The sequence below is a fragment of the Mchenga conophoros genome, linkage group LG17 (assembly GCF_057382185.1).
Source record: "Mchenga conophoros isolate Kocher_MC1m ecotype Shallow Benthic linkage group LG17, M_conophoros_male_GT1.1, whole genome shotgun sequence".
In the NCBI taxonomy this organism is placed as follows: Eukaryota; Metazoa; Chordata; class Actinopteri; order Cichliformes; family Cichlidae; genus Mchenga; species Mchenga conophoros.
In genome coordinates, this window is record NC_140542.1 from 3,728,546 (window position 1) to 3,800,030 (window position 71,485).

At 42.3% G+C, this 71,485-nt stretch overlaps 4 protein-coding genes across 4 annotated transcripts; 3 read left to right on the forward strand and 1 right to left on the reverse strand.

Moving 5' to 3' along the window:
* Positions 1-4,688: 4,688 nt before the first annotated feature.
* On the reverse strand, positions 4,689-7,251 carry LOC146554903 (fish-egg lectin-like). Its single transcript, XM_085252667.1, has 5 exons — positions 7,132-7,251; positions 6,761-6,997; positions 6,459-6,676; positions 6,251-6,375; positions 4,689-5,049 (listed from the first exon to the last, which is right to left on the reverse strand). Exons 1-5 carry the CDS (start codon positions 7,184-7,186, stop codon positions 4,908-4,910), a joined length of 777 nt encoding a protein of 258 aa, XP_085108793.1. The 5' UTR covers positions 7,187-7,251; the 3' UTR covers positions 4,689-4,907.
* A 5,802-nt stretch (positions 7,252-13,053) lies between these two features.
* LOC146554904 (fish-egg lectin-like) lies at positions 13,054-15,740 on the forward strand. Its single transcript, XM_085252609.1, has 5 exons — positions 13,054-13,208; positions 13,423-13,659; positions 13,746-13,963; positions 14,047-14,171; positions 15,380-15,740. The coding sequence occupies exons 1-5, from the start codon at positions 13,055-13,057 to the stop codon at positions 15,519-15,521; spliced, it is 876 nt and encodes a 291-aa protein (XP_085108735.1). The 5' UTR covers position 13,054; the 3' UTR covers positions 15,522-15,740.
* Positions 15,741-29,640: 13,900 nt separating this feature from the next.
* LOC146554905 (fish-egg lectin-like) lies at positions 29,641-32,198 on the forward strand. Its single transcript, XM_085251637.1, has 5 exons — positions 29,641-29,743; positions 29,881-30,117; positions 30,204-30,421; positions 30,505-30,629; positions 31,838-32,198. Exons 1-5 carry the CDS (start codon positions 29,647-29,649, stop codon positions 31,977-31,979), a joined length of 819 nt encoding a protein of 272 aa, XP_085107763.1. The 5' UTR covers positions 29,641-29,646; the 3' UTR covers positions 31,980-32,198.
* A 27,876-nt stretch (positions 32,199-60,074) lies between these two features.
* LOC146554906 (serine/threonine-protein kinase pim-2-like) lies at positions 60,075-66,014 on the forward strand. The gene is made up of 11 exons (XM_085252737.1): positions 60,075-60,179; positions 62,017-62,125; positions 62,227-62,406; positions 62,653-62,841; positions 63,107-63,201; positions 63,287-63,334; positions 63,643-63,864; positions 63,946-64,126; positions 64,216-64,392; positions 64,482-64,919; positions 65,429-66,014. Exons 2-10 carry the CDS (start codon positions 62,053-62,055, stop codon positions 64,571-64,573), a joined length of 1,257 nt encoding a protein of 418 aa, XP_085108863.1. The 5' UTR covers positions 60,075-60,179; positions 62,017-62,052; the 3' UTR covers positions 64,574-64,919; positions 65,429-66,014.
* The last annotated feature ends 5,471 nt before the right edge of the window (positions 66,015-71,485 follow it).

Below are 71,485 nucleotides of genomic sequence, written 5' to 3' on the forward strand. Positions count from 1 at the left end.
CGATGAAAGATCCAATAGCACTAGGACAAAGGGGCGTCCATTGTCAGCCATTAGTAAAAGGTCGTTAAAAACTCGAAGCAGTGCTGATTCAGTGCTATGGTGTTGTTTAAAGGCCGATTGATATTTATCATTAATGTTATTCTCATCCAGGTAGGTCTGAAGTTGAAGCAGAACTACCTTCTCAAGAATTTTAGCCACAAAGGGAAGTTTGGAAATCGGCCTATAATTGGCATAATCATTTTGATCGAGATTACTTTTTTTAAGAACAGGTTGGATTATGGCATGTTTAAGAGCTGATGGTACATAGCCGGACAGCAAGGAGGAGTTCAATATGGACAGAAGACAAGGTCCAATTGTACTAAAACAATCCTTGACTATACGGGATGGAAGAACATCATGTACAAGATTAGTATTATTGAGTTTCTCAATTAGATGCTTCAGAGTAGAGAGAGAAACAGGTTCAAATTGACAAAAAGTAGTGGAACAATCGGGGGTGGGCATACGGTCGGTCACCAAAGGAAGGGTAGATTTAAGAGATGCGACTTTATCCAAAAAATAACTTGAAAATTTTTCACAAAGGCCCGGGGAGCATGGCAGAGGCATAAAGGGGCAGGGGTTTACCACAGAGTTGAAAATTTTGAATAAAATTCGAGGCCTGTAAGGCCAAAAATAGAGAAGCTTACACTACAGCCAGAGCAGATCTATCATGGGCCATCAAAGACGCAAAGCGGCAGTATGCACATAAGATCAACACACATTTCACAAGTACAAAGGACACTCGGCGCACGTGGCACGGCATCCAAACAATCACGGGCTACAAGCCAACACCTCCAGCATGCAGCAGTGATCCCTCTCTGCCAGACCAACTAAATGACTTCCTTGCACGTTTTGAGACAGAGAACAAAGAGCCAGAAAGGAAGATGCCCCCCTCACCCAATGACCAAGTACTTTGTCTGTCCACAGCAGATGTCAGGATGACACTTCACAGAGTAAACCTGCGAAGGGCTGCAGGACCTGACAACATACCTGGCCAGGTGCTTCGGGAGTGTGCTGACCAGCTCGCAGGCATCCTCACGAACATCCTAAACACCAGAGGTGTGGACTCGAGTCACATGACTTGGACTCGAGTCAGACTCGAGTCATTAATTTTATGACTTTAGACTTGACTTGAAAAAATGTTCTAAGACTTGTGACTTGACTTGGACTTTTACACCAATGACTTGGGACTTGAATTGGACTTGAACCGGTTTACTTGAAAAGACTTGATATTTCACCCCAAATATAAAATTTAACATGCATATTATATAGAGATTGAAAATGTGACGTCATTCAGGGGTAAAACCGCAACGGATTCTGGGAAGTCATGGCAAGCGGTACCAGCGCACGCAGGCTTTCAATTGAAATCAGTCACACAGCGATAAAAAGAAACACAAAAATGGCAAGAAGCTGTTGTATTATTAACTGCAATAGCCGGTCGCATGACAGCCACGGGAAGCCGACGGGTAAAGAGATCGGTTGTTATCGGATTACGTCGTTGAAGAGAAATTGTTCAGCCATGTTTCCGAAGTAACAAAGACGCGATGGATGGCCTGGATTGCAGCCATTCAAAGATCAAATATAACGTCCCAGAACACTCCAGCTCACAGGTTAGTCTGCTCCAAGCATTTACATGAAGGTCAGTCTGCTGTTGTAGTTAATACGTCATTTTCATAACACAATTGGTGATATAGGTTACAAGCAAGTCTGGCGCTGAACAGAAATTGTCGCGCTATGCTCCTTTGTTTATTGTGCATAAATAGTGAATTGTCCTGACACAATATTGTGTTTCGCTTCTGTTATTATGGTACATTGACAAAAACATATACTTTTATTCACAGGATAAAACAGGTTCTTTGTATCACTAATTGCCCAGGACGATTACAGCATACAGTATTATTGTCACTGCTACATTTCTGTGATGCTACCAGAAATTATTTCCACTGCTAATGAATTACCATTGAGCTCAAAGGTCCTATTAATAAACGGTTAAGGAATGTGTATTTATGACGACAATTTGTGAGACTGGTAAACTTATGATACGTACGATGGTCTTTACTTTCTACACGGTGCATTTCAAGGTCCTGCACCCATCCGTCGGTAAACTGTACCTGGGCTTGTTGCAGTGACCTGAAGTTACTAAACTTCATGAGTGTATGCACTCACTCCAAGAACTGTATGATTATAAATATGCTACGATGAGATAGCTGACTTCATCTAACTAGCAAATGTTGTCCAGGCTACGTTGGTGATGCAGTTTTTTTTAATATGTATGATATTTTTGTCATGTGATTTTAAAGCCGGTCCTACAACCGCATCCAAGAATAACATGCAGCTTATCTCAGAACTGTCGGTGAAAATTATTCTTGGAGCTAGGTTTAATTGAGCTGCATTTTAAAGAGGTGCAATTTCACAATTTGTGTATATTTTCTAAGTTCACTATTTTGTCATGTGTTGAGAAAAACACAGATTTAAAAATTACATGGTCTAATATTTACATTTAGCATAACTGCAACATGCTTTTTTCGTTTTTTGTTTTTTTTTAAAGACTCGAAAGGACTTGAAATTCAAAATTTCAGACTTGTGACTTTACTCGGACTTTTACACCAGTGACTTGAGACTCGACTCTGACTTGCCTGACATTACTTGAGACTTGACTTGAGACTTGAGGATAAAGACTTGAGACTTACTTGAGACTTGCAAAACAATGACTTGGTCCCACCTCTGCTAAACACATCACTGAGCCCAGCTGTGGTACCTGCATGCCTCAAAACGACAAATCATCCCAGTGCCAAAGAAGTCCACTGTGTCCTGCCTCAATGACTACCGGCCGGTGGCACTTACGCCCATCATCATTAAGTGCTTTGAGAGGCTGGTATTGAGGCACATGAAAACTCAGCTTCCACTGAATCTGGACCCGCTACAGTTTGCTCATCACCAAAACCGCTCCACAGATGATGCCATCTCATCTGCTCTTCACCTTTCTCTCTCCCATCTCGACAAAAGGACACTTATGTCAGAATGCTGTTTATTGACTTCAGCTCAGCATTCAACACAGTCATTCCCCAGGAGCTGGTAAAGAAGTTGGACTCACAAGGAATAAACACCTCCCACTGCATTTGGATCTTGGACTTCCTAACTGACAGGCCATAGTCTGTCTTCATAGGAAATAAAACCTCCAAAGTCGTCAGACTGAGCACAGGATCGCCGCAGGGCTGTGTGCTTGGTCCACTGCTGTTCACCCTGCTAACACATGACTGTACTGCACAGTACAGCTCATTTTTACCGAAACATAGCATGTTATTTATTTGTAATTCCTAGTTATACATCTCTTGAAGATATATCCTTTATATATTTATAAATGCACCATGGGGGGCTTAGGGTGAAACAGCATTTCGGTACACTGCATACTGTGTATACTACTGTACTGACAATAAAGCTCTTGAATCTGAAGTAAGCCTGCAGTGTGAGAGCGAAGTCCTCTAATAGGGTGATATGGTACTACAAGGTCATTAAGATAAGATGGGGCCTGATTATTTAAGACCTTGTATGTGAGGAGCAGGATTTTGAATTCTGGATTTAACAGGAAGCCAAAACAGGAGAAATATGCTCTCTCTTTCTAGTCCCTGTCAGGACTCTTGCTGCAGCATTTTGGATTAGCTGAAGGCTTTTCAGTGAGTTTTTAGGACTTCCTGATAATAATGAATTACAGTTGTCCAGCCTGGAAGTAATAAATGCATGAACTAGTGTTTCAGCATCACTCTGAGACAGGATATTTCTAACTTTAGAGATGTTGCACAAATGGAAGAAAGCGGTCTTACATATTTGTTTAATATGTGCTTTGAAGGACATGTCCTGGTCAAAAATGACTCCAAGGTTCCTCACAGCGTTACTGGAGGCCAAGGTAATGCCATCCAGAGTAAGAATCTGCTTAGATACCATATTTCTAAGATTTTCAGGGCCGAGTACAATAACCTCAGTTTGATCTGAATTAAGAAGCAGAAAGTTAGAGGCCATCCAGGTCTTTATGTCTTTAAGACATTCCTGCAGTTTAACTAAATGGTGTGTGTTATCTGGCTTCATGGACAGATAGAGCTGGGTGTCATCAGCATAGCAGTGAAAATGTATGCTATGTCTTCTAATGATGCTGCCTAAGGGAAGCATGTATAATGTAAACAGAATTGGTCCTAGCACTGAACCCTGTGGAACTCCATAATTAACCTCAGTGTTAAGCTTGAACATGAACAAACTGTAAATGACTTGTGGTTCAAACTAGCCTACCATCTATTACCATTAGTTCATCTATAAATTCAGCATCAAAAGTAACAAATTCTTGACTTTGACATAATTATGACATTTACGGGTCAATGTGAAGCACTTCTGTTTGAACTGAGGTGGAAAATGGGTGCAGCTACTCTGCTGTACAGGAGGAGGTGTTGTTGCATTGTGCATCTCCCATAGTGGGATTTATAATAAAAGAACACCAGAGGTCTGGACCCTGTTAAACTGATGAATATATAACAACATCATAATCTCATGTAAGCTTGTCTACTATGTGCAATGATCACAAAGCAAAGAGCCAAAACAGTGACAGGAAAGCCAGTAGCTGTGCTGAATAAAACTTGCAAAAATAAAAAACTGAATCCAAACAGTCTCAGCGAATCAAGAGTTTATGAAAGGATGGCAGGTGAATGATACAGAAGTAAATATCTGACAGCATTCTAGTAGTTATGCATGTTGTTGCTGAATCACTTAAGATGTAATCACAATAAAACAATCAATTATTTTCCCACGTGAATTTTTCATTGTTGACATAATGCTGATCAGTTTTTACATTGTTTTATGCGACAGAAGAGGAAAGACTACAACCACTAGCAAAAACATTTCAGGATGGTCCCATAGTCAGTCACGACCCACAGATTGCCACGATCATAGCTCACATGGTTGATGCGAGAGGGCATTGGTATTTTGGTCCAGCTCGTGCCTTGTGGAGTGCTGCTGTCGATGCCTTGTCTGTAGAGAGAAGACATTGATACTTAAATCATTGGATCTGTTTTATTTGTGCAATTGAGGGTTTGGCCTCAGCTCCTCGCCATATTATCTATCCTGAGTTAAGAGTTGTAAGTCTCATGGTTGCTCGGTCTGGTGACCCAAATATAATGTTTTTGATTACTTCATGTTCTGTGATTTGGGGGTTTCTCGTGGTCTAGTCTGTTGCATTTCTAGCTCCTTTGGTTATTCCTTAGTATTGTTGGTGATTTCCAGTCTTTAGATTTTGTTAATGTTCTGTGTTACATCTAGTTATCTAGGTTTCTATGTTCGTGTATTTCCTGTTTTACTTTGGTAGTCTCATGTCCTGTGTTAGAGTTTTCTTTTTTGCTTCCTTCCTGTCTCGTGTGTCAGATTAGGTTAAGCTGTGTCTCTCTTCTGTATTTATTGTGTGTTTTCCTTTGTTCTTTGTCGGGTCGTCTGCATTTCCTCTGCTCTTCTTCACTCCACATTTTCAGGTTTCATGTTTTCTAGTTCAATGTTTCATGTTCACCTTTTCCCAGTTTAGGTTTTGTTAGTTTCCTTTCTGCCATTTGTTTTGTAATATTTGTTGCAGCCCTAAATAAAGGCTTGCTTTCTGTTAACATCCACCTCATTTGTCCGCATTTGGGTCCGCATTCTCTTCTCTCCACGCCGTCTGCCTTAGCAGGCGTGACAGGAAGAGGTAAATATGTTTAACAGATGTGAAAAATGAGATTTCTATGATTTCTTTTAAGTGAACACCTAAATGTATTATAGAGGAGAGACAGATCATTCAAAGAATCCACAACTGAAATCTGAAAATTCTTAGTTACTGAGTTTCTGAGTTACAGAAACTATGATGATTATAAGTAAACATTACTAGTTTTCTTTTGTAGCATTTGACTGGTGATTCTACACATGAACATTGTATGGCTCAGTGATCATTACAATGAAAGTCGCTTCTAGAAAGATTTAAGCACAAATTGCCTTCGTGAGCAATTTGTTATTCATTTGTGGAGAGGTCATTCTAAGGTTGAAGAGCAAAATAGTGGTTGATCCATTGCATGGATAACAACAGAGGAGTCAAAAACACAATAACCTGATTCAAACAGAGACTGAAAGAGTCAAAGCAAAAAGAAAGAAGAAAGAACAGAAATACTGCCAGGGCTAGTTAAAATGCTTTCAGACTAGATTAAGTGTTTACCTTTGGAAGACTTCTCCTCCTCTATTTACAACAAAGACGCTTCCATCAGTCCCAATTTCAACCATTACTGCAAGACCATCCACTTGTATCCAGCCACTGATGCCACAGGTGCTCGGTGTTACTCTCTGTCATGAAAAGCAAATATGGTGAGATGTCTTGATCATACAAATAACAACACAAATGATCATTAAAATAAAAAATAATTTACTGTGAAGTAGATGTTTTGACCCGAGTTCACTCCCCAGCATCCATATTTTGTGCTGCAACTGAAATACATTAAAAGCCCAGGCAGGGTTGTCCAGCTCAGGGTGCTCTGTTCCCTGTAGGCTGAGGCAATGGTGCTTTTCAGACAGTGGATGGTGGAGGGGTAGGTAACTCCCACCACCTGACCATCACCTCCAGCATCCACCTGCTGTAAACTCTCACCTGAAGACACAGAGGTACAGATCATTCATTCAAACAGCTGCTACCGCGCACACTCTACTGTCTTAAGTCTGTGATAAAGCTCACCATTCTCAAAAACAAAGCTGCCAGCTACGTATTTGTAGACCCTGTTGTTGAGGGCAACACCCCAGATTCCTGCAGGTCCCACTGAGACATGCTTCAGGGTGAGTGAGCCCATTTTGTACCACTGTGATCCAATCAGAAAGTATGCATAATTGTTGCTGTCTGTCATCACAACGTTCCCCTGCCCAGCATCAATCTGTACAGCAGGAAACTGTTGTGGACCCTCCGTGCAAGTGCAGCCTGTGAAGAGAAAACCATCAGTCATATGAATGGAACCTTTATTTATTTTAAGGATAAAAATAATTTGCTTCTTGGTTGGTTTAAACAAATATAGTAAATGATAGTGTAGTTTTATTTTGAAAAACTGGACTTACCATGACTGACTGACAGGTAGTTTAGCATTAGCAGCAAGGCTGCGATAGCTTTCATCTTGTTTCTGAGTCTGTCTGCTGCAGGACTCTTCTGGGTGTGTTACTGGATGTTTGCTGAGCTACAAACCTTCCTGGGACATATTTCTATTAGTTGGGGAAAGTTACTAGTGGCAACTTAACTTTACTTTGAAGTTATTCCATCTTAGTATTAGGTCCAAGCTACTCATGATTCATAATCATCTTTTGGTTGTTTATATATTGAAAACCCTGTTTGTGCAGCTCTCTTGAAATATATACTCTAATCTCTGTTCCTTTCATGGGGTCTTACTTTAGATCCTGAGTTCCACCATACTACTGCAGGTAAAGTTGTTAATAGTACAACAATAGCTGAGGCTGTGATTATGACTCAATTCCAGATTCTGTAAATCCAAACCAAATCATGGCTGATTCTGTAAATGTCTTTGATTCTGTAAGAAGTCTGTGTAATTTGTTTGTCTTCTGTAGAAGATAAAAAGAACAATATCTGTTTTGTCTCCTTTTGCCAAATGAACTGCTGCTCTAAAGAAAATTCAAAGAGGATGGAAACAGTTTCTTTTAAAAAGCTGTACAAATGCATTAGTTTGTCTTTTTAGAGGCTTTGGTATATTATGTATGTTATTAACTTTAGTTTTTATTTGTAAATATAATGATAATCTTCAATACTAGTTTGTGGACGGAGACCTCCTCCCTAAGGCTGAAGTTTGCCCCTGCTCACTGAGGATGAGGGTTATCCAGAATAATGAGTTAAAAATCTAGGTATACCATCAAAGACTGACTGAAAAACACTGGCTACAAAACACTTTTAAAAATAGTTCAAACGTGCTGTCACGAATGAATAGCACATCCCAAAAGAGAAAGCCACAGATGTGGAAAAAATTTGGATTTCTAGAATATCAGTATGAAAGCCATGAATAACTGTTTAGAACAATAGCTCATATCACGATCATTTTGCTTTGTGTTGTAATCAAAAGATGAAACAGAAGTAAAGAATAAAAGGAAATGAATCAAAGACTTTATTGAAGATATAATCAAGGGGAAAAAATGCCCACTCTGGGTCAGGGACGAGTTCCTGCCCCAAGTGGAGGAGTTTAAGTATCTCGGGGTCTTGTTCATGAGTGACCGGAGAACGACAGACAGATTTGTGCTGTGGCTGCAGTCATGTGGACCCTGTACCGATCCATCAGGGTGAAGAGGGAGCTGAGTATAAAAGTGAGACTCTCAATTAGCCGGTTGATCTACATCCCTACCCTCACCTATGGTCACCTAAGCTGTGGGTAGAGACCGAAAGAATGAGATCGCAGATACAAGCACAGGAAATGAGCTTCCTCTGAAGGGTGGCTGGACTCTCACTTAGAGACAGGGTGAGAAGTTCAGCCATCCGGGAGGGGCTCAGAGTAGAGCTGCTGCTCCTCCACATCGAAAGGAGCCAGTTGAGGTGGTTCGGGCATCTGACAAGGATGGGCGCCTCCTGGTGAGGTGTTCCGTGCATGTCCCACCAGGAAGAGGCCCCGGGGCAGACCCAGGACATGTTGGAGAGTCTCTCAGGTGGCCTGGGGGAGGTGGCTGGGGAGAGGGAGGTCAGGCTTCTCTGCTTAGGCTGCTGCCCCGGTGACCCGGCCCTAGATAAGCGGAAAAAGATGGATGAATAATCAATAACAGTTTTCATAATAAGTCTTATTTATATATATATATATGTATATGTGTATATATGTATATGTGTGTGTATATATATATATATATATATATATATATATATATATATATATATATATATATATATATATATATATATATATATATATGTAAAAATTAATGTAAAATTAATCAGCGAGCTGTCGGCTTTCAGCCCCGACCGTGTCCGTGCCGTCGGGTGAGAAAGGCGACATTTCACTGATTCTGATCCGCTGGTCGGCGCTTTGTGTCTACGTCTTTGTGCAGAAACCGTGTTCCTGCTCTCATTTACTGTTTTAGCTGTTTGGTGGTTGTCAAAATTTTGTGACGTTTCACCTGAGATTCTGGAATTTCGGGCAAAATGCATTTATATTAAAAAATCGATTCAGGATTTTAATGAATCGATATCACGTTATCCAAGCCAGAATTGATTTTAATCGATGAATCGATTATTAAAACCCACCCCTAATTTCCACGTTTAGAGTTTTGTTTGTTTTTATGCTTGCCAGGGTTTTTCATAGTTCGTGTTTCCTTTCTAGCTTACCCAGTTTAGGTTATTGCTTAGTTTGCATTGTTTTTGCCCTTTTATTTTGTACAATTCTGTCTGCCTTAATAAATGGCTCATCATCAGTTAAGTTTGAGTTTTAGAATGTCTGCACCTGAGTCCACTCTTCACACTCCACACAGTTTGCCTCGGCAGATTGTGACAGAACGATCCGACCATTACATGGACCCAGCAGACAGTGAGCTGTATGAGCGCCAGGAGGCAGCCATCGCCCAGCTGGAGGAGGAGTTCCGCTGGAAGCCGTGGCGTGCTCCGGATTTGTGGCATATGGCACATACCACTGGGAGTGGCTCCCGCCTTGTGACACAATAGCGGCGTTCAGCTTTGTTGAAGGCCCGATTATGGTATGCCACCACTTTCTCCCCGCCGGGTGTCACCTGGGCTAGCACTGCACCAGATCCGACACTGCTGGCATCTGTGTCAAGGACAAAGGGCAGAGTGGGGTCAGGCGGAGAGAGCACTGGGGCCCCCACTAGGGCTCCCTGCAGTGAGGTGAAAGCTACCTGGCAGCCTGCTGTCCACTGGAAGGTCACTGTCAGGGTCTTGGGAATGGGCGACCCAGGATCCCTGAGCAGTTATTTATTATTATTATTATTATTATTATTATTATTATTATTATTATTATGTGTATTTTGGTGTTGCTGCTGCTCTTCTCCATGCTTGTAGATGGATGTGTGTGTGTGTGTGTGTGTGTGTGTGTGTGTGTGTGTGTGTGTACGTCTGCGGGTATGCTTGGAGGATGGAGCTCAGCCACCTGCAGGCCTGAGGGGTGTGGCCCTGTGGAAGGACTGGCCACACCCGAAGCCACACACCTGCCGCTGATCAGGGCTCGTCGGGGGAGCTACTTAGGAGAGTCTTGGAGCTCCCACCGACGCGGGATCATTGCATGAGACTCCACGTTAGTCGTCCTGTTACCGAGTTAGTGTGTGTATGCCCGCAAGTTGTATGTGTCCTGACGGCTGCGTCTTTTGTTTCCCGCAGGAGGAGCGTGGAAGACACGGGAGCAGCGAGCACCGGGGGGTGCTGACACGGGAGCGGAGAGCACAGAAACACGGAATATTCACGGGGAGACACGACACGGGAGTCTGGGAGAACACGGGGATTTATTGCTACGTTGTTTTTCACTTTGTAAATAAACGCACTGCTTGAACTTTGAGCTCCGCGCCTGGGTCCTCCTTCCCCACTTCCCCACGGTCTGCCAGCCAGACTGTGACAGTCACACCCTTTTGGAGCAGGTGGAACAGTGGCGCGGCTATGCAGGAGAAACCCCTTACAAACCGTCTGTAGTACGACGCCAAGCCCAGGAAGCTCTTTAACTACTGCACAGATTTTGGGGCGGGCCAGTCCTTAAGAGCTTGGATCTTATCATCCATGGTGCCGACCCCCCCGGCCCCCAGTCGGTGGCCCAGGAATGCAACCTCACGTCGCATTAAGCACCATTTCTTTGGGTTGAGTTTTAGCCCTGCTGCCAAAACCCTCTCCAGGACCCGTCTGAGGGCCCCAAGGGCAGCGTGGAAAGAAGCACCATGGACCAAGATGTCGTCCAGGTACACCACACATTCTCCGCGGGAAATTCCAGTGAGCACCTTATCCATGAGTCTCTCAAACGTGGCAGGGGCATTGCAGAGGCCAAAAGGAAGAACTTTAAATTGCCATAAGCCTCCGCTGGTAATAAATGCAATCTTTGGTCTGGCATCTGATGCGAGGGGTACCTGCCAGTACCCGCTGCGTAGGTCTAGGGAGGAGAACCATGAGGATCCCGCCACAGTGTCAAGGGTCTCATCTATACGCGGTAGAGGATATGGGTCCAGCCCCTCAATGTCATTAGCTAGGTCCCTAATGGATTCTCCTGGTCGGCGGCGGCGGCAGCTGCACAGTTCGGAGCGCAGCAGGCTCAGAGCAGAGCAAGAACTGTGCAGCCGCCTCTTCAGAGCCCCGACCAAAGCATCATAATCCCCCCTGCCCTCTGGGTTCAAAAGCAGCAAGCTAGACAGGGCATCGCCAGTAAGGCACATAGCTAGCTGCAGGGATTTCTCTTCAGCAGACCACCCACCAGCCCTGGCCAACAGTTCAAATTGTGCATGAAAAGCTTCCCAGTCAGCCTTGCCATCATACCTGGGGGTCTTCATGGAAGCGTGGACAGTGCCTCTATACGTCAGCATGTCTTTCTCCACATCCCCAGCCGCTGTAGAAGTCCCCAAAGAGCTCTGCCGGCCACCCGAACGGTGAGAGGATGCAAAGCCGGCTTCTCTCACCATATCCGCTGTCGTTTGTCCCCGGTCCCTGGCGGAGTAGTCGTGTCCGTGAGCTTCTGATGTAGGTTCTCGCTTGATCTTGGAGTAATTTATCGGAAGCATTCCGCAAAGTCCCGCAAAAATCTCCAGCGTCCACAGCCAATGCCGTGAGTCGGGGCGACACGAGCGCAGATAACTCAGGAGGCGAAAGCTTCACTTTCACTTCTGACAGCAGTGTAGCGTCCCTCCGACAGAAGACACAGACGATCAGCGTTCCGGTTACCGGTGTTTATTCAGAATAGTAACACGGGCTACTGTGGGCCGTAGCCAACGCCAAAACAACAGGGAAAAAGCGGGCTCTCCAGCAACAACCCCCGACTCTCTCCTCTCTTCCGCCACACACACACCCCCATTCTCTAACCCCGTCCCCCGAACACTCTCAGCCAACCACATACATACTCTTCTCCAGACTCTCTGTGGCCCTTTCTCAATATGCGTACTTGTGCGTACTTGCGTTCTCGTGTACTCGTGATACGTCATCAGTCAGAGACCAAGTACTGTTCCAATTCGAAGTACGCATCAAGCCGAGAATGCGAAAAAGTCTCGATTGTGTTCTCGCTCCGCCCGTTTTATCGAGCATGCATCGGTGGTGACTTGTGTGGACTTGGTATCCGAGAATGCATTTCGTCCAAAACTCAAATGCGGCAATGGCGGACGAGCACGGCTAAAAACTTTTAAATATTACTCTTTCTGGGTCACAAAATAAACTTTTAAGTTATTTTCAAGCGAGAATGTAGCTGTGTAAACTTCAAATATCTGCTCGATTTATCAAGATATCATATATTTCCAAACGCGCTCCGATGTTTTCGGAGACGTCTGTGACCCGCCAGCTCCATAGCAGACAGCGAGGTCGAGGATTATTAGAGCCGGCGAGAACAGCGGACTCCCGGTACTTTGTTTTCAACCCCCCCTGAGAAAGGGCCTGATCGGATTGACAGGCCAACCGGCCTCTAGACTACTGCACATTCAAGGACACTCAGTAAATCACCATGCTGCGGGTGTGGTCCAAATATGCCATAAGTAACTGATAACACAACAGTCAACTAACTTGTAACCCAGTCCGTTACAGTATCATGCTACTGCAGATTAAGCACTGCAGATAGTTAGGATGTACTTAGTAGATTGTTTGGCTGCATCAGATATAAACAACATATGCTGTTGTTTTACTGTTATTAACAAAACAGCAATCTATTAGCCTTAAAGGGTTCGTGGGTATTTAAATCTACTGTAGATTTCAGTAAATTAACTCCAGGAAGTTATCAGTTCTTGTCTTTAGTTTCCAGTAAATGCTAAAACATTTCCTCCTTTATTAGTTATGTGGAACTTTCTGAAAAACCAGTTCAGTCTCATAGTTCGAATGTGTCAGCGTGGTATAAAAGTAACACACGTATCAAAGGGCAGTAGCTCAACAAAGATACAGAGATTCATTCCTTTAGCAAACGGACTCACAGACAATATGAAATCTTTTGCAGTGTTCTTGTTGGTGCTGAGGTACCTGTCTGTCAGTCATGGTAAGTCCTGATTTTAAAATGTGACACTGCACATTTTACCTTCATTGAATTCTATGAAGCGCCTTGAGGCGACTTTTGTTGTGATTTGGCGCTATATAAATAAAATTGAATTGAATTGAATTGAAGCCAATGAAGGTAAAATAAATAGAGCAAAACAAAAAGTTTAAAAGTGATACATCATGCATTGAGTTAACTTGTGCTTTTCTCTTCACAGGCTGCACTTGCATGGAGGGTCCACAACAGTTTCCTGCTGTACAGATTGATGCTGGGCAGGGGAACGTTGTGATGACAGACGGCAATAATTATGCATACTTTCTGCTTGGATCACAGTGGTACAAAATGGGCTCACTCAACCTCAAGCATGTCTCAGTGGGACCTGCAGGAATCTGGGGTGTTGACCTCAACAACAGGGTCTACAAATACGTAGCTGGCAGCTTTGTTTTTGCGAATGGTGAGCTTTATCACAGACTTAACACAACAGAGTGTGCACAGTAGCAGCTGTTTGAATGAATGATCTGTACCTCTGTGTGTCTTCAGGTGAGAGTTTACAGCAGGTGGATGCTGGAGGTGATGGTCAGGTGGTGGGAGTTACCGACACCTCCACCATCCACTGTCTGAAAAGCACCATTGCCTCAGACTACAGGAAACAGAGCACCCTGAGCTGGACAACCATTACAGGGGGTTTAATGTATTTCAGTTGCAGCACAAAATATGGATGCTGGGGAGTGAACTCAGTTCAAGCCATCTACTTCACAGTAAATTATTTTTTATTTTAATGATCATTTGTGTTGTTATTTGTATGATCAAGACATCTCACCATATTTGCTTTTCATGACAGAGAGTAACACCGAGCACCTGTGGCATCAGTGGCTGGATACAAGTGGATGGTCTTGCAGTAAAGGTTGAAATTGGGACTGATGGAAGCGTCTTTGTTGTAACTAGAGGAGGAGAAGTCTTCCAAAGGTAAACACTTAATCTAGTCTGAAAGCATTTTAACTAGCCCTGGCAGTATTTCTGTTCTTTCTTCTTTCTTTTTGCTTTGACTCTTTCAGTCTCTGTTTGAATCAGGTTATTGTGTTTTTGACTCCTCTGTTGTTATCCATGCAATGGATCAACCACTATTTTGCTCTTCAACCTTAGAATGACCTCTCCACAAATGAATAACAAATTGCTCACGAAGGCAATTTGTGCTTAAATCTTTCTAGAAGCGATTTTCATTGTAATGATCACTGAGCCATAAAATGTTCATGTGTAGAATCACCAGTCAAATGCTACAAAAGAAAACTAGTAATGTTTACTTATAATCATCATAGTTTCTGTAACTCAGAAACTCAGTAACTAAGAATTTTCAGATTTCAGTTATGGATTCTTTGAATGATCTGTCTCTCCTCTATAATACATTTAGGTGTTCACTTAAAAGAAATCATAGAAATCTCATTTTTCACATCTGTTAAACATATTTACCTCTTCCTGTCACGCCTGCTAAGGCAGACGGCGTGGAGAGAAGAGAATGCGGACCCAAATGCAGACAAATGAGGTGGATGTTAACAGAAAGCAAGCCTTTATTTAGGGCTGCAACAAATATTACAAAACAAATGGCAGAAAGGAAACTAACAAAACCTAAACTGGGAAAAGGTGAACATGAAACTTGAAACATTGAACTAGAAAACATGAAACCTGGAAATGTGGAGTGAAGAAGAGCAGAGGAAATGCAGACGACCCGACAAAGAACAAAGGAAAACACACAATAAGTACAGAAGAGAGACACAGCTTAACCTAATCTGACACACGAGACAGGAAGGAAGCAAAACAGAAAACTCTAACACAGGACATGAGACTACCAAAGTAAAACAGGAAATACACGAACATAGAAACCTAGATAACTAGATGTAACACAGAACATTAACAAAATCTAAAGTCTAGAAATCACCAACAATACTAAGGAATAACCAAAGGAGCTAGAAATGCAACAGACTAGACCACGAGAAACCCCCAAATCACAGAACATGAAGTAATCAAAAACATTATATTTGGGTCACCAGACCGAGCAACCATGAGACTTACAACTCTTAACTCAGGATAGATAATATGGCGAGGAGCTGAGGCCAAAACCTCAATTGCACAAATAAAACAGATCCAATGATTTAAGTATCAATGTCTTCTCTCTACAGACAAGGCATCGACAGCAGCACTCCACAAGGCACGAGCTGGACCAAAATACCAATGCCCTCTCGCATCAACCATGTGAGCTATGATCGTGGCAATCTGTGGGCCGTGACTGACTATGGGACCATCCTGAAATGTTTTTGCTAGTGGTTGTAGTCTTTCCTCTTCTGTCGCATAAAACAATGTAAAAACTGATCAGCATTATGTCAACAATGAAAAATTCACGTGGGAAAATAATTGATTGTTTTATTGTGATTACATCTTAAGTGATTCAGCAACAACATGCATAACTACTAGAATGCTGTCAGATATTTACTTCTGTATCATTCACCTGCCATCCTTTCATAAACTCTTGATTCGCTGAGACTGTTTGGATTCAGTTTTTTATTTTTGCAAGTTTTATTCAGCACAGCTACTGGCTTTCCTGTCACTGTTTTGGCTCTTTGCTTTGTGATCATTGCACATAGTAGACAAGCTTACATGAGATTATGATGGTGTTATATATTCATCAGTTTAACAGGGTCCAGACCTCTGGTGTTCTTTTATTATAAATCCCACTATGGGAGATGCACAATGCAACAACACCTCCTCCTGTACAGCAGAGTAGCTGCACCCATTTTCCACCTCAGTTCAAACAGAAGTGCTTCACATTGACCCGTAAATGTCATAATTATGTCAAAGTCAAGAATTTGTTACTTTTGATGCTGAATTTATAGATGAACTAATAGCAAAAGATGGCAGGCTAGTTTGAACCATACGTCATTTACAGTTTGCTCATGTACTTATAGCTTACAAGCTGATGTCCTCATGTTTCCTATTCATGTTTTACATCACAATGACATGAGGCTACATCTGTTCTGCAACATGTAAAAAGTTCTGTTATTGTATATCCTCCGTGGTAACGGTATAAACCTGAGATTATGGGACTTGAAGTAAGCACAGTCATGCTCATCCATCATGCTGTCATCTGCACTTTTATCTCCAAGCTATTCCTTATCCTTCCACACTGTTGGGGTTTCCTGAAGCCTCGCATACACATTAGGTTTTTACTTGTGTTTGTGTTCAGATATTTCACCTTGGGTGTGAGAAAACACTGGCCAGGGTCTGCTTTTATAAGACATGAAATCCTGCACCAGAGCTCATCCTAATCTATTCATTGTCACTCTGGGCCTGCTCACATAAATGTCAGAGTAGTTCTCATACACTAAACCTTACAGGGTTAAAGTAACAACTTCTCTCTGGATAAAGTGATTCAGCTGAAAGATCAAAAAGTAACATGCCACTTTGTCTTACTAGACAAACTTTCACCATATACAGTAGCACTTAATATGCGAGAATGGACATCCATAAGTAAATTATACAGGGTGGGCCATTTACATGGATACACCATAATAAAATGGGAATGGTTGGTGATATTAAAGTCCTGTTTGTGGCACATTAGTATATGTGAGGGGGCAAACTCCTCAAGATGGGCGGTGACCATGGTGGCCATTTAGAAGTCGGCCATCTTGGATACAACTTTTGTTTTTTCAATAGGTAGAGGGCCATGTGACACATCAATCTTATTGGTAATGTCACAAGAAAAACAATGGTGTGCTTGGTTTCAACGTAACTTTATTCTTTCATGAGCCTCTGTCAGTGCGCCCCAGGGTGGCTGTGGCTACATGTAGCTTGCCATCACCAGTGTGTGTGTGAATGGGTGGATGACTGGATGTGTAAAGCGCTTTGGGGTCCTTAGGGACTAGTAAGGCGCTATACAAATACAGGCCATTTACCATTTATTTACAAGTTTCTGACCACTTATAAAATGTGTTCAGTGTGCTGCCCATTGTGTTGGATTGTCAATGCAACCCTCTTCTCCCACTCTTCACACACTGATAGCAACACCGCAGGAGAAATGCCAGCACAGGCATCCAGTATCCGTAGTTTCAGGTGCTGCACATCTCGTATCTTCACACCATAGACAATTGCCTTCAGATGACCCCAAAGATAAAAGTCTAAGGGGGTCAGATCGGGAGACCTTGGGGGCCATTCAACTGGCCCACAACGACCAATCCACTTTCCAGGAAACTGTTTATCTAGGAATGCTCGGACCTGGCACCCATAATGTGGTGGTGAACCATCTTGCTGGAAAAACTCAGGGAACGTGCCAGCTTCAGTGCATAAAGAGGGAAACACATCATCATGTAGCAATTTCAAATATCCAGTGGCCTTGAGGTTTCCATTGATGAAGAATGGACCCACTATCGTTGTACCCCATATACCACACCAAACCATCACTTTTGTTGTTCCAACAGTCTTGGAGGGATCCATCCAATGTGGGTTAGTGTCAGACCAATAGCGGTGGTTTTGTTTGTTAACTTCACCATTCACATAAAAGTTTGCCTCATCACTGAACAAAATCTTCTGCGTGAACTGAGGGTCCTGTTCCAATTTTTGTTTTGCCCATTCTGCAAATTCTGTGGCCGATCTGGGTCATCCTCGTTGAGATGCTGCAGTAGCTGGAGTTTGTAAGGGTGCCATTTGTGAGTAGCTAATATCCGCCGAAGGGATGTTCGACTAATGCCACTCTCCAGTGACATGCAGCGAGTGCTACGCTGTGGGCTCTTGCTGAACGAAGCTAGGACAGCCACTGATGTTTCTTCATTGGTGACAGTTTTCTTGCATCCACATTTTGGCAAATCCAACACTGAACCAGTTTCACGAAACTTGTAAATAACTCATGAAAGAATAAAGTTACGTTGAAAGCAAGCACACCATTGTTTTTCTTCTGACATTACCAATAAGTTTGATGTGTCACATGGCCCTCTTCCTATTGAAAAAACAAAAGTTGTATCCAAGATGGCCGACTTCTAAATGGCCACCATGGTCACCACCAGTGTTGGGACTAACGCGTTATTAAGTAACGCGTTACAGTAACTACGTTATTATTGTGGTAACGAGCACGGTAACTAGTTATTATGCCAAAATCAGGAACGCGTTAGTCGTTACTGGGATTTAGATAGGGTCGTTACTCGTTACTTCGTGTGGTGGCATCGCGGAGCTTCCACAGATTCAGTAACATTAGCAAGTGGTGGAGGCCAGCAGGTGGATAAAGGAAAAGGGGACGCAGAAGGAAAAGAGACCCGAGGCGGCCGCCGGTCCAAGTGTGAACTGAACTTCAGGTAAGAAGTTATGACCTGCAGTCTCTCTGGGTCAGATATAAACCAAGTTTAGGTGGAGTTTATTTTCGTTGTGCTGAATTTTTCCGTACTGCGTGCTAGCTAGCATGACGGAGTTTCTATACAGCTGGGTGGTGCTATGAAGTTAATGATGTTGAACTTTATTTTGTTCATAAGTTATTAGAGTTGCCAACCGTCCCGTCTGGTATTCAGAGAAAATATTACGCGTTTCTTATTGAGGTGAAAAGGAACAGTTTGTCCCGTAATTCAGCTACAATGAAAAAGGCACAAAGCTGGAGTTATTCTGTGTCTTTGCTGCACAGCTGCCTCTTCTTCTCTCATCCTCCCCCCTCCCTCTCCCGTTTCTACTTCAATCATGAAAACTGATCAGTGATCGGCTCTCTTGTTTGTTTATCGCTCACTTTGCGCCGAAAGAGGAAACCAGCGGATGTCGCGCTAAACAACAGCAGCACGTTTAAGCTTGATCAGCTGTTGTTAGAATTTATTTAATATTACTTTCTAGTATCAGCTGATGTTTGCTGGAGCCACAGCTGCAAAAAAGCTGCTGGTCATTGTTGTGATATTTTGATACCATGGTAGCATTTACAGGATATTGTTTTATAGTGATATTATACAGGAAAACTGTTACTCAATAAGGCCCATTTACTAGTTGTTTTTCTCTTTCTCTGTGACCCAAGAATTAATGTGTAAGAATCACAGGCTGGTACCTCAAGGTCGAAAATACCACAGAGACCACTTCCTTACTCCCATCCTCCCTTCCTTATCTCTTAGAAAGGAGCTTGTTAAAGGCCAGGTGGTTCGTTTCAGAATTCACTAATGAAAGAACTCTGTATTCTATGTCTAGGAGTGTAGTTTGCTGGGATGATCATAAATTGTAGCTGAACTGATAAACTACACAAAGGATACTTCTTTGCTCACAAGGCAGGAAGACGTTCCCTTATTTGGTCTGTACCGGTTTGAACTGAGAATCTGTTGACACACGAACCTTTTTCCTCTATATATACTGTTGCACAGAGAATAAACCTTTGAGTCAGTTAGGAATGACACCTAGAACAGTCTCCGCGTCTTCTTGTTTTTCCAAACTGCTCCCGGTACTCCAGCTGGTACCGTGATTAACCATTGATCATGCATGAGAATATTTTAATTTTGTTTATGTTAAAGGATGAACTCTGCTTATCGCTGCCCATGTCTCGAAGGAAACCCGATCCACGGACGGAGATTTCTTTCAGTCATGATATCGGTTTGGTTATCTGGTGAGAGGGAAACATGAAGATGAAACCAGGAGATGTCCTTACTGAATCATCAGAGCTGAACAGGTGATGGAGAAACAGGTTTACCTTTTAGGTGACATGAATGAGTTGAAGGGAAGTTATGAACTGTTTCTGAGAGACAAATAACCCCAGGATCCTTTTCTAAGTAGCTGACAGCTTGTTACTGTGCAGGTGCGGATCTAGCAAAGTGTTGCCAGGGGGCCATGTAGGGCATTAACAGGGAGAGGGGGGCACAAAGAAATACTTTTCTTTCTTATTCTCATTTAAAATGTCTAGCTTTTAAAAAATAATTATCTGAATCTTACAACAAATGATTGATAGATTGATGCATATATACCATCAGAACAGTGTACATCACTGTCACAACAGTGTTTATTTTCTTTTTTTTTGTTTATACAATTTTTATTCATTTATCAAGAATAGCATAAAACAACACAACCAAACAGAAGAAAGAAAAAAAAAAACCACCCACAAAAAAACCCCCACATCCACACAGACGCACAAAAAAAAACATATTTTCACTCAATTACCCACAGATATAGAAAGAGAAAAAGATAAACTCCAAGAATGAATTGTCCTTTACACTTGCTTCCTATTTGACTGAGAGCATCTTAATCGCAACCACCCCCCTTCAACAGTTGGGATAAATCATTTGGCAAATAAGAAAGCAAAGGGGACCAAACATTGAGAAAGAGACCCTCATTTCCTCCTAAAATAGCAACAGTTCTTTCATAAGGAATAACTTTAAATAATTCTCTGTACCACAACGTCACAGAGGGAGGTTTATCCTTGACCCAATTAATGAGAATACATTTCCTAGCTACCAGCAATAGTTTGTGACATAATTTGCGCTGCAAGTGATTCAATGTTAATTGTTTTGAGGGCAGGCCAAGAAGAAAGTACCCGGGGTCCCTTTGAATCAGGTTGTTAAAAATATTACTTAGTTCTTGAGATATGAAGCTCCAAAATCTTTTGATTAATTTACATTCCCAAAAGTAATGAAAAAAAGTGCCAGTTTCTTTTTGACATTTACTACAAAGATGGGAAATATGAGGTGCAATCTTGTGCAAGACATTAGGAACTATATAAAGGCGATGTATAATTTTGTATTGGGTTTCTCGCAAGCGGTTACAAGTAAAAGTGGAACTACTCATGTTAATGGCTCCTTTCCACTCCTCTTCGGTATATTGATTATTAAGATCTCTCTCCCATTTATAAATAGCGCTCAGTGTGTTGCTACTAAGACTATATAGGAGAGAGTAAAAAGCTGAGATAAAATGAGTTCTGTCTTTTCGCTTAATGAGAAATGTCTCAATATCATCATATATAACTATTTCTGAAGACTGTGAAATTCTAGAATGAACGAAATTACGAACCTGGAGAAAGCCAAAAAAGTGGTCTCTAGGAATATTAAAATTTGACTGCAATTGCTCAAAGTTCATCAGTGTGTTGTTTTGATACAAATCGCCAATTACCCTTAATCCCTTTTTGTGCCACTTATCGAACATGCTACAAGACATTCCTGGAACAAAATCTTTGTTTCTCAGTAAAGGAGTCAAGAATGAAGTGCAATCTTCTCTACCCAACCTTTTACGCATTTACCCCCAGACCCTTATTGTATTATAAATGATTGGGTTATTCTTAATCCCCATTTTTAATATTGTTTTTTTGTCACAGACAGCTAAGCTCCAAAGGGAATAAGGTAAAGTGGACCAAGAGTCTAGGTGAGAGTGAGAATTTAGATAAGCATGTAGCCCCTCCCATAAGATACGGCTATGACATGCCCAATTATAAAAAATTAAATTTGGTAAGCCTAAGCCTCCCCTATCTATAGGCAATTGTAGAGTTCCAATCCTTAATCTAGGTTTCTTGCCACGCCAGATAAATTTTGAAAAGGCTTTTTCTATATCACAAGAAACTTTCTGAGTGATCAGTAAAGGTAGCATTTGTAGGGGATATAATAAACGCGGGAGAATACTCATTTTGATTAAATTCACATGCCCCATAAGAGAAAGCGGCAGTTTTTGCCATCTATCTAAATCTTTTTTAATTTTTATTATAACGGGTGATAAGTTCAGTTTCCATAAATCTTTAAGAACTGGTGGAATGTTTAGCCCAAGGTATGAAAAGCCGCTGGGGGACCATTGAAATGGATTAGAGATATCTGGCAAAGAGTTAATCTGATCACCCAGCGGCATAACTTCTGATTTCCCAAAATTAATTCTGTAACCAGAGAATGAGCTGAACTCATGTATGGTGGACATAATAGCTGGTATTGATTGTTCTGGTTTTGATAAGAACAGCAAAATATCGTCAGCGTACAATGCTATCTTATGATTTGTTCCACCCACTGTTATACCATGCACATCTTGGTGCTGGCGAATAGCCTCAGCTAGAGGTTCAAGTGCTAATGCAAAGAGGAGAGGGGACAGGGGACAGCCTTGCCTCGTACCTCTTTGCAATGGAAACGCTGAAGATTGTACACCATTAGTTATGACACAAGCTTCTGGAAGTTTGTAGATAGTTTTAATCCATGCAATAAAACCCTCGCCTAAGCCAAATCTCTCTAATACATTAAATAGATATGTCCACTCGATTCTGTCGAATGCCTTTTCGGCATCTAAAGATATAACATAGGCTTTATGATTTGTCTGATTCGAGTATTGTATAATATTTAATAGTCGTCTAATATTTGTAGATGAGAAACGATTTTGGATAAAGCCTGTTTGATCAGGGTTTATGAGCAGTGGGAGAATGCCCTCAAGCCTCCTTACTAATAGCTTGGAGAGTAATTTAGCATCGACATCGATGAGACTGATCGGTCTGTATGATTCACACCTATCTGGAGATTTATTTTTCTTTAGAATTAACAAAATATTAGCCTGTCTGAGTGTTGGGGGCAATTGTTTATTCTTAAAAGAATCTAAAAACATATCAGTCAATGGTCCTACAAGAAGGTGACTTAGTTTTTTATAAAGCTCTGGGCAGAAACCATCAGGCCCTGGTGCTTTTCCTCCTTTAAGGGAGTTAATAGCAAGGCGCACTTCCTCCTCTGTCACAGGGTTATTTAACTCTTTTCTGTGACTTTCTGATAACGATACAACAGGCACCTTCTCTAGAAATTCCCGCATCTTCCCATCTGTATTACTACACTCTGATGAGTATAAGTGTGTATAAAACTGCTTCATAATTCGATTAATATCCGTTGTTTTATAATGCTTAACATGTTTATTATCAAACAGTGATTGTATAACGTTTGTATCTGTCCTGCCTTTTGCTATTTTTGCTAAGAGACGGCCAGGTTTATTCCCAGATTCATATAATTTATGCTTAGCAAAGAAAATTGCTGCCTTTGCTCTTTTAGTCAGTAATTGATTTAAAGCTGAGCGGGCTGCTTCTAACTTCTTAAGTATAGTTTTGGACCTGGAGATTTTAAACTGCACAGTGTTTATTTTCATTCAAAGGCTTTATGATTTTTCCTATAATGGTGGGCTCTAGTCAAAATGCCCGGGCCAATTTTCTGTCCCAGTCCAGCCCTGTATGCAGCTCATCTGCAGTCTGGTGTTGCCTACATCTTCCTATTCAGAAGGCAGAATTTCCGAGTTCTGAGTACAATCAAAGCACCACGACTGCAGTTTTTGTGTTGATGTAAAAGGCGCACATGACGCTGTGACGTAGGCTAGAATCATGGCAGCAGTCAATGACGGTCCAGGCGTGGGATTTCTCTCGTGGAAATGTGCACATTATCTTTTCCTTTCTATTGGTAGGTGGCACAGTGCACTTGTGGCAAGTAATCAAGCTAGAAGACTGGCAAAGTTATGGAAGCAACACGTTAACAAGAGAATTCTGAGTAAAACCAAAGTTACTTTCCCTAGTAACTAGTTACTTTGAAAGTAACGAGTAACTTGAAGTAACTGAGTTACTTTTGAGAGAAGTAACTAGTAATGTAACTAAGTTACTATTTTAAAGTAACTTACCCAACACTGGTCACCACTCATCTTGAGGAGTTTGCCCCCTCACATATTCTAATGTGCCACAAACAGGACTTTAATATCACCAACCATTCCCATGTTATTACAGTGTATCCATATAAATGGCCCACCCTGTACTATAAGGAACTTGACACACAGTCAACATGCTAACATTATTACCACATAGCCATTGGATGCATTTTTGAAATCCATTTTTCTCCTTGAAAATAAAAATATCAGAGTCCAGAGGTAGCTCTCCTGGGAGGTGATATACAGCGGCTTGCAAAAGTATTTGGCCCCCTTGAACTTTTCCACATTTTGTCACATTACAGCCACAAACATGAATCAGTTTTATTGGAATTCCACGTGAAAGACCAACACAAAGTGGTGTACACGTGAGAAGTGGAACGAAAATCATACATGATTCCAAACATTTTTTACAAATAAATAACTGCAAAGTGGGGTGTGCATAATTATTCAGCCCCCTTTGGTCTGAGTGCAGTCAGTTGCCCATAGATGTTGCCTGATGAGTGCTAATGACTAAATAGAGTACACTCGTGTGTAATCTAATGTCAGTACAAATACAGCTGCTCTGTGACGGCCTCAGAGGTTACCCATATGGACATTGAGATATGTTGACGTAGACCGATAATTAATGGACACTAAAAAGCGGAAATTGACCACAGATATTTGTCAAAGATTTTATAACAGATTGGAGAGCAAATACAGTGAATTTTTACAGGTTTATACAGATGGGTCAAAAGATCCTAAGACTGAAGCAACTAGTGTAGCAGTGGTAATTCCGGAGTTAAATTTCAAGATTGCAAAAAGAACATCAACTCGTCTGGGTGTATATGCAGTTGAATTGTATGCCATACTGCTGGCGCTAGAATGGGTGGAAGACAGCAGAGTCTCAAAAGTACTGATATGCAGTGATTCATTGTCGGCGTTATTAAGTATTGAACAAGGATACACAACTACCATCCATCCATCCATCTTCAACCGCTTATCCGAGGCCGGGTCGCGGGGGCAGCAGCCTAAGCAAAGAGGCCCAGACCTCCCTCTCCCCAGCCACCTCCTCCAGCTTATCCGGGGGAATACCAAGGCGTTCCCAGGCCAGCCGAGAGATATAATCTCTCCAGCGTGTCCTGGGTCTTCCCCGGGGCCTCCTCCCGGTGGGACATGCCTGGAACACCTCACCCAGGAGGCGCCCAGGGGGCATCCTTGTCAGATGCCCGAACCACCTCAGCTGGCTCCTTTCGATGTGGAGCAGCAGCGGCTCTACTCTGAGCCCCTCCCGGATGGCCGAACTTCTCACCCTATCTCTAAGGGAGAGGCCAGCCACCCTTCGGAGGAAGCTCATTTCCGCCGCTTGTATCCGCGATCTCGTTCTTTCGGTCACTACCCACAGCTCGTGGCCATAGGTGAGGGTAGGGACGTAGATCGACCGGTAAATTGAGAGCTTCGCTTTTACACTCCCTCTTCACCACGACGGACCGGTGCAGCGTCCGCATTACAGCAGCTGCAGCCCCAATCCGTCTGTCAATCTCCGGCTCCCTTCTCCCATCACTCGCGAACAAGACCCCGAGATACTTGAACTCCTCCACTTGGGGCAGGAACTCATCCCCGACCCGGAGAGGGCACTCCACCCTTTTCCGGCTGAGAACCATGGCCTCAGATTTGGAGGTGCTGATCCTCATTCCCGCTGCTTCACACTCGGCTGCGAACCGTTCCAGTGCGAGCTGGAGGCCCTCACCTGATGAAGCCAACAGAACCACATCATCCGCAAAAATCAGAGATGAGATTCTGAGGCCACCAAAGCGAAAGCCCTCCGCCACTTGGCTGCGCCTAGAAATCCCGTCCATAAAAATTATGAACAGAACCGGAGACAAAGGGCAGCCCTGGCGGAGCCCATCACCCACCGGGAACGAGTCCGACTTATTGTCGGCAATGCGAACCAAGCTTCTGCAACGGTTGTATAGGGATCGAATGGCCCGTAGCAATGGGCCAGACACCCCATACTCCCGCAGCACCTCCCACAGGACACCCCGAGGGACACGGTCGAATGCCTTCTCCAAGTCCACAAAACACATGTAGACTGGTTGGGCAAACTCCCATGCGCCCTCAAGTACCCTCGAGAGGATAAAGAGCTGGTCCAGTGTTCCGCGACCAGGACGAAAACCGCATTGTTCCTCCTGTATCCGATGTTCGACTAGCGGACGAACTCTCCTTTCCAGCACCCTGGCATAGACTTTCCCAGGGAGGCTGAGGAGTGTGATCCCCCTGTAGTTGGAACACACCCTCCGGTCCCCCTTCTTAAAGATGGGGACCACCACCCCGGTCTGCCAGTCCACAGGTACTGCCCCTGATCTCCACGCGACATTGCAAAGGCGTGTCAACCAGGACAGCCCTACAAACGTCCAGAGCCTTCAGGAACTCGGGGCGGACCTCGTCAACACCAGGGGCTCTGCCACCAAGGAGTTGTTTAACTGCCTCAGTGACCTCGCCCCCGGAAATTGGCGGGTCATTCCCCTCATCTCCAGACTCTGCTTCCTCCTCGGAAGACGTGTCAGTGGGATTAAGGAGGTCCTCGAAGTATCCCTTCCACCGCCTGACAATTTTCTCAGTCGACGTCAACAGCGCTCCACCAGCACTATACACAGTGCAGGTAGAGCACCGCTTTCCCCTCCTGAGACGCCTGACGGTTTGACAGAATCTCTTCGAGGCAGTCCGAAAGTCTTTTTCCATGGCCTCTCCGAACTCCTCCCACACCCGAGTTTTTGCTTCAGCCACTGCCCGAGCCGCATTCCGCTTGGCCTGTCGATACCTGTCAGCTGCCTCCGGAGTCCCACAGGCTAACCAAGCCAGATAGGACTCCTTCTTCAGCCTGGTGGCTCCCTTCACCTCTGGTGTCCACCATTTGGTTCGGGGATTACCACCACGGCAGGCACCAACCACCCTGCGGCCGCAGCTCAATGCAGCAGCTTCGGCAATGGAGACGCTGAACATGGTCCATTCGGACTCAATGTCCCCAGTCTCCCTCGGAATGCTGTTGAAGCTCTGCCGGAGGTGTGCGTTGAAGATCTCACGGACTGGGGCCTCTGCTAGACGTTCCCAGCACACCCTCACTACGCGTTTAGGTGTACCAGGTCTGTCCAGTGTCCTCCCCCGCCACCTGATCCAACTCACCACCAGGTGGTGATCAGTTGACAGCTCAGCCCCTCTCTTTACCCGAGTGTCCAGAACATATGGTCGCAGGTCTGGTGATACGATTACAAAATCGATCATCGACCTACGGCCTAGAGCGTCCTGGTGCCACGTGCACTTATGGACACTCTTATGTTCGAACAGGGTGTTCGTTATGGACAAACTGTGATTAGCACAGAAGTCCAATAACAAAGCACCGCTCGGGTTCAGATCAGGAAGGCCGTTCCTCCCAATCACGCCCCTCCAGGTCTCGCTGTCGTTACCCACGTGAGCATTGAAGTCTCCCAGCAGGACAACAGAGTCTCCAGGTGGAGCACCTTCCAGCACCCCTCCCAGGGACTCTAAGAAGGCTGGGTACTCTGAACTGCCACTCGGCGCATAAGCGCAGATGACAGTCAGGACCCGTTCCCCGACCCTAAGGCGCAGGGAACAAACCCTCTCGTCCACCGGGAAAAACCCCAACGTACCGGCAGCACAACTACCCATCAGCAAATTAGGTATGACATTCTTTTTGCTCATCATAGACTGTCTGACCGAAATAAACATGTAGTAATAATGTGGACTCTGGCTCATGTGGGTATTTTGGGTAATGAAAGTGCAGATAGGTTGGCCAAAGCAGCTGTTAAAAGAGTCGATATAGATGCACAGATACCACTGTCAAAATCTGAAGGGAAAAGTGTAGTTTGGACAGAAAGTAGGAACTTCTGGCAAATGGCATGGGATAATGAAACAAAAGGGAGACATTTATATGGGGTGCAAAACACAATAGAAGCTAAGAGGAGTGGCGGATTGCAGAGACAGGAGGAGGTTGTTGTCAGTAGAATACGAACAGGCAACCGCCTTTTAAATGGTACTCTTTTTAGGATAGGAAAACATCCGACTGGGTTGTGTGATGGGTGACGGTTGAGCATGTACTCCTTAGTTGCAGGAAGTATGCAAGTCACAGGAGGGTGATGTGGGGTAAAATGAGTGGTGGAAGGGAACTTACGTTTGAACGAGTGGTTAAAGAGTTGAGTCATGGTGAAGGGAAAGTGGTGGTTTTTCGTTTTTTGAGAAATACTGGTCTCATCAAGAGGATCTGAGGATTCAGGAATGACGGACGATTAACAGCCAGGAGGTGGCAGTAATGCAACAGTTTTGGATGCAAGCTGCTATTAAACTTGACAGAAGAAGAAGAAGAAGAAGGCCTCAGAGGTTGTCTAAGAGAATATTGGGAACAACAACACCATTAAGTCCAAAGAACACAGCAGACAGGTCAGGGATAAAGTTATTGAGAAATTTAAAGCAGGCTTAGGCTACAAAAAGATTTCCCAAGCCTTGAACATCCCACGGAGCACTGTTCAAGCAATCATTCAAACATGGAAGGAGTATGGCACAACTGTAAACCTACCAAGACAAGGCCGTCCACCTAAACTCACAGGCCGAACAAGGAGAGCGCTGATCAGAAATGCAGCCAAGAGGCCCATGGTGACTCTGGACGAGCTGCAGAGATCTACAGCTCAGGTGGGGGAATCTGTCCATAGGACAACTATTAGTCGTGCACTGCACAAAGTTGGCCTTTATGGAAGAGTGGCAAGAAGAACGCCATTGTTAACAGAGAACCATAAGAAGTCCCGTTTGCAGTTTGCCACAAGCCATGTGGGGGACACAGCAAACATGTGGAAGAAGGTGCTCTGGTCAGATGAGACCAAAATGGAACTTTGGCCAAAATGCAAAACGCTATGTGTGGCGGAAAACTAACACTGCACATAACTCTGAACACACCATCCCCACTGTCAAATATGGTGGTGGCAGCATCATGCTCTGGGGGTGCTTCTCTTCAGCAGGGACAGGGAAGCTGGTCAGAGTTGATGGGAAGATGGATGGAGCCAAATACAGGGCAATCTTGGAAGAAAACCTCTTGGAGTCTGCAAAAGACTTGAGACTGGGGCGGAGGTTCACCTTCCGGCAGGACAACGACTCTAAACATAAAGCCAGGGCAACAATAGGATGGTTTAAAACAAAACACATCCATGTGTTGGAATGGCCCAGTCAAAGTCCAGATCTAAATCCAATCCAGAATCTTTGGCAAGATCTGAAAACTGCTGTTCACAAACGCTGTCCATCTAATCTGAAAATCTAAAATTGATTCATGTTTGTGGCTGTAATGTGACAAAATGTGGAAAAGTTCAAGGGGGCCGATACTTTTGCAAGCCACTGTATTTCCCAACATGAATCCTCGTGGTTAGTTTGGCTGAAAAGACAAATGAACGAACAAAAACATTTATATCTCAGAGAAGAGATCTCTATTAGATATTTTTTTACCCACTTGAATGGGAACTGTTGAATGATAACATTTCATACGGTCATTGTCAGCACGACGTGATTATATCGCAACAATAGAAGAAGAAAATAATCTGTTTAGCACAGATCACTACACCATGAGCCGATTTAAATCCATTGTAGATTCTAGTAAATAATCTCCAGGAAGTTATCACTTATAAGTTCTTATTCTTAGTTTCTAGTAAATGCTAAAACATTTCCTCCTTTATTAGCTCTGGAAAACTGCCTGGAAAACCAGGTCAGACTCACAGTTCTAATGTTTCAGCGTGCTATAAAAGTAACACAAACCCACCTATCATAGGGCAGTAGCTCAGCAAAGATGCAGAGATTCATTCCTTTAACACACAGACTCACAGACAATATGAAATCTTTTGCAGCCTTCTTGTTGGTCCTTAGTTACCCGTTTGTCAGTCATGGTAAGTCCTGATTTTAAAATGTGACAATGCAATATTTCTTGAAGCCAATGAAGGTAAAATAAATAGAGCAAAATAAAAAGTTTCCCTTAAAAGTGACAGATCATGCATTGAGTTAACTTGTGCTTTTTTCTTCACAGGCTGCACTTGCACGGAGGGTCCACAACAGTTTCCTGCTGTACAGATTGATGCTGGACAGGGGAACGTTGTGATGACAGACAGCAACAATTATGCATACTTTCTGCTTGGATCACAGTGGTACAAAATGGGCTCACTCACCCTGAAGCATGTCTCAGTGGGACCTGCAGGAATCTGGGGTGTTGACCTCGACGACAGGGTCTACAAATACGTAGCTGGCAGCTTTGTTTTTGCGAATGGTGAGCTTTATCACAGACTTAAGACAGTAGAGTGTGCGCGGTAGCAGCTGTTTGAATGAATGATCTGTACCTCTGTGTGTCTTCAGGTGAGAGTTTACAGCAGGTGGATGCTGGAGGTGATGGTCAGGTGGTGGGAGTTACTGACACCTCCACCATCCACTGTCTGAAAAGCACCATTGCCTCAGCCTACAGGGAACAGAGCACCCTGAGCTGGACAACCCTGCCTGGGCTTTTAATGTATGTCAGTTGCAGCACAAAATATGGATGCTGGGGAGTGAACTCAGGTCAAAACATCTACTTCACAGTAAATTATTTTTTATTTTAATGATCATTTGTGTTGTTATTTGTATGATCAAGACATCTCACCATATTTGCTTTTCATGACAGAGAGTAACACCGAGCACCTGTGGCATCAGTGGCTGGATACAAGTGGATGGTCTTGCAGTAAAGGTTGAAATTGGGACTGATGGAAGCGTCTTTGTTGTAACTAGAGGAGGAGAAGTCTTCCAAAGGTAAACACTTAATCTAGTCTGAAAGCATTTTAACTAGCCCTGGCAGTATTTCTGTTCTTTCTTCTTTCTTTTTGCTTTGACTCTTTCAGTCTCTGTTTGAATCAGGTTATTGTGTTTTTGACTCCTCTGTTGTTATCCATGCAATGGATCAACCACTATTTTGCTCTTCAACCTTAGAATGACCTCTCCACAAATGAATAACAAATTGCTCACGAAGGCAATTTGTGCTTAAATCTTTCTAGAAGCGATTTTCATTGTAATGATCACTGAGCCATACAATGTTCATGTGTAGAATCACCAGTCAAATGCTACAAAAGAAAACTAGTAATGTTTACTTATAATCATCATAGTTTCTGTAACTCAGAAACTCAGTAACTAAGAATTTTCAGATTTCAGTTGTGGATTCTTTGAATGATCTGTCTCTCCTCTATAATACATTTAGGTGTTCACTTAAAAGAAATCATAGAAATCTCATTTTTCACATCTGTTAAACATATTTACCTCTTCCTTTCACGCCTGCTAAGGCAGACGGCGTGGAGAGAAGAGAATGCGGACCCAAATGCAGACAAATGAGGTGGATGTTAACAGAAAGCAAGCCTTTATTTAGGGCTGCAACAAATATTACAAAACAAATGGCAGAAAGGAAACTAACAAAACCTAAACTGGGAAAAGGTGAACATGAAACTTGAAACATTGAACTAGAAAACATGAAACCTGGAAATGTGGAGTGAAGAAGAGCAGAGGAAATGCAGACGACCCGACAAAGAACAAAGGAAAACACACAATAAATACAGAAGAGAGACACAGCTTAACCTAATCTGACACACGAGACAGGAAGGAAGCAAAACAGAAAACTCTAACACAGGACATGAGACTACCAAAGTAAAACAGGAAATACATGAACATAGAAACCTAGATAACTAGATGTAACACAGAACATTAACAAAATCTAAAGACTAGAAATCACCAACAATACTAAGGAATAACCAAAGGAGCTAGAAATGCAACAGACTAGACCATGAGAAACCCCCAAATCACAGAACATGAAGTAATCAAAAACATTATATTTGGGTCACCAGACCGAGCAACCATGAGACTTACAACTCTTAACTCAGGATAGATAATATGGCGAGGAGCTGAGGCCAAACCCTCAATTGCACAAATAAAACAGATCCAATGATTTAAGTATCAATGTCTTCTCTCTACAGACAAGGCATCGACAGCAGCACTCCACAAGGCACGAGCTGGACCAAAATACCAATGCCCTCTCGCATCAACCATGTGAGCTATGATCGTGGCAATCTGTGGGTCGTGACTGACTATGGGACCATCCTGAAATGTTTATACTAGTGGTTGTAGTCTTTCCTCTTCTGTCGCATAAAACAATGTAAAAACTGATCAGCATTATGTCAACAATGAAAAATTCACGTGGGAAAATAATTGATTGTTTTATTGTGATTACATCTTAAGTGATTCAGCAACAACATGCATAACTACTAGAATGCTGTCAGATATTTACTTCTGTATCATTCACCTGCCATCCTTTCATAAACTCTTGATTCGCTGAGACTGTTTGGATTCAGTTTTTTATTTTTGCAAGTTGTGATCATTGCACATAGTAGACAAGCTTACATGAGATTATGATGGTGTTATATATTCATCAGTTTAACAGGGTCCAGACCTCTGGTGTTCTTTTATTATAAATCCCACTATGGGAGATGCACAATGCAACAACACCTCCTCCTGTACAGCAGAGTAGCTGCACCCATTTTCCACCTCAGTTCAAACAGAAGTGCTTCACATTGACCCGTAAATGTCATAATTATGTCAAAGTCAAGAATTTGTTACTTTTGATGCTGAATCTATAGATGAACTAATAGTAATAGATGGTAGGCTAGTTTGAACCATAAGTCATTTACAGTTTCTTCATGTACTTATAGCTTACAAGCTGATGTCCTCATGTTTCCTATTCATGTTTTACATCACAATGACATGAGGCTACATCTGTTCTGCAACATGTAAAAAGTTCTGTTATTGTATATCCTCCGTGGTAACGGTATAAACCTGAGAACCTTAGTTCAACCTGATCTTGAACTAAAGTTATCTTTAGTTCAAGATCAAATTTCCTCATTCACACACTGCAGGCTGTCAAAATGGTTGATTTGGTGTGTCAGTTCTACCATTTGACACCTGATGCTGATGTGATTTGACATCAGTTTCGACAAGCTTTGCCACACTCCTTTAAATAAACTGACAACTATCTAATGTGGTGTCTTGATGCATGCTCAGTCATCCAGGTAAGGAAATGCAGAGAGTTGATTCTGTTCATCTGGGCATTGCATTTTGAGTGGGAGAAACATTTTGTAACTCAAATGACTTCTTCATTGACTGAAGATTCCTTTCGAATGAATCAGTTAATTTTTTTGGCTGCATTTTTACCTGTCAAGTTGTCTGAAAAAGTTTCAAGCAATGCCTTATCCTCTTGAATATTGAGAATTTGTTTTATTTATGGGCCAATGGTATATATTTTCAGAGAGATCTTTAATGCAAGCTGGAGAGGAAATAGCGTGTCACAAATTTAGAAGATCTGTCTCCACAGACCGTGCAGTGGTGTGTGTGGTGGACCCAGGTGTGAACACAGGTGAGGAGACGGGGGTGAACTTAAACTGAAAGCGAGCCTTTATTATGGCTGATGACATAGAGTTCAAACAAGGCAGAAGCACAGTGACTGAACTAAACTATAACTAAACTGGGAAACTGATACTGTGATAAACTATGAAGGCTCAGAAAACTATGACTATGAATGCAAAGACTGGCTGTGAAAACATGGAGGGTGGGAACACAGACGACACGGCACAGACTGTGTCCAAATTAAGGCTCTGCACGCTTGAAGTACGCATTTTAAGCGCGGTTACGTCACCGCCACGCGACGATGGCTGTCCCAATTCGAAGTGTACTTCAAATGCATACTCCAAATGCGCTGTCGATTTCCCCAAATATCAAGCGTAGTCCGGTGCACGCTTCGTGGTCCCATATATCCCACAATTCATAGCGCGGCGGTGGGTGGGTGTGGAGAATTTTGCCGCAAAATACGGCAGAAGGGAGCGGCCGAAGAGGTTTTTTTTTTTTTCTTCCAAACTTTATTGAAATCATAAAGCGAACAGTCAGTCATTCCAGTTCAGTTTGCACAGTAGGCATACAAGGCAAATAAGAGTAACAATATACAGTACAATGAAATAAGAAGGATAAATAAATAAAGGAAAAAAAGGAAAAAAAAAAGGGGGGGGGGGGATGTGACAGACTTCATAACAACTTTGTACTTGAAAGTTGTGGCAGCTCATTCCTTAAACATTTCTGAATGAATTTCAATCAATGATAAACCGTTTTTATTGGAAGTTAATTTAAGAGAGTTTAAGTAATATTCATTTTCAATCAAAAACAAATTAAATGATGGGGTTGAGTTTTGAAATTTACATTTATGTATGTGGCATTTCCCTAATAAGATGGAGCGGCCGAAGAGTGAACTGTCAAAAGTACTGAATATGACGTCACTTATTTATGTGCGAATGTTTAATAATTAAAGTCAGTCATATATCCACAAACACAACAAGCTGAAAGTCAGTGATATATGTATATATGTGTATATATATATATATATATATATATATATATATATATATATATATATATGGAAAAAAAAAACACCCAGCACGCCCCTGCGGGCGGTTTATCCTTCAAGCTCGGGTCCTCTACCAGAGGCCTGGGAGCTTGAGGGTCCTGCGCAGTATCTTAGCTGTTCCCAGGACTGCGCTCTTCTGGACAGAGATCTCCGATGTTATTCCCGGGATCTGCTGGAGCCACTCCCCTAGCTTGGGAGTCACCGCACCTAGTGCTCCGATTACCACGGGGACCACCGTTGCCTTCACCCTCCACATCCTCTCGAGCTCTTCTCTGAGCCCTTGGTATTTCTCCAGCTTCTCGTGTTCCTTCTTCCTGATATTGCTGTCATTCGGAACTGCTACATCGATCACTACGGCCGTCTTCTTCTGTTTGTCTACCACCACTATGTCCGGTCGGTTAGCCACCACCATTTTGTCCGTCTGTATCTGGAAGTCCCACAGGCTCTTAGCTCGGTCATTCTCCACCACCCATGGGGGCATCTCCCATTTTGACCTCGGGACTTCCAGGTTATACTCGGCACAGATGTTCCTGTACACTATGCCGGCCACTTGGTTATGGCGTTCCATGTATGCCTTGCCTGCTAGCATCTTGCACCCTGCTGTTATGTGCTGGATTGTCTCTGGGGCATCTTTACACAGCCTTCACCTGGGGTCTTGCCTGGTGTGATAGACCCTAGCCTCTATGGATCTTGTACTTAGAGCTTGTTCTTGTGCTGCCATGATTAGTGCCTCTGTGCTGTCTTTCAGTCCAGCTTTGTCCAGCCACTGGTAGGATTTCTGGATATCAGCCACCTCCTCTATCTGCCGGTGGTACATACCGTGCAGGGGCCTGTCCTTCCATGATGGTTCCTCGTCTCCCTCCTCTTTCTTGGGTTTCTGCTGCCTGAGGTATTCACTGAGCACTAGGTCAGTTGGGGCCATCTTCCCAATGTATTCTTGGATGTTCGTTGTCTCATCCTGGACTGTGGTGCTGACGCTCACCAGTCCCCGGCCCCCTTCCTTCCGCTTAGCGTATAGCCTCAGGGTGCTGGACTTGGGGTGAAACCCTCCATGCATGGTAAGGAGCTTTCTTGTCTTTATATCAGTGGCTTCTATCTCCTCCTTTGGCCAGCCTATTACCCCAGCAGGGTACCTGATCACGGGCAGGGCGTACGTGTTGATGGCCCGGATCTTGTTCTTACCATTCAGCTGACTCCTCAGGACTTGCCTGACCCTCTGCAGGTACTTGGTGGTTGCAGCTTTTCTAGCGGCCTCTTCATGGTTCCCATTCGCCTGCGGGATCCCCAGATACTTGTAACTGTCCTCTATGTCTGCAATGTTGCCTTCTGGTAGTTCAATCCCCTCAGTTCTGACTACCTTCCCTCTCTTTGTTACCATCCGACTACACTTCTCCAGTCCGAACGACATTCCAATGTCATTGCTGTATAGCCTGGTAGTGTGGATCAGTGAATCGATGTCTCGTTCACTCTTGGCATACAGCTTGATGTCATCCATGTACAGGAGGTGGCTGACAACTGCTCCGTTCCGTAGTCGGTATCCGTAGCCAGTCTTGTTAATGATCTCACTGAGGGGGTTCAGGCCTATGCAGAACAGCAGTGGGGACAGAGCATCTCCTTGGTAGATCCCGCACTTGATGGTGACTTGTGCTATGGGCTTGGAGTTGGCCTCTAGTGTTGTACGCCACATCCCCATTGAGTTCCTGATGAAGGCTCTTAGGGTCCCATTGATCTTGTACAATTCTAGGCATTCCAGTATCCAGCTGTGGGGCATTGAGTCATAAGCCTTCTTGTAATCAATCCAGGCAGTGCACAGGTTGGTCAGTCTGGTCTTGCAGTCTCGGCTGATTGTTCTGTCTACCAGTAGCTGGTGTTTTGCGCCTCTGGTATTCTTGCCAATTCCTTTCTGTGTCCCGCTCATGTATTGACCCATGTGCCTGTTCATCTTAGCCGATATGATGCCTGACAGGAGCTTCCATGTAGTGCTGAGGCAGGTTATTGGTCGGTAGTTGGAGGGGACCGGTCCCTTCTTGGGGTCCTTGGGGATCAGGACCGTCCGACCTTCGGTTAGCCATTCCGGGTGTCTCTCGTTAACTAGCAGCTGGTTCATTTGTGCTGCCAGACGCTCGTGGAGTGCAGTCAGCTTCTTTAGCCAGTAGGCGTGAACCATGTTGGGCCCTGGTGCTGTCCAACTCTTCATACTGGAGACCCTTTCTTGGATATCTGCCACTGTGATGGTTACTGGACCCTGTTCAGGGAGGTCGCTGTGGTCTGCCCTCAGATCCACTAGCCACTGAGCATCGCCGTTATGGGTTGCGTCCTTCTCCCATATGCTCTTCCAGTATTGCTCCGTCTCCAGCCTTGGTGGTGCTGTTCTCTTATTGTTCCCTTGCCACTGAGAGTACACCTTTGCTGGTTCTGTGGAGAACAGCTGGTTTATTCTCCTGCCTTCTATCTCTCTGGTGTACCTCCTCAAGCGGCTGGCCAAGGCTGTGAGTCTTTGCTTGGCAGTTTCCAAGGCCTCAGGTATGGCCAGCTTGCTGTATTTCTTATGCACCTTCTTTGTCGCACCTTTCTGCAACTCCGTTAGTTGGCTGACCTCCCTCCTTGCTACTTTGATCTTGCCCTCTAGCCTCCTTCTCCATGGAGGGTACTGCCCCTTGTGGCTGTTCAACTTGTAGCCAAGCATCTCACTGATCACTGCTGCCGTATTGTAGATCAGCTTGTTAGTGTCGGTAATCGTGGTTGTAGGTATTGTCCGTAGTGCTGCATTAACATCATCTAGCAGACCTTCTGAGGGTACTTCACGTAATCTTGGTAACCGGCTACGGGGGATCCAGGTTTCAAGCTTGGCCATGATCCTATTTTTCAGGTCAGTTCCTCTCGCACTCAACGATTCTTCTCCTATCGCACTTGGGGCTATGTACCCAATCTCGGGTGGGGGTGATGATATCTCCCCCCTGACCTGGCGTCCTGACTCCTCCTTGCCGTAGCATTTGTGTTGTACCTCGTCAATCTCTAGCTGTGAGAGCAGTCCCTTCTTTCGAATGTTGGAACACTGAGCTACTAGTTGTTTCGCCGTCATTGTGGAAGTTGGGTATCGAAGAATCCATAGGTCCCTCATCCTATTCATGTAGCCCCTTCCGCCGGGGTTACTTGCATAGTAGCATACTATAATATTGGCCATATTATATTTACATTACCACAGTGAGATGACTTTAGTCTCATGAACAACATTAACTAATTGTTATTTACTAACTAATCTTAAATGACTGTTCAGCACAGAAATGAAGCCCAACAATCATGTTTTACAGTCCTGTGGTCTCAGCCTCTGATACTCAACTAATCAAAGTGATGTCATGACAAAAATGAATGACCAACAAAACATTTTTCTCCTTCATTTCTGTCAAACAATGCTGTATGTAACGTGTCTCGCGGTTAGTATCATGGTTGCTAGGCAACCTGAACAGCGCGACGAAGCGTATACCGTCCCATTTCACAAGCCTCTCACTTCCGCACTTCTCGTACTTATAGTACGCACCGTACGTAGTACACGTAGTGCGCGTATTTCAAGCGTGCAGACCCTGAATTGGGACACAACCACAGACTGAATGAAACACAGAAACTAAATACACATGAGGGATGATCAAGGGAAGTGGCCACACATGGGATCACAGCTGACACACATGAACCTAAAGACAGGACAGGAGAAGTGAAACTAAATACACTGACATTGGACACAGACTTTGAAAGTAAAACAGGAAACATGGAGATTAGACATGACATGAACTTAACATAACCACACAGACATGACTCATGACAGGTAGACAGGACGCACGAACCAGGGAGACTGAGTACAGGAGGAGATGACATAAACAACTAAGAAACAAAGGACTAACCAGCAACCTAGAAATTAACTAGATGAACTAAACTAGGGCACAAATGAATACCAAAGATACATAAAAAACTCAAACACTGGGTCACACGACCCAGGACCATAACAAGATCATCATTTAGCCTGGAGAAATAGTTTGTTGCTTTATAAGAAAGCCCTCCGCAAAGCCAGAACATCTTACTATTCATCACTGATTGAAGAAAATAAGAACAACCCCAGGTTTCTCTTCAGCACTGTAGCCAGGCTGACAAACAGTCGGAGCTCTGTTGAGCCAACCATCCCTTTAACGTTAACTAGTAATGACTTCATGAACTTCTTCACAAATAAAATTTTTATCATTAGAGAAAAAATTACCAATAATCATCCCACAGATGTAATATTATCTACAGCTACTCTTAGTACCATTGATGTTAAGTTAGACTCTTTTTCTCCATTGATCTTTCTGAGTTAACTTCAATAATTACTTCCTCCAAACCATCAACGTGTCTTTTAGACCCCATTCCTACAAAACTGCTCAAAGAAGTCCTGCCATTAATTTATTCTTCGATCTTAAATATGATCAACCTATCTCTAATAATCGGCTATGTGCCACAGGCCTTCAAGCTGGCTGTAGTTAAACCTTTACTCAAAAAGCATCTCTAGACCCAGCAGTCTTAGCTAATTATATGCCAATCTCCAACTTTCCTTTCATATCAAACATCCTTGAAAGAGTAGTTGTCAAACAGCTAACAGACCATCTTCAGAGGAATGGCTTATTTGAAGAGTTTCAGTCAGGTTTCAGAGTTCATCACAGCACAGAAAAAGCTTTAGTGAAGGTTACAAATGATCTTCTTATGGCCTCTGACAGTGGACTCATCTCTGTGCTTGTCCTGCTAGACCTCAGTGCAGCGTTCGATACTGTCGACCATAATATCCTATTAGAGCGATTAGAACATGTTGTAGGTATTACAGGTACTGCGCTGCAGTGGTTTGTATCATATCTATCTAATAGACTCCAATTTGTACATGTAAATGGAGAGTCCTCTTCACACACTGAGGTTAATTATGGAGTTCCACAGGGTTCAGTGCTAGGACCAATTCTGTTTACATTATACATGCTTCCCTTAGGCAGCATCATTAGAAGACATAGCATACATTTACACTGCTATGCTGATGACACCCAGCTCTATCTGTCCATGAAGCCGGATAACACACACCAATGAGTTAAACTGCAGGAATGTCTTAAAGACATAAAGACCTGGATGGACTCTAACTTTGTGCTTCTTAATTCAGATCAAACTGAGGTTATTGTACTCGGCCCTGAAAATCTTAGAAATATGGTATCTAAGCAGATTCTTACTCTGGATGGCATTACCTTGGCCTCCAGTAACGCTGTGAGGAACCTTGGAGTCATTTTTGACCAGGACATGTCCTTCAAAGCACATATTAAACAAATATGTAAGACCGCTTTCTTCCATTTGAGCAACATCTCTAAAGTTAGAAATATCCTGTCTCAGAGTGACGCTGAAAAACTAGTTCATGCATTTATTACTTCCAGGCTGGACGACTGTAATTCATTATTGTCAGGATGTCCAAAAAACTCACTGAAAAGCCTTCAGCTAATCCAAAATGCTGCAGCAAGAGTACTGACAGGGACTAGAAAGAGAGAGCAGATTTCTCCTGTATTGGCTTCCCTTCATTGGCTTCCTGTTAAATCCAGAATTCAAAATCCTGCTCCTCACATACAAGGTCTTAAATAATCAGGCCCCATCTTATCTTAATGACCTTGTAGTACCATATCACCCTATTAGAGCACTTCGCTCTCACACTGCAGGCTTACTTCAGATTCAAGATTCAAGAGCTTTATTGTCAATACAGTAGTATACACAGTATACAGTGTACCGAAATGCTGTTTCACCCTAAGCCCCCCATGGTGCATTTATAAATATATAAAGGATATATCTCCAAGAGATATAAAACTAGGAATTACAAATAAATAACATGCTATGTTTCGGTAAAATTAAGGGATAAAAGGGTACTAACTATACAATTCTATACAATACTATAATGGTAACTATACAATATTAACTGTATGATAAACACAGACAGGACAGAGAAAATACAAAGTGGAATGTGCAGTAGGTATTTAATACCAGTTTCAAGTTATTGTCGGGATATCATTGACGAGACATGACAAAGACATGTGCAAAATGCAAAATGTGCAAATATAATATAATTTAGATGTGTTCAGAACTATGTTACTGAGTGTGCAAATAAGCATGCTGTTCCCAGGTCCAGTTTGTAGTGGATTTGTGGAAGTTTTTGTTGTTTTTGAGTCTTTTGATCAGTATTGTAAGGTGTTTGTAAAGGCGTATGTGTATATCAGTCCTTTTGTGGTAGTGAGTTGAGGGCTCTGACTGCTTGGGGGAAGAAGCTCTTCCAGTGTCTGGTCATCACGGTTTTGATGCTGCGAAACCGTCTGCCAGATAGAAGGAGGGAGAACAGTGCATGTGAGGGGTGGAGAGTGTCCTTCACTATGCTGTTCGCACGTCGGATGATGTGTCTGTCATAGAGTTGGGAGGTGGATGTGAGAGGGCCTCCAATGATCCTCTCTGCTGTCCTCACTATGCGCTGCAGACACTTGTTTTCAGCGAGGGTGCAGTTCCCGTACCACACAGTGATGTAGCAGCAGAGGACGCTCTCAATGGTTCCCCAGTAAAATGATGTGAGGATAGGAGGAGGGAGACTGGCCTTCTTCAGTTTCCTAAGAAAGTGAAGACGTTGTTGGGCTTTCTTCATGATGGTGGTGGTGTTCAGGTTCCAGGAGAGATCGGCTGACCCAGGAACTTTACACTGTTGACCAGCTCAACAGCAGATCCGTTGATGTGCAGAGGGGTGTGAGCCATTGAGGTCTTCCTGAAGTTAACAACCATCTCTTTAGTCTTCTGAACATTTAGAGACAGGTTGTTATTCTGACACCAGTCCACCAGGTGTTGTACCTCCTCTCTGTATTCACACTCATCGTTGTTGGTGATGAGACCCACCACTATTGTGTCATCTGCAAACTTGATGATGTGGTTTGAGCTGTACTGTGCAGTACAGTCATGTGTTAGCAGGGTGAACAGCAGTGGACCAAGCACACAGCCCTGCGGCGATCCTGCGCTCAGTCTGACGACTTTGGAGGTTTTATTTCCTATGAAGACAGACTATGGCCTGTCAGTTAGGAAGTCCAAGATCCAAATGCAGAGGGAGGTGTTTATTCCTTGTGAGTCCAACTTCTTTACCAGCTCCTGGGGAATGACTGTGTTGAATGCTGAGCTGAAGTCAATAAACAGCATTCTGACATAAGTGTCCTTTTGTCGAGATGGGAGAGAGAAAGGTGAAGAGCAGATGAGATGGCATCATCTGTGGAGCGGTTTTGGTGATGAGCAAACTGTAGCGGGTCCAGATTCAGTGGAAGCTGAGTTTTCATGTGCCTCAATACCAGCCTCTCAAAGCACTTAATGATGATGGGCGTAAGTGCCACCGGCCGGTAGTCATTGAGGCAGGACACAGTGGACTTCTTTGGCACTGAGATGATTTTTGTGGTTTTGAGGCATGCAGGTACCACAGCTGGGCTCAGTGATGTGTTTAGGATGTTCGTGAGGATGCCTGCGAGCTGGTCAGCACACTCCCGAAGCACCTGGCCAGGTATGTTGTCAGGTCCTGCAGCCCTTCGCAGGTTTACTCTGTGAAGTGTCATCCTGACATCTGCTGTGGACAGACAAAGTACTTGGTCATTGGGGGAGGGGGGCATCTTCCTTTGTTCTCTGTCTCAAAACGTGCAAAGAAGTCATTTAGTTGGTCTGGCAGAGAGGGATCACTGCTGCATGCTGGAGGTGTTGGCTTGTAGCCCGTGATTGTTTGGATGCCGTGCCACATGCGCCGAGTGTCCTTTGTACTTGTGAAATGTGTGTTGATCTTATGTGCATACTGCCGCTTTGCGTCTTTGATGGCCCATGATAGATCTGCTCTGGCTGTAGTGTAAGCTTCTCTATTTTTGGACTTAAAGGCAGAGTCTCTGACTTTCATCAGGTTGCGTAGCTTTGCAGAGAACCAGGGTTTATGGTTCGGATAGGTGATGACGGCATTAGTGCTAGCACTAGGTGGGATGTAAACAACAACGATGATCATCACAGTAAACTCTCTTCGGATGTAAAACGGCCTGCATCTGACTGCCAAGACCTCCACAAGTTCTGAACAGTGCACAGATACAGTCGCTGCATTCTTACACCAGCTGTTATTGATGTAAACACACAGTCCACCGCCGCATGTCTTACCCGATGATAGGGGATCTCTGTTGGCATGGTAGCTGGCTAGCACGTCTAGCTGGATAGAGCGGTCTGTGATGCCTCTGTGTAGCCATGTTTCAGTAAGAATAAGGACGCGGCAGTGTCTTATTTCTTTCCGGGTGTTTAGCAGCAGTCTCAAATAGTCCAGTTTGTTTTCTATGGAGCGCACGTTGGAGAGCAGAAGTGATGGGGGGGGTGCCGGTCGGCTACGGTTGGCTTTTAGCCTAGCATGGATACCGGCACGCTTACCGCGCTTCCGCTTCCTTGCACACCGTTCTCGATGTACTTCCGGGCGGATGCTGAGATGTTGTGGCTCCATAGCCCGTTTTTTTCGGCGCTTGCAGAATGCCGCTGCGGCACAGTTTCTCCAGCGTGTCTCCATCTGGCTGAGTTTGGTGGCGTTTTTCTAAATCCAGAAGTTGTTGATGATTGTAGATGTGTTTGACTGTTGTTCCAATGCACATTACAGCTGTATAATAGACCAAATTCGAATAGAACTTGAGTTAAAAACAAAATTGCACCATGGTTTTGGACCCGGTGTGGCCGCTGCGACCTAGTGCGCCGCCAATCTTGGCCTGCCAATCTTGGCCTGCCAATCTTGTTGTTCCTAGAGTATTTAAAAGTAGAATGGGAGGCAGAGCCTTCAGTTTTCAGGCCCCTCTTCTGTGGAACCAGCTTCCAGTTTGGATTCGGGAGACAGACACTATCTCTACTTTCAAGATTAGGCTTAAAACTTTCCTTGTTTCTAAAGCATATAGTTAGGGCTGGACCAGGTGACCCTGAATCCTCCCTTAGTTATGCTGCAATAGACGTAGGCTGCCGGGGATTCCCATAATGCATTGAGTTTTTCCTTTCCAGTCACCTTTCTCACTCACTATGTATTAACAGACCTCTCTGCATTGAATCATATCTGTTATTAACCTCTGTCTCTCTTCCACAGCATGTCTTTTATCCTGTCTTCCTTCTCTCACCCCAACCGGTCGCAGCAGATGGCCCCGCCCCTCCCTGAGCCTGGTTCTGCTGGAGGTTTCTTCCTGTTAAAAGGGAGTTTTTCCTTCCCACTGTCGCCAAAGTGCTTGCTCATAGGGGGTCATATGATTGTTGGGTTTTTCTCTGTATGTATTATTGTACGATCTACTGTACAACATAAAGCACTTTGAGGCGACTATTGTTGTGATTTGGCGCTATATAAATAAAATTGAATTGAATTGAATTAAAAATAATAACTTTCATTATTTCATTATTAATCTGTCTGTAGTGTACAGTATTCTGCATTTTCTGTGAGTGTCCTAAAGTGTGGCAAAATTGAATGACAGCGGGAGAAATGTGCAGTGAGTTGAGATTTTTGACTGTATTCTGCCCAGAATGTTTTCTGTCAATGAGGATAAAGTTGCTTTGTAAAATCTGAAAATCTATAAATTGAGTTGACACAAATCCAGTTTTAAACTGAGGGTGGACAAACTAAACTGAAGCAAGATGGCATACAGGCTGTATGTATGTGATACAGAGGCAGGAGTAACACTGATTGTACCTTATGTGACAACACCAAGGTGATCCAGACATCGTGGTGAAACGGTGGTCTGAATGTTTTTCCTGGATGGGTGTACGCTGGTGAAGATGTGGTGGTGGCACAGGAGGAAGAAAATCAGGAACTTCAGCAGAGGCACATGGACCTGAGAAAGGGGAAGTATTGAGTGAGGAGTCCACAGCAATGCAGGACAAAATGATTTTGTACAGTCGTCGCAGCTAAACCTTGACCTTTCTCTTGGTAGAATCAAGATCAGATATCCTCTTTAATAGCAGTTCTCTCATGATGCATATATTATGAAGTCAGTTTTGATTCAAGTTTACCCGTAGTATATTTTGCCATGTTTTTTTTTTAAGCACAAGCACATTTCCTCTGGCTGGTTTGTTTTCGACGTCTTTGTAATGCCCTTTTCACCACATGGTTATTTGTTTGTGGTTTGAATGAACCTTTCCCTAAATTCCTGGACAAACCCGACTCATTTTAGTAACATGGTAGATAAATGAGCTTCATGGCAGACTAATAAAACCTGCAAAAGTATCCATGTCAGCATCAGGTCAGATTCTTTTTTATTGTTAATTGTCAACTGTTTTAAGTATTCTTGGAAGAAAAGAGTAATGGGCAGTAGCCCAATGAGCCTCACTTTGTAAATCCAAAATATTTATTTTTCCAGCATGGTGTTATATAACTGGGGTATGTTTCTTTGCATATACCAGGCATTTACTGTCTCACTAGTTATGAAATGCACTGAGGATGAAAGTTGAATATGTTTAAAAGCTGACAGTCACATACAGTGGGGCAAAAGAGTATTTAGTGAGCCACCGATTGTGCAAGTTCCCCTACTTAAAATGATGACAGACGTCAGTAATTTGCACCAGAGGTACACTTCAACTGTGAGAGACAGAATGTGAAAGAAAAATCCATGAATTCACATGGTAGGATTTGTAAAGAATTTATTTGTAAATTAGGGTGGAAAATAAGTATTTGGTCACCTCAAACAAGGAAAATCTCTGGCTCTCACAGACCTGTAACGTCTTCTGTAAGAAGCTTTTCTGTCCCCCACTCGTTACCTGTATGAATGGCACCTGTTTGAACTCATCATCTGTATAAAAGACACCTGTCCACAGCCTCAAACAGTCAGACTCCAAACTCCGCCATGGCCAAGACCAAAGAGCTTTCGAAGGACACCAGGAAAAGTATTGTAGACCTGCACCAGACTGGGAAGAGTGAATCTACAATAGGCAAGCAGCTTGGTGTGAAAAAATCAACTGTGGGAGCAATCATCAGAAAATGGAAGACATACAAGACCACTGATAATCTCCCTCCATCTGGGGCTCCACGCAAGATCGCATCCCGTGGGGTCAAAATGATCATGAGAACGGTGAGCAAAGATCCCAGAACCACACGGGGGGACCTGGTGAATGACCTGCAGAGAGCTGGGACCAAAGTAACAAAGGTCACCATCAGTAACACACTACAACGGCAGGGAATCAAATCCCGCAGTGCCAGACGTGTTCCGCTGCTGAAGCCAGTGCATGTCCAGGCCCGTCTGAAGTTTGCCAGAGAGCACATGGATGATACAGCAGAGGATTGGGAGAATGTCATGTGGTCAGATGAAACCAAAGTAGAACTTTTTGGTATAAACTCAACTCGTCGTGTTTGGAGGACGAAGAATACTGAGTTGCATCCCAAGAACACCATACCTACTGTGAAGCATGGGGGTGGAAACATCATGCTATGGGGCTGTTTTTCTGCCAAGGGGACAGGACGACTGATCCGTGTTAAGGACAGAATGAATGGGGCCATGTATCGTGAGATTTTGAGCCAAAACCTCCTTCCATCAGTGAGAACTTTGAAGATGAAACGAGGCTGGGTCTTCCAACATGACAATGATCCAAAACACACCGCCCGGGCAACAAAGGAGTGGCTCCGTAAGAAGCATTTGAAAGTCCTGGAGTGGCCTAGCCAGTCTCCAGACCTCAACCCCATAGAAAATCTGTGGCGGGAGTTGAAAGTCCGTGTTGCTCGGCGACAGCCCCAAAACATCACTGCTCTCGAGAAGATCTGCATGGAGGAATGGGCCAAAATACCAGCTACTGTGTGTGCAAACCTGGTAAAGACCTATAGTAAACGTTTGACCTCTGTTATTGCCAACAAAGGTTATGTTACAAAGTATTGAGTTGTATTTTTGTTATTGACCAAATACTTATTTTCCACCCTGATTTACGAATAAATTCTTTACAAATCCTACCATGTGGATTCATGGATTTTTTTTTCACATTCTGTCTCTCACAGTTGAAGTGTACCTCTGGTGCAAATTACTGACCTCTGTCATCATTTTAAGTGGGGGAACTTGCACAATCGGTGGCTGACTAAATACTTTTTTGCCCCACTGTATGTCAACGTCCACTGTGGTTTGCATGGACGCACCACTTGTTCTGCTACCTCTGCAACGTCACATGAGCTGTAAACAGCTGGTGGGTTCTTCTGGGATTTTCTCTTTCTGTTGTTTATGGCAGTTTTCTCACTTTTTATAGGGAACCCAAATATTTTGGCACACAAGCTTCTTTAGTGAGTTCCTCCATCCAAGGTAATTTACTGATGGGCCAGAAGGGTGGCAACTGATGATCTTTCTAGAAGAACAGTTTTCCTCATAATATAAAGAATGAAAACCTGGTATCCTCCCTGTTTTCCTGTTTGTGCACATTTTTTCTCCCTGAATGTTACATTTAGTTTATGAAGATCCACTTCATATTATCTATGTTGAACAGTGTGGTGGCAGATTTCTTTTCTCATGTATTAATCGCATATTTAATCATATCACATTAGTTATAGTAATGTCACTTTCTCACTCTAGTATAGTAAGAGCACTCCTGTCACCAGTTTGTATGCATGTGGAATGTGATCACAAGTGAGGGCCAAGTTTTATTTCACCTTCACAGCAGACTCATTTTCCTCTTGAGGGCTCTGGACATCCTGTTGCAGATGAGGTGACGGTTGGTTGGAGCTTTTCTTTGATTGAACAGTTAAGGATCTGCCAATAATTGATCTGCTGTGGAATGTTTTTTGTTTAAGAGCGTCTGTGTCTGCGTATATAAGATGTAAGGGTGGTGGCCACAATTCAGAGAGCATCCCAGTGTTTCACTGGGATGCTCTCTCCACATTGCAATGTGTTGATTAAACCCACTTCAAATCAAGCTCACTGGGTGTGTTGCCGGTTCCATAACAACAGTTACAGCTTCATTGGTACAGCCTAAGTCCACAAAAATGATCTTCTTCTGTAATAAGAAACTACACTTCCTGCAAGTTTAATGGTACTAGTAATAAAAATATTAGTAAACAAACTGTTAAAATCCACTGATTATTCTAGTTTGTGTGTCACTTTAAGGGTTCAGTGTCGTCATTAATTGGAATCGTCTCACAATTCAGGATAAATGAAATCATTGCTATCCTTGGAACTTGTGTTGCTAACAAACATGTGATTGAGGCTCCATAACCTTCATGGGAATTAAACTTGCTTGGGATTTGTGCTTCCAGACACTCTGCATATTTTCCATAGGTACACCAAAGCAGGGCTCTGTGATTCTGCCCTTTATTTTTGAGGGTGCTGATGAGATAACTGAAAGCCTCGAAGAAACAGTTTGGGAACAGTCTATTAAATGATAATGGATACATCTGTGGAATTTGCAAGTCTAAAAACAATTATCTCAGTTTGTCTCTTGCATTAAAATGCTCAGAGGAAGCAGGAGTCTCTTCCTATTAAAAAGCCTACAGAGACTTTCCCAAAAAGAGATATACCACTTAAGGGAAATAGTACTGTAAGAAAATATTAGCATTTTGTAGTGTTGCTAAAAAAAAAATTTGAATGGGTGTGTGAATAAAGATGCTTTCCTGATACTTTTTACTTTTAGTCATTGGTGCTTTAGCTGACAATGTTAATTAAGGTACCAAGGCATGTCAGTTTCAATCTAGAGCTCCACATCCATGAGCATTTCCAGTAACAGACATTTTTGAGTCTTTTGTTGGTTGTTGTAAAGTTTGTTGAAAGGTTCACATCAGTTCTATGGACACATATATGTATTATGAGCTGAAGGTCAGGGAACCCCTGGGTTTATCAAACATGGAACGTATCAAAAAGCTTAGAAAAGGTTTACTTGAGAAGTCTGGTGCAGAGTCAAACTGCAAACCTTGCACACTTTAAAAGTAAATGCTTTCTAAATGCTTTGCCTAATGAGGCAAAGCTGCACAAAAAACACTGGGCATGCCTATATAGTAAAGAAGCAAATTTGCCCTTTGTTCTCCTTATCTAATGCTTGAACTAGTTCTTGCCAAAGTAGCTGTATGGCTGCCAACCAGTAGGGTTACACTTTATATACTCATCTGTCTGGGTTCATATAGCAGGCAGACACCAAAAATACTGCTCATAAAATGAATAAACACTTTTTAAATCACAGTATAGTATGATTATAATTTAGTACATTGAAGTATATAGTTTCTAAAATTATATATACATATAAAATATAAAATTAAACAAAATTACCTCCAAAAGGCCATCAGTGTAAATGCCTTTGACCAGACCATCTGCACCGGCATACATGAATGTGGGGGCCACACTGAGTACTATTTTGAGATGCTGTAATGAAATTTTGGCAAAATGAACTAGCCTGTCTTATTTTTTTTCTACTTTGATTTCCTGTGTGTCTTTGAATTCATCCCTCTTTCAGTAGAGATTGAAAATGTGATGTCATTCAGGGGTAAAAACAGCAAAGGATTCTGGGAACGCGTGGCAAGCGGTACCAGCGCACGCAGGCTTTCAATTGAAATCAGTTACACAGCGATAAAAAGAAACACAAAAATGGCAAGAAGCTGTTGTATTATTAACTGCAATAGCCGGTCGCATGACAGCCACGGGAAGCCGACGGGTAAAGAGATCGGTTGTTATCGGATTACGTCGTTGAAGAGAAATTGTTCGAGCCATGTTTCCGAAGTAACAAAGACGCGATGGATGGCCTGGATTGCAGCCATTCAAAGACCAAATATAACGTCCCAGAACACTCCAGCTCACAGGTTAGTCTGCTCCAAGCATTTACACGAAGGTCAGAGTTTTGTAGTAGTTAATACGTCATTTTTCATAACATAATTGGTGATATAGGTTACAAGCAAGTCTGGCGCTGAACAGAAATTGTCGCGCTATGCTCCTTTATTTATTGTGCATAAATAGTGAATTGTCCTGACACAATATTGCGTTTCGCTTCTGTTATTACCATGGTACACTGACAAAAACATATACTTTTATTCACAGGATAAAACAGTTGTTTTGTATCACTAATTGTCCAGTACGATTACAGCATACAGTATTATTGTCACTGCTACATTTCTGTGATGCTACCAGAAATTATTTCCACTACTAATTAATTACCGTTGAGCTCAAAGGTTATATTAATAAACGGTTAACGAATGTGTATTTATGAAGATGATTTGTGAGACTGGTAAACTTATGATACGTACGATGGTCTTTCGTTCTACACGGTGCATTTCAAGGTCCTGCACCCATCCGTCGGTAAACTGTACTTGTTGCAGTGACCTGACGTTACTAAACTTCATGAGTGTATGCGCTCACTCCAAGAACCGTATAATTATAAATATGAGCGTGGTGAAAGTTGGGCAGCACGCTAACGTATTTTGTCCCTCTGTGTGCTCGTAAGGGTCTAACTCGTTTGATTTTTTTCCTCATATCTTTTCTTTGACTTTTCATCAAGTCTGTCTTTGTACGGACCGGCATTGTTCTCCTTCATTTTGTACATACCTTTTTTTGGGGGCAAAGAAAAAACAAGAAGGTATTGGAACCGGAGAATGAACGTTTTGCGGTGCTGCAAATGCTTGCGTTTGATGCATTGCTTTGATTGTTTTGCCACTAGTACCCGGCATGCAATGCGTGAAAGTCACGTGGTCTGTCAATCTCTGTTGATAATTTTAATTTCCATCAAACAATGAGAGATCCTTTTGTACTTCACACATTACCGAGTCCATATCAATACAGATTTTCTCCCCTATGATTTCTAACATTCACAATGTGTTTCTTTAATTTGTTTGAGGAGTAAGATATGATCACAATCTCTACTTCTGTGTCACATCACCCTCTGCAACCCAATATGATTCCACCGTGTCATATTCATGGTTAGCTTGACCTGTTGGCACTTTTTGGTCCTTTTCTCTCCATCTTCTCTCTATTTCAGTTCTGTGTGTGTGTTGTGTGCACACGCTTGACTCTTTGCTGAAGGACTGGAGATGCATTGAGGTTTTGCTTTACATCAGCACAACTGACCAGTAGCAGAGCCTCAAAAGCTGCGTCTTATCACAGTAATAACAATAATAGCAATATTACAGTTTATTTATAGGTGCCTTTTAAAACACTCCAGGCAGCCATATTTCATCTAGTCCTTCTGTTCATCATCTGTTCGACAGTCCCCCCCACCTTCTGAATTTACTCTCTGATTGCTGGGCTCCACCTCTGGCTCAGACTTCCTCACTCTGCCACTGGAACCCAGCAGTAGTTATTAGCTCAGTAACGCCAGTTATGAAGCATATGTGTAAGTTCAGTAAGGAGGATCCTGTTCTGTGATATGGGTCATTAGAGTCTAATCACCAGTCACTTTCTCTAAATCGTAGGTGTCAAACTCTGGCCCGTGGGCCAAATTTGGCCGGCAGCCTAATTGCATTTGGCCTGCGAAGCCATACCAAATTACTATTAGAGCTGGCCTACTGGTATTATACAGCTAATATATATATTGTTTAGTATTAAGCTTTGCTTGTTCCATATTCAGTTTTTCAGCAAAATGTGTTTGAGTCCATAAGAAAAGATTCATTCTTATATCTGGAGGATTAAATATATTTCAATAAATATTAACGTTAGCCCGTGACTTTGTTCCTGTTTTGAATTTTGGCCCACTGTGTATTTGAGTTTGACACCCCTGCTCTAAATGATATATCTTTATTGAAATTCTTTCAATAGTTTTGAGGATGACCAATTAAATAAATAAAGTAAGATCAACACATACGGAAACCATTTCTCCCAGTAGAAAGCTGCAGATTGGAATCTCCTCTCCCAGCATCTTTGTGAGAAAGTGTCTGGCAGTATAATATTGTCTGCAATTCTGAACTTCTTTTCAGTGTAGATGTTATGTTAGACATGAAGAGTTTGTGGGAATAAGTTTAGATGCAGTAATAAGGACAACATGCCCTCCTGACTGATGCACTGACCTCTTCACAGCTAAAACTATGGAACGCCAGGACTGCCATAATGAATTAATTAAATACACCATTAAATAATTAATTAAATGTGGCAATAATTAATTAAAATTGGAATTAATTAATTAAATAAATAGTTATGACACATGTAATTAATTAATTATTGACACATTTAATTAATTATTTATGTATTTCACATTTTAATTAATTATTGACACATTTAATTAATTAATTATTGACACATTTAATTAATTATTTATGTATTTCACATTTTAATTAATTATTGACACATTTCATTAATTATTGACACATTTAATTAATTATTTAAAGATATATTTATTTATTTCATTTTGGCAGTCCTGACGCCTGGCTCTCATCATGAAATAATTTTATCTGTCAGCCTCACCCATCAAACTCAGGGGGCGGGGTTAACGCTGATCGAGTCAAAACCATTGCTTTGGCCTGGTGGCCATTGTTTCTAGCACACAACAACCGGCATGTGGAAGCTAACAGAACTGAGCTTTGAAAAACCCTGTTTGTGTGTTACCAAATACCGTTTTAATATTTTTTTAGCCGAGAATGTAGTGGTTTAATCTTCATGTGTCTGGTCGGTTTGTCAAGATACAGCCTCTTTGCAAAAGTGTTTCGATGATTTCGGAGATGTCTGCCCAGTCTCACGGCAAAGCGTGGGATAGACCCGCTCGCCTCGCAAGCAATCCCACCGACAAAGCGCAGGCCCCGGTACACAGCTGTAGTAACCCCCGCTGACTTCTTTTACTGAGGTTATATTTATCGGTGTTTTATTTCCTGATGTTCTTATGTGTCCTACGTGTTTCAGTCGCCAATTCTGAATTATAACTAACATTAAAAACATGTTTAAGGAGGAGAGAGAGCAAATAAATCTGTTTAACATCTGATCTTTGGGTTTTTGTTCAGTAATCAGCGTGACCTGTGTATAAACACATAAAAGAGATAACGTTGGTGTTTCCGTCATGTAGTAACTGCTGGCTTTAACTGTACAAAGGTTGTTCGACACTATGAAACACATACAGACTTCATGATGTTCGGCTAATATTTTTATTGTGAATATTAATCATGCTGACCTCGCTCTGTACACCACGCAGCGAGGTCAGCATGTCCACGATATCCTCAGCTCCATGAGTTAACACAAAGTTTCCCAGCTGACTATCTAACTGCCAACTATTCCAGAGACGTGAAAATATACAGCATAAAGAAAAGTGTAAGAGACTCAGCAGCAGATTAGAATAACAGTTATACATTTAATAAATCACCAAATGAATCCAAGAAACGAGCAAACCTGTTCCGACAATTTGAATTTGTATTCCCTCAGCTGCAGACTCGCTGCTGTTTAAATGTTTGAAAAGGAAGATTAGATATAAAAAACGTCAAACATAGACTCAGTCTGTGTTAGGTATTTTAGTACCATGGGAGCATTTACTGGATATTGTTTTATAGTGACATTATGCAGGAAAACTCTGTCATTCAATAAGGCCCCTTTGTTTTAGTTATTTTTCTCTTTGACCCAAGAATTGATGTGTGAGAATCACAGGCTGGTACAAGGTTGAAATACCACAGAGATCACTCCCTCAGCTACATTAGTTTCTTAATCTTTTAGACGCCTGTTGAAGGCCAAATGGTTTGTTTCAGATTTCACTAATGTAAGAACTCTTCGTTTTGTGCCTTGAAAATATGTCGCTGAGATAATCACAATTGTAGCTGAACTAATAAACTACACAAAGGATGCTTCTTCACCCAAGGGCAGGAAGACGCTGCCTTATCTTGGTCTGTACTGGTTTAAACTGATAAATCTGCTGTCTCATGAATTTTACCCTCTATATAAACTGTTGTACTTGTGAATAAAGTTGAGTCACTTTGGGAAGACAATCTAAAGCAGTCTCTGTTTTCTTGTTCTCCCAAGCTGCTCCCGAGCTGCTCGTACTAACACGCTGAATGGCATGCTTGAATATTACTTGAGAATATATTTGACTGTGTTACAGACTAAGGGACATTCTCTGCTGATAGGTGAAGGTACATTCTCTGCTGATAGACGTCCACGCCTCGGAGGAAGCCGATCCACGGAGTAGGCCCTGGAAACAGTTTCCTTCAGTCTGCCTTCACATTTGATATGAGGCCAGCACGTATAGTGGCCTCAGCAGGCTATTACTGAAATACACGTGCTATATCATAAACTATGATATAAACAAGGAGGTCCTATTAACATGTTTAGTTTTAAAGGACACCTTCCTGCCTTTAGTCTCATTCATGAGCAGTATTAGTTTTCTTCTAACATCCAGAAGTCTGCACAATGTGTTTCATAGTTTGTAACAAGCCTTTGACAGGTAAACATAACATGACCGAAAAAGCAAAAAAAAAAAAAAAAAAAGAGAGAGAGTGTTGACATAAGAAGAGAAAATGCTCTCAATTATGGAGACAGACAAATGGTTCATTTATGTTTGATGTGTGTTTATTCCTCCCTAAATATCGTCGGTGAAGTTCGCCATGCATGTCAGATTTTCCTGCGCATTTTTATACCTCTGCCAACAGAGAGAGAGAAAAAAATCACATTCTAACAGACAGCTGGTGCTTAGAATACAGTTGAATAACTATTAAAAAACAGATGATATTTAGATGATAGTTCAGTCTAACACATGTGCCACTGAACCATTAAACGTCTGTGAAACTATGCAGTTATGAAACGTAACTTTAACCTCAGCCAAACCGATTTGCTCAGTTGTAAATAAAACAGCGAAGTAAACGTGACCCGACAGACAGAACCTGAGTGAATGAAGTCCAGTGTTTAACCACTGAGAGCTAAAACTCAGCTGAGGTTTGAAAGCTGTGTGCCGGTGATTGGACATCAGCCGCTGATAAAGCTGTTCGCCTATAAAGTGCTCTGTAAGGAAACGAGCTCCAGCAGCTCTGCGCTCGGGGAAAACACTATATTTACTTATCTTGTGCAGAAAAATGCGCTGACATTGCGTTATATCGAGCACCGGCTGCCCAGTTAAACTGTGACTATCACCAGGTAACTAGGCGTGTTTCTTGAATTAGCAGCAGGTGTTAAACAGCTGACAGATGAGGAGGAGGATGCATGCAGGTAAACTGAGGGTCTGTTGAGCTGATCGCTGGTTTCGTGAGAAAAATGTCAGCTCGTTCTTTATGTTACAGAAGCACAGAGACACAAGACCAGGCGGAAAGAGACGATCGTTCGGTGAAAATGAGAATCTGCGAATGCAACATGTGGAACACGGAGAGTGGAATATGTAAACAAACCGGTTAACGTAACCCCCTCGGTGCACTCTGCATGCTAACTGTTAGCAGAGCTAGTGAAATCTCTGAAAACATCTGAGCACTTTTGCAAACATGTTCTATGTTGACAACCTGACCAGACATACGTCGCGACATTCGCGGCTAAAACACTGTTAAAAGTGTAGCTGGTGACAGAAAAACGGGGTATTTTAAAACTACACCACCACCATTGCTGCTTGTGATTTGATCTGCATTCTGGGATAACTGGCTGCCCCAAGTCTACACAAGCAATCGATTTTCTAGGATCGACCTGTTTTGACTTACTTTGCACGGCAACCAATCAAATGTTAGAGAAGCTGCATGGGCAGCGTTAACCCCGCCCCCTGAGTTTGATGGGTGAGGCTGACAGATAAAATTATTTCATGACGAGAGCCAGGCGTCAGGACTGCCAAAATGAAATAAATAAATATATCATTAAATAATTAATTAAATGTGTCAATAATTAATTAAATGTGTCAATAATTAATTAAAATGTGAAATACATAAATAATTAATTAAATGTGTCAATAATTAATTAATTACATGTGTCAATAGTTAATTAAAATGTGAAATACATAAATAATTAATTAAATGTGTCAATAATTAATTAATTACATGTGTCATAACTATTTATTTAATTAATTAATTCCAATTTTAATTAATTATTGCCACATTTAATTAATTATTTAATGGTGTATTTAATTAATTCATTATGGCAGTCCTGGCGTTCCATATAAAACTCTGGTCCTGTGATGAATAGTCTAAATCAGAGATAGTCATCATTCTAATAACCCTCACTGGCTGTCTGTGAGGTTTTGCGAAGCCTCAAATTACATCTGTGCTCTTCCCTGAGATATGTGAAGTCATTCGGCCTCATTGGAATTGGAGGTTCCCATTAAAGCTGACGTCAACTATCAGTCTGTGGATGTGAAAAGTGAAAGGACATTGCGCATATAAACTTCCTGACATGTTTTTCAAGATACATGTTCATGTATGAGAGCCTGTTAAAACTTCTAAAGGTACCAAATTAAACTAACTACTGCATTATAAATGGAGAAGAAGAAAAAGACAAAGCTAATAAGAATGTGACCTGCAGCACAGTTCAAACGCTAAAATGGTGCAGTGCATCCTGGACGATTTATGAGTTTATACCTGACACCTTATAACTGCTGCGGTGCCCATTAAAAGTAAGGCTGTTTACTCTTAAAGAGTATGTAGCTGTGTTTGTGTTATACAGAATCAAGGTAAAGAAAAACATATATCACCTTATTACCCTCTACGAAGGAGACAGAAGGTGAATAAATTAGATGTGTGGAACTGCAGAAATATGATAAGAGAAGTCTTTTATCCTTGAAAAACTGAGGTTTAATGACCTTTACTGAACTCATTTGACCCTTATAAGATGCATGTGCACATACATACATCTACCATAAAAGAGAAATGTTTAGGTCTGGCAGTGCCAGCAGAGATGTGTAGATGGAAAAGGAGGAGGATGAGGAGGAGGTGAAGGACTGCAGTCTCTCTAGTAAGCCAGCAAGAGCCCAAATTAAAAATTAAAAAGCCAAAGCAAGTCCAGGACACCTGCACCGACTCGCACACTTCTGTCAAACTCCAAAACAAAGTTCTGCCGTCCCCAGGGTTGGCATGTGGAGCTCAGTGACCGTGGACCCAATACTTCTGTATAAATGGAGGAGAGTATGACAAAACTTGGTGTTCACTTGATGAATTTGTTGTTTTGTTTTCTATGTAAATGTGTGCCTGCTTTTCCATGCTTTCTTTCTGTGTCTGTACTATGATGATAAATGTGTGCTGGCAGTACAGAGGCACTGTACTGTATTGCATTAAATAAATATACCACTTTTGTAAAGTGTGATTACTTTCAAGTTACTTTCCTTTCAATGCGTTTTTTAAAATGGGCTTGTCTCAGTCCATTACTTCGACATTTAGCGTTGCTGTGAGGACATATGCTTTACAGATGGGGAAACTGCTCATTTACCACAAACATGACTCTATTTCTTTAATATTTTAAATCTTTTAACAAGCCTCCTCTCAGCCTAATGCCAAGATTGTCTTTTGCCTGCTGCATTTATGCTGCAATTATAGACCAATGCTGCTGATTTTCAACAATTTACCATTTTATTATATATGAGTCAAGTGAGTCAAAATCAAACATAATTTTAGAGTTTTCTCATATATGATGGCATAATTTGCTTGATATAAATCATATCATTATATGTATTGAGATGCACATTGGAAAAAATATTCCAAAATGAGATCACGACCAAGCATCAGATGACTGTGTCTGTAAAAATAATGTGTTTTTCTGTAGAGCTGGTTGTAGAACAGAGACAAGCTGGTATCACATAGTCCCTGCAGATTTTTCAGCTGCACATCCAGGATAAAATCCTTTCAAAAACAATATAATTCAACATTGAGTATTCATTTCCAAGGGATCAGCTTATAGATATATTACACAGATTACGGTGAGTGTACATGTTTTCAATATACAAACATTAAAAATGTTTCAGTCCTTTACAAAAATGCAGACAAACTACTCACTCGTCAGAACTTCATCTTTTAGGTCATGCACTCAGCAGGTCATTGCCATCACTGCTCAAATCTAAAGCCCTGGTTGATCTCTCATCCTGCTCTCTTTCCCCCATTCTTTCTTTGACCACCACTTTTTACTTTGGCTTCCTAAACATAATTTATATTGCCACTCCATCACTGCACTAATTTACAAGACACTTGCCAACAAACAAATTGTTGCACAGCTGAGGCTCAGACACTTTTTCCACAAGACGTAAAGTAAAAGTAATCTACTTCCTAGCAATCATAACTTTTTTCCAAATGCCCTTATTTTTAATCGATTGAGTGTCAACTGATTGAATGAATATTTGCAACTTAAATTCACTTTATACGGAAAATGTGTACTGTATAAATAAAGTTAGGCTTTGGATCACAAGGTAGACCCAGTTAACCTGGAATCTGTCCAACTTTAACAACAGTAGTGTATGCATGCTTTATAACAGAGGGGCTAATTAAACTGTGATGTTAACTATTGTTATTCCTGCCCCAAGTGGAGGAGTTCAAGTATCTCGGGGTCTTGTTCGCGAGTGATGGGAGAAGGGAGCCGGAGATTGACAGACGGATTGGGGCTGCAGCTGCTGTAATGCGGACGCTGCACCGGTCCGTCGTGGTGAAGAGGGAGCTGAGTGTAAAAGCGAAGCTCTCAGTTTACCGGTCGATCTACGTCCCTACCCTCACCTATGGCCACGAGCTGTGGGTAGTGACCGAAAGAACGAGATCGCGGATACAAGCGGCGGAAATGAGCTTCCTCCGAAGGGTGGCTGGCCTCTCCCTTAGAGATAGGGTGAGAAGTTCGGGCATCCGGGAGGGGCTCAGAGTAGAGCCGCTGCTGCTCCACATCGAAAGGAGTCAGCTGAGGTGGTTCGGGCATCTGACAAGGATGCCCCCTGGGCGCCTCCTGGGTGAGGTGTTCCAGGCATGTCCCACCGGGAGGAGGCCCCGGGGAAGACCCAGGACACGCTGGAGAGATTATATCTCTCGGCTGGCCTGGGAACGCCTTGGTATTCCCCCGGATAAGCTGGAGGAGGTGGCTGGGGAGAGGGAGGTCTGGGCCTCTTTGCTTAGGCTGCTGCCCCCGCGACCCGGCCTCGGATAAGCGGTTGAAGATGGATGGATGGATGGATGTTAACTATTGTTAGGAGATGGTTGATAAATGCATGAAGTTTAGTTTTCAGGTAGGCTGTTGCATTTAAATGATTCACAGCTCTTAGTAAGTGGCCCAACGTGTGCCAAGAAAATATTCCCTCCATCACTCTGCCACCAGCCTCAACTGTTGATACATGGCAGGATGGATGAGGAGGAACTCCTGAGGAGAATGTAAGCCACACCTCTACCCTCTTTTTCCCTCTAACCTTTTAGATGTGTTTTAATGTCAACTTCACAATGAACAGACTCCCACACACTGTGAACCTTAATTACATTTCATTACTAAACATCCTTTGTGCAAAATAGGTATTTAAGTGAATAATTGCCTCATAATTGTCTAGTATCAAAACATATACAAAAGAGATTTGCTAAACAGATGCTGTGCTGTGAGTCTGTTTCCATTGCTGGGCCTGTTTATTCCTCTGCTATGCATCTGTTTTCTGTAATAGATGTAAAAGGCATCTCCAGCACCACATTTTGTCGTTCAAACTGGGAAGACTGTACTTGTGAACTGGGGCTATATAAATTGAAATGAAATGAACTGAAAGCACACAATTTCGGCATGTTGGGTCTAAATTAATACATGGATTAATAACTTGATTTTATTGTCCAGCAGCTTACAATAAAATGGTAAAGGGCCTGTATTTGTATAGCGCTTTACTTAGTCCCTAAGGACCCCAAAGCGCTTTACACTACATTCAGTCATTCACACACTTCCCCAGGGCGGCTGTGGCTATAATAACGCACTGACAGAGGCAAGGCTGCCAGACACTGGCGCTACCAGGCCCTCTGACCACCACCAGTAGGCAACGGGTGAAGTGTGAAGTGGCTTGCCCAAGGACACAACGACTGAGACTGCCGGAGCCGGGGCTCAAACCGGCAACCTTCTGATTACAAGACGCCCCATCGCCCCAGTGGACTTATACTATACTAAAATGGAGTTATGGATTAAGCTGTTTCAATAGGAATAAAAAAGAGCTCAGATTTTAAGGGAATTCTTACTGATTCAGAGGTTTTTGTGTCAGTCTCACATTGTAATCAGCTGTAAATGACTGGTGACATTTTTATATTGACATAAACAATGATGTTGGTGTTTCAAACCTGTCAGTGTTAGCAGACATATTACAAGACTTCATAAAATATGATACAAAAGCATGATTACAAATACAATAAATGCTTCTGGATGGCAAATGCTCTGTTCAGTACACACGTTTTACTTTGAACACATAGGTATGCAGCATGCACACAACATGCATTCATCCTTTTTGGTTGAGTCCATGGTGATGGCCTGTGTCTTTCCGAGTTCTCCTCAAACACTTTGGCTTCCCTCTACAATGTTAGGCCTCTTATTAACCTTTGTCATGTCATGCACACATTGCTCAAGAGCTGTTGCCATATTGGATGTGATAACCTGTAGCGATCACATCCAATAACTCATGTGTTGTTTACATACAAATGATCACTGCTTTTTTTTCACTGCTGTGCTGCTGGTTGCAGCAATCACCAGGGATAGAGAATCTTTTTTGTTGCCTTTCAGGTGATTTGGATAGAAGAGGAGCATCACATAAAAGGTAGTATCAGTTCTAAATTATTTGAAATCCAAGTATCTGTTTCAAACAATATTTGACTGTGAGGCTTGGTTACCGGTTGTTGCTGGTTCTCACTGGTTGTCACTAGTTGTTACCGCTTGCTGCTGGTGCAGCAGCACTGACAGCTAACATGGCGGTTAAATCGACACATTTTGCTGCACCCATTTTTAGTTTTAATTGTTTTATGTCAGCTTTTCAGCTCCACCTTCTCCACTTCTTCCACACTAAACTTTTTCTACAAGCTGCGTGAGCGCACACCAAAGGTAGGGGAGGTGCTCAGGTTCACTGTCATTGATCATAATCGATCGATAGTGAAAAGTCCCCGCTCAATGCTCAGCTCAAATGCACAAATATATACAATTATGAGATATTCATGAAGTATTTTTATTTTATTTTGCCATTTATATATGTTGGCACTAACAGTGCTCAAGACAATACTTATATACTGTCAATATGTGACATATTGAAATCGCGTTTGAATTTGCGCTTGTTTTTTGCTTTCACTTTGCAATCGCACGAACTGTGTATAGAGAGCGACAGCACTGATTGGTGAGTGATGATAATTTGTGCACCAATTCCTCTGACATCGTCTTATCAATCGTTAGCTTACTATGCAAACATGACAAGTGAAATCTCCTGCAGCTTAAACATGTGAGAGGTTGATCGCGCAGAGAATCGCTGAGCGTTATGTGAGTGCGTGTGTAAAAGCAGCAGGATATATATTTTAGTTCTGCTGAGCCAAATAAGACAGGTCAGGGTGAAGAAGTGACAGCCAAAGAAAAGCTTACCACAAAACGGAGAAGTTATGACAAATCAGACTATAAGGCAAAAAGAAAGTGCAGCTTTATGGTTTCATGGACAAAAGAATTTCTGTGGCTGCGATATGATGAGCTAAATAACCAGGGCTGCACATAAGTGGTCCGCAGGTGCGCATTCGCTGTCAAAATAAAAAACACGCACAAGGGTTAGGGTTAAATTTAAAAACTGTACTTTTGAGTTAAAATATATATTTATAATTTTAATAAATGACAAATTAAAAAGGCATGAACATTTTTTTTGTATCGAAAAAATACCGAACCGTGAATTTTGTGTATCGTTGCACCCCTAATATATATATATATATGTGTGTATTTTTAACAAGAACTTTATTGAACAATCAGTGAGTATACAACATACAAACAGATGAGGTATACAAGTGGAACATAAATATGAACAACCAGCGGTTAAAGAAAAAAAGAAAAAAAACCACACCGATAGAGTTGGGAAGCAGGTACCATGCTTGTTACATCAGCTAACAATACTAACTTCCACAACACTCACCAAGACAGTCGGAGGTTAGGTAAAACAGAGCAAATAAATTATTGAGAAATTATAAGAAAATACATTAGGCAGGAAAGGAAAAAGAATAACTGTGGAAGTTCAAATTCACTGGGCTACACGTGCTTTCTTTCTATAGCCTTTGAACCTTGAAAAATATAACCTCATCACAGTAACGCATAATTTTATTATGCATTACATCCAATACTGCTCATACATTTAATGAGTAACTAGTCACAATAATGCGCACAGATACGATTTATAGATCAGTCAACACATTCCAGCACCTTTAGGCAACTGTTTTTGTGATTTGGTGCTGTAAATAAAACTGAAATCAAGTGAATTTTGACTTAACCTGTGCTGCTAGCTTTTAGCCTGCAAAGCTATCCATTAGCCTTCACTACTGCCTTACAAGTAAATGCTGCCCAAAGAGAGTCCTTCTTGTTGGTATAATAGCTACAATATTATCTATAATATCCATTGCTTGTTCCTAACTAGGTTTATGGCCTTTGTTGTAGAAGCACAGTTCCCACCTTGAAGCAGCCCTCTATAAACATGCATTTATGCAGCTGCGCTACAGTTTTTGCAATATTGCACCCCTAAATAAATCTTTACAGAACTTTGCCTTCACCAGAAACTACTGCCTAGCCCAGGCTGATGTTCTGTAGCTATGGAAACCAAGAATTCCAAAATCTTGTGATGTCATCACCTCGTTGTTATAAGACATTGTTATAAGACACTAAAGATCATAGTTCTCACACACAGCTCATTGCATCTTTGCAGAGTGAAGAGTGAAATCCTGAAACTAAATTAACCTAAATGAATCACACAATGTCAAAGTCTTGGCCAACTTATACTGCACCACGTCCTGTGGATCTGAATAACCCTCTAGGTAAGTCAAATGGGATTCATATGGTAATTATGCATGCTTCTGGGTTTTTATTTGAGGCAACTGAATTTGACTTAAACAAAATCATCTTTTGTTGATTTCAGGACACCAAACAGAGCCTTGCATCTCCACACTGGTGAAGATGACTCCAGATGGAAGAATAGAGGGAAGAAAGAGAAGGGACTTACCTGAAAGACTGGACAAATCCCCCAAAAAAAGCAAAAGCAGTGGAGGTCCAAAACCGGGTCCCAGCCACTTTGTTTCTGGGGAATCCAGTTTGAAATGTAAGTGATAAGACCTGTTTTAGCTGTGACATTATCTTGGCTATGTAGTTTATTTTGTGACTTTAACTGTGTACTTAACGGTCTTTAACTTTGTAGTTGGTTCATTTAGCCTTCTTTGTGTTGATTTTCAGTGTGCAGTTATTGCTTTAATGCACGATTGCCAGACCTTAGAAAGTCAGTAGAAAGCAGTTGACACACAGAGTTGGACTGAAAATGCTTAAAGTCAAACTACTTTTTCCATTTTAGTTGGCCTTCTCATAGTGCCTTCAAGCGACTCTAGTATAATTAAGAGGAGCAACAAACGGAAGAGCACTAGTGACGAATCTGAGGGACCATCCAGCAAAAAAAGCAGGACAACGAGCCCAGAGGAGAGTCCCACCCAGGAACCCTCTGAAACATGTGACTCACCGAGGATATCCGGCACTGACAGAAAAGGTAAGATAATGGCAATATTTCTGAGCTGGATCACAAGATCCTTTAGAATTTGTCCTGGGGTTTGAGATTGGGTTTGATTCCTGTGGGACCAATCGACAATAAGAGACACTCTGGGCAGTAGTGACGTTACCTACCTACTAATCTGCTAAAATGTAGCTGCTATTTACCAATTAATAGAAATGTTATAGCAAAGCTCTATAGGACTGTGCCAGCTGTTTTCTGTGTAACAAGTCATAACCTGTATGTTTTTCCTGTGTGTCTGCAGAAGACTTCCTGGAAAAATATCAAGAGCTGGAGGTGCTGGGTCATGGAGGCTTTGCCACCGTGTTTTCTGGAATACGCATAAAAGACAGTTTTCCAGTATGGCTTCTTACATTTGCATTTCACAGATCTTCAGTTTATTCCTGTTTGTACTTCTCTAACCCAGAAAATGTCTTTAATGCAGGTGGCAATCAAACATGTTCAACAGCGCAGACTTGCGCGCACAACAATGGTAAGCGTCTTTTCTTATTCCAGCAGGTATTTATATTATTTCAGGCCTTCTCAGGCATCAAGCATAAGGCACGTATTTCCTCCGTGCATGAACCAGACTGGTCTCACAGTTGTGTGTGAAATCGTCAGGAAATATGGTCGAATTCTATGAACAGTGGGTCACCTTATTGTTTAAACTGACATGTTTCAGTGGAAAGAATGCTTTTTAAAGATCAGGTCATTTTGTGACTATTTCAAAACTGTCTGTACGCTGATAGCTACTTTTGTTGAAATTCTGAATACTGACCTGAAGTAACTTTCCTTCTGAAGGATTGGAATGGGAAAAGTACTGATGTTCCCCTGGAGGTGGCGCTACTGATACAAGTTGGGGCTGGACCACACGATACGGAAAGCAGTATAACCCCACTTCTACTTGACTGGTTTGATCTGGAAGATGAACTTATTATGGTTTTTGAGAAACCAGAAAATTGCATGGACTTAGACAATTACCTCAAAACTACAGATAAACCTCTGTCAGAGACACATGTTAAGGTAAGTGACGAGCATTTGGAGCTTACAGCAGTTTTTCATAGAGAATGTCCTGTGCTCCAAATATGGCTTCCTTTCTTTTAGGTCATAATGAAGCAACTAGTTGACGCAGCCATTACGATGGATAACAAGGGGGTTTTCCACCGAGATATTAAACCACACAACATTCTAATTGAAACATCTTCGGAGGAACCCCGAGTGCGATACATCGATTTTGGCTGTGGAGTCACGTTTACTCCGGGACAAAGGTTCAGGAGGAACGCAGGTATGTTTTCAGCCACAGCGTTGTGCTGTCATGAACTGTCTCCACATCATGTTCCCTCCCCATTAATTCTTCTTATCTTTGTGTTTTAGGAACCAGGATCTACAATAGTCCAGAGTGGTTCATGTACGGCTTCTGCTCTGCAGAATATACTACAGCCTGGCAGCTGGGTGTTGTGATGTACCAGCTGTTACACAACAAGTTACCATTTGACTGCGACTACAAGATCATCAACCAAAACCCACCGATTTTAGCTGACATTTCAAACAGTAAGATTTCTGCCAAAAGGGCTGTTGATATAAGAAAGGTGAAATAACTTTGTGGATAACTTTAACAAGAGTATTTCATTTCTGTAAAGAATGCAGGGATTTTTTGACGGGGTGTCTGAGGAAGCACTACAAGGACCGCTTCACCCTGGAGGATCTTCGGAATCACATGTGGCTCAAATGATTTCTGCGCACCATGAACTAAAAGGTTATGGAGCAAAAGCTCCAACACATCACAAGTCATCAACAAGTCACTTTTCAAATTTAGTAGCAATGTTGCAGTTGCTGTCACGTGGCTCTTTTTTGGTGTTTTCTTTTCCAATCCAGCAGCAAGCAGTCTGAGACCTCCATCTGACCTTCATCTAAATATAGTGTCAAGTGGCAGCTGTGTAAAGGCAAGAGAGGACCCAAATGCACAGCTCTAGACACACGGTGATGACCTCAAAGGCAGGTCTTTATTAACAGGAACATAAGAAGCCATACAATAACTAACCTGGGAGCAACTAAAGCTGAGGCGCTGGGAAGACACGGTAAATGCACACAACCTAGAGGGACGACGCAACACAGAACAAAGGGACACTCTGACATAAATACACAGAAGGTAATGAGGGAAGTGGGAACACACGGGGAACACAGCTGAAGACAATTAGCGAGCAGGGAGGACACGAAACTGAAAATACTGACACCAAGATGTGGACCTTAAACACAACACAGTACACAGAGATGAGCACAGAGAGAGAGAGGCAGAGAAGAAGGATGAATATGGGGGGATGAGGAGAACACAGAACACAAAGGATGGGAACACGGTACCAGAACAAACACCACAATAAAAACATGGACACAGGGGGAATCCAAATACCAAACCAACCAATCCAATGGACATAAGGAACAAAATACAAAACTACAGGAAAACTAAGAACACTGGGTCAAAATGACCCAGGACCATGACATATAGGCTTTTGTAGGCTTGCTTTATGAAAAATGTCATTGATGAAAATGTAGTGTATATCTGTTATTAACCTCTGTCTCTCTTCCACAGCATGTCTTTATCCTGTCTTCCTTCTCTCACCCCAACCGGTCGCAGCAGATGGCCGCCCCTCCCTGAGCCTGGTTCTGCCGGAGGTTTCTTCCTGTTAAAAGGGAGTTTTTCCTTCCCACTGTCGCCAAAGTGCTTGCTCAAAGGGGGTCATATGATTGTTGGGTTTTTCTCTGTATCTATGAAGTGCCTTGAGGCGACTTTTGTTTTGATTTAGATTAGATTAGATTAGATAGAACTTTATTAATCCCTCGGGTGGGTTCCTCTGGGAAATTCGATTTCCAAAAAAGCACAGTACCGACAGAAGTTACAGAGTTACAGAATATTATATATATATATATATACACACACACACACACACACATATATATAAATACAGAGACAATATAAATAAAATATACGAAGGGGATAAAGTGAATTGCACATTTCAAGTATTGAGGTCTGATTTGGCGCTATATAAATAAAATTGAATTGAATTGAATTGAGGCCATGATGCATTTTATTGTAGCTCATCATCATCCGACCCTGCCCTGAAAATAGCTGAAGAAATGTTGGCATACCGAAAGGTTTGCTTTGGGGATACTATTTGGTGCCATTTTAAGTTAACAACTATTAAAAAAAAAAAGAGTCATATTTTGTGTGATTTTTTCATTACTGTTGTTGTCCCAAGAAGCAAGATGGCGCCTGTGTTTGGCTGTGCCGCTGCCTCCGTCCGTGTGTTTGTTTACTTTATATGTTATGCAAGTGTTCTTGCTACAGTTTTGTCCGATGTCATCTCCCTTCGGATTTATGATCGCCATGCGTTACTGGCGATCAAATCTGCTATGGATAACTTTCAGAGTCAACGATACGACGTTGTTTTCCCACCACCGCTTGAGCGCGACGCAGCACCCGGTTCACCTCCACTCTTGGTCAATTTTGCTTCAGAGGCCTCGTCGGAGGAAGCGGGGGAAGAGAGCCGGCTTTGTTGTCCTGCTCCGTCGTCTTCGGAAAGAGGCAGATCTTCGGGGGCTTTATTCCTGGGCTGCTAGCGGTAAGATCCGCCTGAGACTTGTCAGAGCTGGATTAATCCCCACAACCCACTGTGTTTACCACCCAAGTTTCCACCTAAAAGTATGGAAAGCAATGCCTCATCGCGGCAGGAACCCTGTTTTGCTGCGCAGCTTACCGCATAGTATGAACTCTGTTCCTGGAAACTCTACCCCTGTCCCGGTGGGTCGCAGCGTTAAATGGATGTTAATTAATGCGCGCTCAATTGCCAACAAGTCTTATATCTTAAATGACTTGCTCTGTGCGGAGAAGCTTGATTTTATGTTTATCTCTGAGACGTGGCAGCGTGAGAATGAAGTTTCACATCTTTTAGAGCTGTGTCCCACTGACTGTTCATTTCTCTGTGTGCCTTGGATATCTGGACGAGGGGGTGGAACAGCGGTAATTTTCAAAAAGACATTCTTATGCCAGATGATCTCCTCAAGCTGTTACAACTCTTTTGAGATGATTATGATAAAAATTGGACGAGAACAGCCCATATACGGCATTTTAATTTATCGTTCACCTGGGTCTGCTGCAGCTTTTCTGTCAGACCTACAATGTCATGGTCCTGGGCCATGTGGGCCCAGTATTCTTAGTTTCCATGTATTTTTGTATTTCGTTCCTTATTTAGACCGTGTTTTCTGAGTTGCCCTGTTGTGTTGTTCCCTAAGTGTTTTCCCTTCATGGCTTTTACCCCCTGTGTGCCCCTCTGTGTATCTGTGAGCCCTCGTCTCTCCTTATGTTTTATTCCATGTTTCCCCTGCCCTTTATGTCTAAGTTCTCCCCGTGCTCTCTCCCCCCTGTGTGCCCTCTATATATTTATGAGCCCTCGTCTCCCTTTGTGGTTGTTTCATGTTTCCCCAGCCTGTTACGTCTGTGTTTTCCCCGTGCTCTCTCTCCTCCTGTCTGAACCTCTGTGCCTGTACCCGTCAGTGTTATGTTCACTCCGCCCTGTCTCGTTATGGTTATCTGTGTCACCTGTGTTCCCCGTGTGTTCCCACTTTCCTCGTTAACCCTCTGTGTATTTCTGTCTGCGTCTTCCTCTGTTCGGCGTCGCGTTCTCCCTCATGCCGTGTGTGGTTCTCCCCGTGTCTTCCAGTATATGTTACTTTAGCTTTTCCCAGTTTAGTGTAGTTTTGTATTGCTTTTTGTATCATCGTTATTGTTTATCACTTATCAGCAATAAAGCTGCATTTTGAGTTTATCCCCCGTGTGTGTGAGTCTGCAATTTGGGTCCTCATCCTGCCTGCCACGCGGCCGAAACATGACATACAAGAATTTTTCATGTCTGTCCCGTCTGTAACATCTGAAAATAAAATATAATAAATAATAAAAATAAAGATCGACCAAATGGACCAATACGGCAATGCCACGATGATCCATTTGGCAAAGTAAATCCATTGGGTATCCTTGTTGGTCTTCAGACAACAATTCTGATGGCTAAAGAACCAAATGGGACAGGCAGAAAAAAGAAAAAAAAAAGACCTACAAGAATTTTTAACTTCCACGATTAAACTGGGCGAGGTCATCATTGTTGGTGACTTCAACATTCATGCAGAGGACTCATCAAATAGTACCACTAAGGAGTTCCTGAGCATTATGGACTCTTTTAATTTTGTTCAACATGTATCAGGTCCTACTCACACAGCTGGGCATACTCTGGACTTTGTCTACACCTGTGGTGTTTCCCTTGACCACATGAACTTAAATGATGTTTCTTTTAGCGATCATAAGTCAGTCTTTTTTAATGTATTGTTCAATTCAGAGTCTCTTCCCCAAAGTTTTATTAGGCGCAGGCGCTTTATTGATGACTCTGTCATTTTAAAGTTTTCTTCTCTTTTTAATTTTAAACCTTCTTCTGACGAGGTTGACATCCTTATTAATTCTTTTAATGAACACTGTCTTGCCATTCTTAATCAGGTTGCTCCTTTCAAAACTAGTCATTGCACTGTTAGTTCCTGCACACCATGGTTAAATAATCAAACAGGGTTCAGTTTTGGGTCCATTATTATTTTCTTTTTATATGCTTCCTTTAGCTGGCATTATTCAGTCTTTTAGTGACCTGTCTTATCATTTCTATGCCGATGACATTCAGCTGTATATGTCCTTTAAGCCTCATCAGCTGGATAGGCTGTCCACCCTAGTCCAGTGCTTAACTCAGGTTTCTGACTGGCTTTCTAAAATTACCTTGTTTTAAACATGAACAAGACAGAGACCATGATCATCGCTCCTCCTGATCTATATTCTAAAATCAGTCCGGTTCTTGCCCCTTTCTGTTCTTCTGCTAAGCCAAATATTTGAAATCTTGGAGTAATATTTGACTCTTCTCTGGGCCTTGACTCACACGTAAAATCTCTGTCTCGTTCCTGTTTCTTTCATTTAAGGAATATTTCTAAATTGCGACATATGGTCTCCTTAGCTGAACTGGAAAAAATTGTCCATGCATTTGTGTCATCGCGTTTAGATTATTGTAATTCCCTGTTTACCAGCTTGGATAAATCATCTCTTTCTCGACTCCAAGCTATACAAAACGCAGCAGCCAGACTACTAACTCGCTCTAGCAAGCGAGCTCACATCACTCCTATTTTATGTTCTTTACATTGGCTCCCAATAGATTTTAGAATTTGTTTTAAAATTTTTGTTTTAACGTACAGAGCACTAAATGGCCAAGCCCCAGATTATTTATCCAAGCTTCTCACAAAATACACTACTGTTCGCCGTCTCCGCTCACAGACTCAGAGTTTGTTGGTTGCTCCCAGAACACGTCTGAAGACGAAAGGGGACAGAGCCTTTCAGTCTGTGGCACCAAGGCTGTGGAACAGTCTACCTCTACAACTACGTTTGGTTTGGCTTTTTACATTTTTATATTTTTAATCTACATTTAAACTCTTGTTAGATTATAATATTATTTTATGACATGTTATACCCCTAACTAAAGATTGTGAATTATTATGTAGTTTTAGTTTGCATTATTTTCCTGAATTAGAAGAAGCTGATAACTATTGCATTCGTTAAACTGATTTGCATTACATTAGACTGCTGATTTATTGTGGATGAATGATATTGTTTTATGATGTTATAAGAAATATTGTTTGCAGAAAGTCATCGCCTTATTTGTCTGATTAGAAGAGAACGGAACATGCTGGAGTTTTCTGCCCCAACTCAGCAGGAGCAGATAAACAGGGAGCCAAGGTCGTAGCTTAGGCGCCGTGTGAGAGAAAAGCATGTGAATGTTTAGGCTTTTATGATAAGGTGGGGGCACCAGAGGCTATAAGAGTTTGAGCAATGCTCCACCATTTTGAGATCTGAGGCTGTCTGCATACAGTGTCCATCTCCCACGTGTGTGATCATTAAAATCATCGTTTGACTCGACCCGACCGGACCAGTGTTGTTATTGTGGTTTTTCTCTTGTCTCCATCCCCAATATTTTGAACCATAACACTCTATGTTGTGTATATTGTGCATTTTGCTATTTATCGTACTGTTTATTTTAATCTGTATGCAGCGCTTTGTGACTACCTGTCTATCAAAAGCGCTTAATAAATAAACTTTACTTACTTACTTTACTTCATCTGAAAAAGGGTTGTTCAACTGAAATCCCCCTCAAACTGAATACTAAACACAAAACATGAGTCTTAAGTTCTCAAGTGTTCAATCAAACTGTCAGTTGCACAAATATATACCACTGTGGAATTTTATAGATGTCGGCACCCAGGCAATATTTATACGTTTTATCAAGATTTGTTTGACCGTCTTGAGGAATATATGGAACATTTAAACATATGCTACAGTCATTGTACGGTCATAGCTAGAGGTCACTTAAAATCCATCACTAAGATCCATTCATCCTTTATCACTTTCACACTTGTGAGTTTTGTGCTTCTCCCATTATTATTAACATTGTGATTCTTTTTACGTGGATATTCACTGCTCGTCCAAAGCACACAGCATGCAAGTGAGCTGTCTGAGCTATGACCCTCAGACTGATGTCTCAAATCCAATGAGTCATCGAAGACTTAATATTTGTGAAAGTAGCCTAATGAAGTGGTGTCTTCATTTGTATATAGATTTACATTTACAGATCACCCCGTCCTTTGATTTTTCAGTGCTCAAAATCAGACATGTTTTATGTGGGTTTAACACTGGGGCAACCATTTATTTCCCATAATGTTTTTTTTTCTGCTACGTATTTTGCCAGCAGAGAAAATTAAGTCTTCAACACATCACTGACTTTTACAGTAGATTAATTGCGACATTCTTGTAAATGATTCAGGAATGATTAAGACACTCATTCATCAGAAACACAGCAAGCAGCTACGTTGGTAAGAGAACGTGTAAATAAAAAATGTTAAAGGAGTAGTGAGAAATGGGTAAGCTTTTGGAGATTTCTCCACATACAGTAGTGAATAGATGTGTGGCATGCTGTAGCAAGAGCGATACATGGAAGATGGTCTTGCTCAGTTCACACAAACAGTTCTTGTCAGTTTGCAGATTTTACAAAACACCTTTTAACAGAGGGTAAAACTGAAAGTTAAAAAAACGCAGCAGTCTCTCTAAAAATGTATGAAGTTCTCTAATACTTCTGGTAAATGGACTGGTTCTTATATAGCGCTTTTCTACTCTGTCTGAGCACTCAAAGTGCTTTATACATCTAATTCATTCACCCAAGCTTAAGTGCTCTTTCTAACATTCATACTCCGATGGATGCATCGGAGAGCAACATGGGGTTAGTATCTTGCCCAAGGATATTTGGCCTGGGATCGAACCACCAACCTTCTGGTTCGTGGCTGCCCTGCTCTGCCACCCCCTTCTGCTCTCGCCTCCTAAAATGTGGACTTTGTTGCTCTATAAACGAGGATTCTTAACGGCCGGTGTCCAGTATTGCCGCAGCAAGGCTCCACCACCGGTGCATGGATGACTTGGCAAGAAGACAGCATCTTCCATGGAAACAATGGGTTGCCAGGCCAACTGGTCTCTAGGTCTGTGCAACTGAGGCCTTAACTGGGAAGCATTTTTTGTGTGAGCCTT

Bases quoted from the DNA above. Each gene is read 5' to 3' on its own strand.
- LOC146554903 (XM_085252667.1), bottom strand. From the start codon at position 7,186: ATGAAAGCTATCGCAGCCTTGCTGCTAATGCTAAACTACCTGTCAGTC. The intron at 6,677-6,760 runs GTGAGCTTTATC...CTGTGTCTTCAG, and splicing joins CAGCTTTGTTTTTGAGAATG to GTGAGAGTTTACAGCAGGTG. The intron at 6,376-6,458 runs GTAAATTATTTT...TTTTCATGACAG, and splicing joins GTCAAAACATCTACTTCACA to AGAGTAACACCGAGCACCTG.
- LOC146554905 (XM_085251637.1), top strand. From the start codon at position 29,647: ATGCAGAGATTCATTCCTTTAACACACAGACTCACAGACAATATGAAA. The intron at 30,118-30,203 runs GTGAGCTTTATC...GTGTGTCTTCAG, and splicing joins CAGCTTTGTTTTTGCGAATG to GTGAGAGTTTACAGCAGGTG. The intron at 30,422-30,504 runs GTAAATTATTTT...TTTTCATGACAG, and splicing joins GTCAAAACATCTACTTCACA to AGAGTAACACCGAGCACCTG.
- LOC146554904 (XM_085252609.1), top strand. From the start codon at position 13,055: ATGTGTCAGCGTGGTATAAAAGTAACACACGTATCAAAGGGCAGTAGC. The intron at 13,660-13,745 runs GTGAGCTTTATC...GTGTGTCTTCAG, and splicing joins CAGCTTTGTTTTTGCGAATG to GTGAGAGTTTACAGCAGGTG. The intron at 13,964-14,046 runs GTAAATTATTTT...TTTTCATGACAG, and splicing joins TTCAAGCCATCTACTTCACA to AGAGTAACACCGAGCACCTG.
- LOC146554906 (XM_085252737.1), top strand. From the start codon at position 62,053: ATGAATCACACAATGTCAAAGTCTTGGCCAACTTATACTGCACCACGT. The intron at 63,335-63,642 runs GTAAGCGTCTTT...TTCCTTCTGAAG, and splicing joins GACTTGCGCGCACAACAATG to GATTGGAATGGGAAAAGTAC. The intron at 64,127-64,215 runs GTATGTTTTCAG...TTTGTGTTTTAG, and splicing joins AAGGTTCAGGAGGAACGCAG to GAACCAGGATCTACAATAGT.